This window comes from Telopea speciosissima, chromosome 6 (genome assembly GCF_018873765.1).
Source record: "Telopea speciosissima isolate NSW1024214 ecotype Mountain lineage chromosome 6, Tspe_v1, whole genome shotgun sequence".
In the NCBI taxonomy this organism is placed as follows: Eukaryota; Viridiplantae; Streptophyta; class Magnoliopsida; order Proteales; family Proteaceae; genus Telopea; species Telopea speciosissima.
In genome coordinates this window covers 32,469,113-32,541,201 of record NC_057921.1, presented here as the reverse complement: position 1 = coordinate 32,541,201, position 72,089 = coordinate 32,469,113, and the positions used below count along the sequence as shown (strand labels likewise).

The 72,089-nt window shown below is 38.7% G+C and overlaps 2 protein-coding genes and 1 pseudogene across 4 annotated transcripts in view; 2 read left to right on the top strand and 1 right to left on the bottom strand.

Moving 5' to 3' along the window:
- The window catches only part of LOC122664794 (serine/threonine-protein kinase 16-like), a 5,832-nt gene extending 1,750 nt beyond the window's left edge, over nt 1–4,082 (top strand). The window contains exons 2-3 of the mRNA XM_043860772.1: nt 1,557–1,681; nt 3,590–4,082. Coding sequence (XP_043716707.1) covers nt 1,557–1,681; nt 3,590–3,812 — 348 coding nt within the window. The 3' untranslated portion in view covers nt 3,813–4,082. The remainder of the gene's footprint in view (nt 1–1,556; nt 1,682–3,589) is intronic.
- Nucleotides 4,083–12,435: 8,353 nt separating this feature from the next.
- Nucleotides 12,436–13,648, top strand: LOC122665632 (annotated as a pseudogene).
- A 4,763-nt stretch (nt 13,649–18,411) lies between these two features.
- Nucleotides 18,412–54,602, bottom strand: LOC122665077 (ceramide synthase 1 LOH3-like). 3 transcript variants are annotated; one of them, XM_043861138.1, is made up of 7 exons: nt 54,405–54,598; nt 35,317–35,546; nt 34,994–35,149; nt 34,524–34,709; nt 20,105–20,289; nt 18,799–18,868; nt 18,412–18,691 (listed from the first exon to the last, which is right to left on the bottom strand). In XM_043861138.1, exons 1-6 carry the CDS (start codon nt 54,522–54,524, stop codon nt 18,837–18,839), a joined length of 909 nt encoding a protein of 302 aa, XP_043717073.1. In that variant the 5' UTR covers nt 54,525–54,598; the 3' UTR covers nt 18,412–18,691; nt 18,799–18,836. The 3 variants fall into 3 exon arrangements, with proteins under 3 accessions (XP_043717073.1, XP_043717072.1, XP_043717074.1); XM_043861137.1 differs by having other exon boundaries at nt 18,810–18,868; XM_043861139.1 differs by lacking the exon at nt 34,994–35,149 and having other exon boundaries at nt 18,810–18,868; nt 54,405–54,602.
- Nucleotides 54,603–72,089: the final 17,487 nt, after the last annotated feature.

The window sequence follows — 72,089 nt, the reverse complement described above, 5'->3', positions numbered from 1 at the left end:
ATGAGAATATGAATTATCTCCTTTATTTCCTATTTTCTATAAACTTGAATGTATTTATCCATCCTGATTTTATTGCTTGATTTAAGTAGGATTCTTGTTTTGTGCTTTTCTTTTGGCCTTGAGTTCTATCCCCTTACAAGGATACCATAGAATCATTATATTTGTATTTTCCTACTTGAATGTGGCAAAGTCCTGTTTGTAATTTTCTATTTGTGTCAGCATGCATGTCAAAATTTATGGATGCTTCATTCATCTTTATCTATTTTAAAGAGAAAAATAAGAATGAGAGATAGAGAGGAACAGATAGAATCCTTGTGGAGAAGAAGAGACCATTGTATGCTTTGGCATTAACAGTAAATGCAATTATATTCGCACCTTGGTATTACCTATAGATAAAACATGATAATTTATTGGAGAAATTTTTCCTTCACCACATGGGAAGGGTTCAGCCACCATCCTTGGGTCCTAAAACATCCCCTCATATTGGACGAAGTCGATAATACCCTCCCCCTGTAGTGCGATAGCCTCTCCCGCCCATCCGAAAGGCGCAGTCAAGGGATTCCCCTTCACCTTGCCTTAAGGAATACTCGCTTCTAAATTTTATACATATACGGACATGGTTGCATATCAAGGTCCTAGATTTCTGCATGTCATCGCCACATATCCATATACTTTTGGCATAGGTATACTCCACCCCTCCCCCCTCCCCTGGGAAAAAACTGCTGTCAGTCTGTCACCTCCTACATATATCATCACAAATTAAAATAAGAAAAGTTATATTTAACCAGATAGAAAAGCTACTGCTAACATTCTCCAAAATTCCTGACTAGGTTAGTCACTAAGTGCTTAATGCTTAATTTTCCTGGTCACTGACCAATAGTCTAGGTGACCGACTAGATTTATGCCCCCTGGGACCACCTAAAAACTTTGAATAAAGCCAATAGTTTTCCAAGTGGGTTGCCTGTAAACCTTATTCTAATGTGTTTAGGGCTGATGTGTTCATGCCAATAGTTGGATAGATGTGGGCTTGCTGAATTCTCTGCATTATAGGGAAGTAGTTTTCTGTCCGGGAGTGTAGCCTACACCAGCATTCCCATGTGTCTATCTCTCTCCTCCTCAAAATAAGAGGGCAGAGGTGTCTTTTCATATGGGGAGGAGAGAGATAGACTCATGGGACTGCTGGTGTAGGCCACACTCCCGGACACAGTTCTTTTTCCCTAAAATTTTATTACCCAACTCAATGAATGGCTAATTATGTATTGGACTTTCCCATGTATAATTTGCAATAGTCAAACCTCTTTTTAATCTCTCTATAGACCCTTTCCAACTTTTTCTAGAAAGTTTACTTGCAACCATTACTTAAAAGTTTTATCCTACCCTGGCACACTCTTTGCTCTGGATTCTGTTGCGTGTGTTCATTTTCAAAGTTTATTTGTTTTTTATTTTTTATGTAGTTAAACTATTCCAGCACAATATGGCAATGCTTGGCATCCTATGTCATTGTATTACATGCTCAAACATGTGTAATGGACGATCTCTTTTGTGTCACTGTGCAGGAATGGGCAGCTGAGCATTGTTCTGCACCATTTCGAGCTCCTGAGTTTTGGGACTGCCCAAGCCATTCAGATATTGATGAGAGAACAGATGTCTGGTCGCTGGGATGTACACTATATGCAATAATGTGAGGCTAATCCTTTTACATTTCTAGCTGAATATCCATTCCCTCCCATAACCCCAGGGTTGAAGTATTGGTATTGTGGTTTTAAATCAGAAAACTACCACATTTGATTAAAATAAAATGTTAAATCAGGATGCCGTTTGCCTACTTTAGAGAATTAGGTTGCTGTGGTTAAAATCCCTATATATCTTTCGCCTTATGTGATTTATTTGAAGAAAAAAAATCAAGTTTAATATTAAAATAAATAAATAAAACATGAAAAATTGTGTTTGTGTACTTGTGCATCCCACCAATCTAAAGTTTTGGATGGAATTCCCGGCTTAGATGAACTGTATTTGACATACAAATGAATTTTTTTTTTAGTCAGAACAGCATGATTGAGAAGGTAAATTGCACTTAAAATTTTAAAATCACATGTATTTTGTATCCATGGCTGAAAAACAGTAAGTGTTGGAACATGTCTTAGGAAATGATACTTTAAACCTCATCTACCACCCCGCAAGTGGAGTCTGCAGGCATTCCAAATTACCACTGATTGGGTGTGAAATTGCAAGCAAGTATTTTAGAACTATTTAATTGGAGTCTTTATCTTCATAGGGGAAAACTAGCCTGTATAGACATGTACATTTCACTCAACCACCCTGACTCATTTTTTTTATAGATCACCAGATCACCCTGACACTGGAAGACCAAGCATGTAAAAATAATCAACTGTTACATGATAATGCAGAGATAAGCTACAAGTACTTGATAAAATTTGTATGAATATCTGGTCTAGTAATTTGATATTCATGGAAGGCCATTCACTTTTTCCCCATTCTCTTTTGATAAGTAAATTCTATATTCATCCCCGAAAAAAAGTAACAATTCTATTAAGCACAAGAGAGGCTAAAAAAGCGTAAGGTAGTACTAGTACTATAGACCTGAAAATAACTTTATAGCCAGCCACGTTTTGGTGAACTCAATAACCAAAACTTTACATTGATCTCAACCTCCGTGAAAAGGAATTATTTCCTATTGATGAAAGAAATGGGCGTGCACAGGAATGGTGTAAGAATACTCTAGGACCAAATCTTTGTTGTGATCATGATCTGATGTTCATTACTGCAGTTTAAATTCCTTCTGACTGCAGCAAAAGAAAAAACTAATGTGCTGTTCCAAGACTGGGTGCTAGCAAACTTCAAGCTAATTTTGATTTGGGATATTTCTATGGTGGAACTTTGTGATGAATCCTGATTCCTGCATCTTCTTAATTTGTCTTGATCAAAGGATCGAAGAACAAGTCTAGTTATGGTGCTTGACCACCTAACCCATTGAGTCAATAGTGTACTTTAGGTGCTTTCTCATTTATATGAGGATTCCTCCAATCCAGTCTCATGAAATTATCTGCTCAAACCAGTACAAATTGAAGAGCCAAGTTAACTGCAATTAGCTTAAAGTTTTTAGAACAAGCTGAGCTTCCTTGTTCTTATGTCATCATCACTCATAACAACAATTTTGTTTTATGTTTTTCACTTTTTCCCCTTTGGTGTATAGACAATGAACCAGTAGAGCATATGAAATGGTGAGTCCTACTTGCATTAGTCTAACAAGGCCACTCATCTTATTGAAATTTGGTTGTCAAACTCTGACCATAATTTGGGTCTTTGACACATGCTGCCATTTATATCTCGATTACTTTACTGTGTAGATGTATTCTCTATCCAACTGTTACTGTATATGCTATTCCTGTTGTAATTTATGCAAAATATTAAAAAAGAAAAAGAGAAAAACTTCTTACATAGATAAACATCTTATATATAGGAAATACTTCCATCTGTGATAGAAACAGGAACAGAATTCAACTTTTGGCTACAAAATTTCAAGTCTTATTACTTTTTTTTTTGTTCCACTTTGTTCATGCCTTTACAGGTATGGGGTGTCACCTTTTGAATATGCAATTGATGAATCTGAAGGAAGCCTACAGTTGGCCATTGTAAATGCGGAGATAAAATGGCCAACTGCTCCAACCCCCTCATATCCCGAACTTCTTCGTAAGTTTGTTACATGGATGCTCCAACCCCAGCCAACCGTCCGACCTCGAATTGATGATATCATTATTCATGTTGATAAGTTGATCTCAAAGTACTCCTGAGCTAGATGTTGGGACACCATATCAATCTGTAGTTTTGAAAGAGAAGAGAAGCAAGCAGCACATCCATCAGTGGATTTGATTGGGTTATTGATGCAAGTTACTGGGCGACTTCTACTGCAGCTACCATATGAAAATTTCATGTGGCCCATGCCAGTTATAACACTTTGTTATCTGTGCTTAGACACCAAATTATAGTTTTATTAGTTACAGTTGAATGTGCATTGATTCAATTTATTTCTTGTGTATCAATACAATCTCTTTCCCTATGCATCACAGTTTTCTCTCAAAGTTTTTTGTGAGTTCAGTTCCAATCAATGCCTGTACGAATTCCATTCTTGATACCGAATGCTTAATCATGTTTTAGTGATCCCCTATTTATTAATACATGCAACAACTTTCTATTCATATTTGTTATAGTACTAACTTATGACAATAATCACTAATTCATTGTTTGCTAAGGAATTTGAGGAAGCTCAAGATGTGTTTATTATTGTTAACAAAATCGAAATATGGAATTGCTTGGATGATCAATGTGATCAGCCTAAGACTTATATTTATAATAAGACAAATAATACTATGAGACAATAATACCACTGCCATAGTCGACATAGCTAGGTAGTGCATATAACAAAATAAAATATCCAAAAAGACCAGAATACCCCCACGGTATTCTGGTGTACATTATTCAACACTCCCCCTTAAGTCTGAGCAAAAATGTCTATCATGCCCAACTTGACAAGATTAGGATGAAATAATTTTTCAGACAATCCCTTGGTGAAGATATCAGCAAGTTGATCAGCAGATGTCACAAAGGCAACACAAAAATCAATCATTCTTCTAACTTTTCCTTGATGAAATGCCTATCCACCTCAACATGCTTGGTATGATCATGCTGTACTGGGTTGTGTGCTATGTTGATTGCAGCCTTGTTGTCATAGTACAACATCATAAGACGACGAATAGGGACACCAAGATCCTATAGTAAACCTTTGAGTCAGAGTAACTCACAAATACCTTGTGCCATAGCTCGAAATTCAACTTCGGCTCTAGAACAAATAATTACATTTTGCTTCTTGCTACGCCAAGTGACAAGATTTTCACCTACAAAGGAGCAATACCTAGAGATAGACTTGCGATCCGCAAAACCAGTCCAATCGGCATTAATGTATGCCTCTATCCGTAGGTGACCATGTGCAGACAGAAGAATGCCTTTTCTAGGAGCTGACTTCAGATAGTGCAGAATACGAAGAACAGTCTCCATATGAGAAGAGTAGGGATCATGCATAAACTGACTCACAGTACTCACAGCGACAGCAATGTCAGAACGAGTATGTGAGAGATAAATTAGCTTCCCTATAAGCCTTTGGTACCGGCCTTTATCAACAGGCTCACCCTCTTTTTTCTTGAGACGAACAGTAGGATCCATAGGAGTATCTGAAGGGTGACAGCCTAACAACCCGGTTTCAGCCAATAAGTCTAGGACATACTTCCTTTGGGAGAGAAAAATGCCCTTAGAGGATTTGGCAACCTCAATCCCAAGAAAGTATTGTAGTTTCCCCAGATCTTTAATCTCAAATTCTTGTCCAAGGAAGGTCTTCAACCATCTGATCTCATCACCATCATTGCCGGTAACCACTATGTCATCAACGTAGACTATAAGAGCAGTGAATTTTTCACCAACCCTCTTTATAAAGAGGGTATGATCAGCATTACTCTGCTTATAGCCCACAGAAATCATGGCATTTTGGAATTGACCAAACCATGCTCGAGGTGACTGCTTCAGCCCGTATAGTGCACGCTTCAGTTTACACACTTTACCTTGGTTTTTTGTCACAAGAGAACCCTGGTGGAATGTCCATGTATACCTCCTCATCCAGTTCTCCATTTAGGAAAGCATTTTTTACATCCAGCTGCTCCAAATCCCATCCAAGGTTGACTGCACAGGATAATAACACACGAATAGTATTCAGCTTTGCAATAGGTGCAAAGGTTTCCTGGTAATCAATGTCGTATGTCTGAAAGAACCCCTTGGCCACTAGTCGTGCCTCAAACCTATCCACGGTGCCATCCACCTTCTGTTTCACTACAAACACCCACTTACATCCAACTGTTCTCTTCCCAGGTGGAAGAACCACAAGCTCCCATGTGTTATTTTTCTTCAAAGCCTCCATTTCTTCCATCATTGCTGCCTTCCATTTTCCATTTGATAGAGCTTCTTGCCAATTGTTATGAATACAAACAGAAGAAAGAGATGAAACAAAAGCACGAAAGGATGGGAAAAGGGAGTCATAAGACACAACATGGGATATGGGATGCTGAGTGTAGGCCCTAACACCTTTGCGAAGAGCAATAGGTAAATCAGGAGAAGAAACATTACCAGGTGGAGAGGCAGGTTCTGGATCCAGGTTTGGCAATTTGATGGGTACTGGAGCAACAATTGATTGAATCTGCTTATGTTTCCTTGCATAGGTCTTCACAATACTGTCATCAATCCTCCTCTGAAATTCACTAATAGTTCTTTGGACAGGAGTCTGGACTGGGGTAGTTTGCTCCCCCTGAATAGGGATGGTCTCCCCCTGTATAGGGACCTCTCCCCCTGACTCAGAGGGAGGACTAGAAGCAGGCTGATCAGGCTCATTGTAAACAGACTGGAGTGGAGGTGGAGAGTCTATGGTCAACACATCTTCATTAACACTCTCCCCCTGACGAGGTGGGGACACATAATAGGAAACATTCTCACGAAAAGACGACATCCATGCTGACTAAAGTCCATCAGGATGGAGGGTAATAACATTTATACCCCTTCTGAGTAGCAGAGTAACCTAAGAAAATGCAGCGGAGACTACCTGGTTCAAGTTTACCAGGGGACCTTGTATCCCTAGCATAACAGACGTAGCCAAACACCTTAGGGGGGACAACAAAGAAGAAGAGCCAAGCAAGAGCTCAACAGGGGGTCGGGATTGAAGAACTCGACTGGGCAGCCTATTAATTAAATAGGCTGCAGTAAAGACAACATCCTCCCCCCCCCAATAAAAGGAAGGGACATTGCGAGCAAACAGAAATGTTCTAGCCACCTCCAAGAGGTGGCGATTTTTCCTCTCAACCACACCATTTTAGGCTGGAGTGTCAACATAGCTAGTCTGATGTAGGATCCCATGGGCAGCAAGGTATTTTTGGAACTAACCTTCTATATACTCTGTCCCATTGTCACTCCTCAAAATTCAAAGAGTGACATTGAATTGGGTCTTAACCAACTGGTGAAAATGTTAAAAACATGAAAAGACTTCATTATTTGTGTACATGAGGTAGACCCAAGTAAATCTAGAATAGCAATCAATAAAAGTGGCATACCACCGATGACCGGAAAGAGAAACTTTTCTACCAGGACCCCACACATCAGTATGAACAACATGAAATAAAGAAGAAAACCTATTATTAGAAATGGGATAAGTTGAACGTGTTTCTGTTTGGCCAAGACACAAGGCTCACAAAAAAAATCTTCCTTATTACAATCTTTAGCTAGTGCTGGAAATAAAGTGGATAAAGTTCTTAAAGGGGGATGCCTTAGTCTAGAATGCCATTTGTGTAATTCAGAAGAGAAAGATGCCGGGTGACAGAGCCTAGAAGGTAATGCCTGGGTAGATGCAGGGTCGCCATCGAGCAGGTACAATCACCATGCACTTTGTCCGATCCAATCATCTTCCCCGAGCCCAGTTCCTGAAAAACACAATGAATAGGAAAAAAAGTCACTTTACAATTCAGAGATTTGGTAATACTGCTAATAGAAAGAAGATTAGTGATAAACTTAGGAATATACAACACAGATGACAAAGTAAGAGAAGGGGAACATCCAATGGATCCTTTCCCTAAGATAGAAGAGAGGGATCCATCAATAATTTTGACCTTATCTTTGCCAGAAGCAGGAAAATATGTATTGAAGAGGCTAGAAGAACCTGTCATATAATCAGTGGCACCAGAGTCTATAATGTGCAATGACCAGCAAAGGAAATACCTGTACGGGCAAAGAAGGAACCTATATTGGCAGTAGATGTAGTAGAGGCAGCGGAAGTGTGTAACAGATGCTGGAGAGCTTGGAATTCTTCCTGGGAGAAACCAATGTCAGCAGTGGGGGCTGGAGCTACACTTTCAGTGTGATTGGCTTTATTTTTAGGCTTAGCACGACCACGTTTGACCTCAAAATCAGCAGGCTTCTCATGTAATTTCCAACACTGTGCCTTAGTGTGATACAGTTTGTGACAATGATCATACTTTACAGGCTTTTTGGCTGTAGCAGCAATAACAATACTCTCAGAAGAAGGAGTCGGGGTGGAGCTAGTAGCCTGTAAGGTTGATCTCTCAACTTTAGGAGCAACCATCATAGCAGCCCGTCGGGTCTCTTTACTGTGAACATAAGAAAAGGTCTCCTCTAGAGTGGGAAAAGGAACTCGACCAAGAACTTGCACCCGAATAGGATCATAGTCATCATTAAGGCCAGCCAGAAAATCATACACCCGAAACTGGTCCACATAAGAGTGATAGGTAGTAATGTCGGCAGTAATAGTAGGCTGAAAAAGAGCATAGTGATCCAATTGCTGCCATAAGCACTTGAGGGTAGCATAGTATTTAGTGACAGACAACTCCTTCTGAGTAGTGTTTTGGAGTGTCTTCCTGATCTCATAAACCTGAACACCACTTCCTAACTGACCATAGGTTCCCTTGACAGCAGTCTATATATGAGTAGCAATGTCAAGGAGGAGATACTGACTAGAAAGGTCAGTGTGCATAGAATTCAGCACAAAGAACATCGCCATAGCATCATTGGCAGCCCACTTAGTACGAGCAGCACCTTCCTCAGTGGGCTATTTGGTGGTGCCAGTAAGATGGCCAGTGAGTCCCCTACCAGCCACGGTCAAGGATAGAGATCTGGCCCAAATTAAATAGTTCGTACCATCAAACTTAATGGCAGCAGCATATGGAAGAAAATCAGACCTAGTCTGACCATCGCCATCAGAAGTAGCCGTGGTAACATCAGAGTCCGGCATGATGATGATAAGTAGGGAAAAAATACCAGAAGAAGAAGCTAAATATAGGGTATGAAAACCCCCTTGGCAGCAGCAACACAATCAGCCCTAATCCTCAAAAATCGATAAGGTACAGGGTTTTGAAAAAAAAACCCTGAGAGAGGTGATCGATTAGGGTTAGGGGTCTTCAAAAAATTCTGAAAGAGACTGAAAATTTTGTTGAGTACTCTGTGTGGTGTAAGAGACACACTCTCCAAAAATTAGCAATATCCGAAACCTAAAACCCCAAAATCGAGAAAATCAGGGTTTTGAAAAAAACCCTGAAAGTGAGATCGATTGAGGGAAGAGAGCTCCAATGCTGAATGTAGGGCTGTAGTAGGTGTTGTCCAATAGTGTGAGAGAGGAATCTCCAAAGGTGAACAATCAAACTCCGATGATAAGAAGGTCTGATCTTCAAGGAGAGGGCTTCCAAAAAATCGCAAAGAAGAATAGGGCAGCAGCTATCGCAGATGGTTAACCAATCGTGTAGAACATTAATTGAGGTATGTAGAGGGTAGTAGCTAGATCATGTGATCACCTCATTAGTGCTGCCCTTAAGCAAAAGAAAAAAACCAGAAAAAAAAGAGTGGAGGAGGAAGATGGAGGAGGAAAACGAGGGAGGGAGGGAGGGAGGGAGGGGGAAGTTTTTTGTAACCTAGATCAGAGAATTTGGCTCTGATACCATGTTAACAAAATCGAAATATGGAATTGCTTGGGTGACCAATGTGATCAGCCTAAGACTTATATTTATAATAAGAAAAATAATACTATGAGACAATAATACCCTTGTCATAGCCGACATAGCTAGGAAGTGCATATAACAAAATAAAATACCCAAAAAGATGAGAATACCCTCATGGTATTCTGGTGTACAGTATTCAACAATTATGCATTCTCGAAATAGATTCTGGGTCTAAAACCTATTCTAAAGTAAAATAAAAAATAAAAGTAAATACATAAAGAAGGATCAGGTTTTAAAATACATTTTAGACCCAAATGCTGAAATGCATACTGTACAAAGCCTCAACAGAAACTATTACGAGTTTGGATTTGAACATTGTAACTTAATACAACTTTCTCTTTCAAACAATGCGCACAACAGGATTAAAATTGGAAGCAAAAAATAAGTGAAGTAGCAACATCTACCTACCATGATACTACTTTGCCTTTCAAAAGATGTAATCGGATTAAAATTTAAGAGGAAGCGGTAGAAGCGCTAGCCCTCAAAACCTTAAGCGCACACCCTTAATCCTAACCGTTGAGTCTCTCTCTCTCTCTTCAGGAATTTGGCTTTGATACTATGTTAACAAAATCGAAATATGAAATTGCTTGGATGATCAATGTGATCAGCCCAAGACTTATATTTATAATAAGAAAAATAATACTATGAGACAATAATATCTCTGCCATGGTCGACATAGCTAAGAAGTGCATATAACAAAATAAAATATATGAAAAGATCAGAATACCCTCACGATATTTTGGTGTACATTATTCAACAATTATGCATTCTCAGAATAGATTTTGGGTCTAAAACCTATTTTGAAGTAAAATAAAAAATAAAAGTAAATAAATAAAGAATGATCAGATTTTAAAATACGTTCTAGACCCAAATGCTGAAATGCATACTATACAAAGCCTCAACAGAAAGTTTGGATTTGAACATTGTAACTTAATACAACTTTCTCTTTCAAAAAATACGCGCAACATGATTAAAATTGAAAGCAAAAGATAAGTGAAGTGGCAACATCTACCTACCATGATACTACTTTGCATTTCAAAAGATGTAATCGGATTAAAATTTAAGAGGGAGTAGTAGAAGCGCTACCCCTCAAAACCTTAAACCCACATCCTTAATCCTAACCATTGAGTCTCTCTCTCTCTCTCTCTTCAGGAATTTGGCTCTGATACCATATTAACAAAATCGAAATATGAAAATGCTTGGATGTTCAATGTGATCAGTCCAAGACTTATATTTATAATAAAAAAAATAATACTATGAGATAATAATACCCCTGTTATAGCCGACATAGCTAGGAAATACATATAACAAAATAAAATACCCAAAAAGGCAATAATACCCCCACGATATTCTGGTGTACATTATTCAACAATTATGTATTCTCGGAATAGATTATGGGTTTAAAACCTATTCTGAAGTAAAATAAAAATAACAGTAAATAAATAAAGAAGGATCAAGTTTTAAAATACGTTCTAGATCCAAATGCTGAAATGCATACTGTATAAAGCCTCAACAGAAACTATTAAGAGTTTGGATTTGAACATTGTAACTTAATATAACTTTCTCTTTCAAAAAATGCAAGCAACAAAATTAAAATTGGAAGCAAAAGATAAATGAAGTGGCAACATCTACCTACCATGATACTACTTTACCTTTCAAAAGATGTAATCGAATTAACATTTAAGAGGGAGTGGTAGCAGCGCTACCCCTCAAAATCTTAAATGCACACCCTTAATCTTAATTGTTGAGTCTCTCTCTCTCTCTCTCTTCAGGAGTTCTGAACCGAAAATTGAACAATAAAAAATCAGCAGTGTCCAAAGTTTTTCGTTGAAAAAAGTTGGAGCTTCAAATCGTGTTTTAATATTTGGCCATAAGCTTGAAGAGGACTCAGACGATCGGGACCCACAACGTCATCTCAGTAAGAGAAATAAATGAAATGCGACGAAAGAAAATCAAAGTGTATGTACACTGAAGTGGATTATCTCAGAGACGTTTCACCTCCGTGTATGTTATGAGTTGCAGATAGTTATCAACTCCCCCTGTTTATCTCACATAGAGAAAACAAGGTCAAATAGCTAAGAGAACTGAGAGACATGGATTTAAAGCAAATCATATCTGTGGTGAGGTTTTGAATAAGACGACTTTTTCATTTTTCATTCTATATTAATTCTTTTACCCAAAGAATCCAAGTTACCACCAAGGGTCAGGTAGAAGAGACATTAGACATTAAAACACATTTCAAATGGGCGAATAAATACATTGAATTGATTTCCAAGAAAGAGAGGATTGATGTAGTATTTTAAAATGTTTTTAATCTAAAGTTAGTGACATATGCTATCCAAGTGAGAGATTGTAAGGTTTTCTTTTGGGTGGTCTAGTATAGTCACCCTTCCTTGATCTTCCAAAAAACCGAATTGATAAACGTTGACTGCTGCGAAGTTGGCTAGCTCAGTCCAATAGTGAAAAATTATCACATATGGAATATTGGACTGAGATTTGGCACACTGTAATTGGTATGAAGATATTAGATAGTGTGGACCTAACTAACATATCCTTTAATGAAAAAGGAAATTCTACATTCCTTTTGCAGGGTTGGTCCCTACCCTCACTCTACAAATAGTTGGCATTGGCCTATTAATCGTACGAAATCTAAAACCTAAAGGGAGTGGAGAAGAGGGTAGACAAGACTGGCAGTGATTGCAGTGGAGCGACGATATTTATGCAGACATTGTTCTTTGACCATGGATCCAGGTATGCCAAAATCGGTGCTCGTTGTTAGATCATCGTATGCCTATTGATCTTTATGTCCTATTGCATTCGTATGAATTCCTATCAGCTTAACCCTGCTAAGAATAATAACAACAACAAGAAGAAGCAGAACAATAATGGGTTCTTATTCGGTGGAAAGGTTGACTAGTGTGTTGGGTTTTGGCTCGCATTTATTGTATTGGGACTCACATGAGTAGCTTGATGGTCAAGCTGGATTAAGTGGAATGCAAGAGAATAATGCTTGTATACTAAGCTTTTTATCTTTATATATTTTAAGGGGGGCTCAAAATAGGTAGAGAGAGAGATAGGGATAAGCAAGGGATATGCAAGATGTGAGGGGTGAGAGAATGGATTGTTTTTGGGTTAACTGAGAAAAGGTGTACAAGGGATTTAGGTTGGTTTTGGAATTAAACTTAAGCCACTCTTGTACTTTATTTTTCTCTTAGTAAAGAACAGAGGATCTCTCCGTGGATGTAGGCAGGTTTTGTCGAACCACGTAAATTCTTGAAGCAGAGTATTTGGATCTTGTAGGTTACAATTCTTCAACTGAGAACCAGTAGTACAATGATCACTACAGCCAGAAACATCACTATAGTGTTCAGCTCAAGAATAGTAGTGAGAGTGACAATGTTGTGCTTATTTGCCCTATTCAATGTTTGCCATCAAAGTATCAGCAGAAACAACAAAATCTTCAGCTGGAGATGGAGTATGAGGCATCCAAAGCTGCCTTTAGTTATGTTGCTTAAATCAATCACAGCGTGAGTTTGTTTTCCCACGCACAGCAAATAGATGGAGCGCGAGAGAGAGAGAGAGACTTGTGTTTGTATCTTGAGCTTTACTTTACTTTTCTTTTCATTTTCCCCCTATAAACTAATTAATGGTTTGTCCGCTATTTTTAAGTTGTTTTGGGTAGTTCTTTTGTGATTTCAATCAGGGCTCATTGTCATCCATGGATGTCAGCGTTGTACCAGAGGTTACAATGAATGATATATCAAACACCACCTCTTCTCCAGCACCTCACTACCAATGTCATCTTAGTTTGCTCCATTAATGGACAAAGAAGATAGGATCCTTAGATGCAAAGAGAAGAGAAAAACAAGGAAGTTTGAAAAGACACTAAGGTATGCTTCCAGGAAGACTTATGCAGAAACTAGGCTCGTGTTAAAGACCGCTTTGCAAAGAGAAGAGATGTACAAGTTGAAGTAGATCAAATGTTCTCCTCCACCACTATAATATCCGAAAGTGGTTATGTGATACGATCATAGGCTATCGTAGGCTGATGTGACAAACCTTGTAGTGTTCTGTTAGTTTGTTAGGGTAGGGTAAATTTGTTAGAAATAGATTTTATATAATGTAAGGGAACAGTCGTATAGAATAAGGAATATATCAAATCTCTTCTCTTCGTCTTCTTCTTCTAGGAGGTTGTTGCCCTCGAAGCTAGCATTTTATCTTCGTTCTTCCCTTCCCCTAAGCGGGTTCCTATCATAGGTGCTTTCGTTGAGAGCTTCCTCCACCGCCATGGCTAAGGGAACTCGCTACCACCAGCAGTAGTCTCTATCCGAGTTCTGCTTGCTCCTCAAATCCATTGATGCTAAGCTTTCCTGCCTCTTCCTACCACCAGCAGCAGTCTCTGTTCAAGCTCCGCTTGCTCCTTGAATCCATTGATGCTAAGCTTTCCCACCTCTTCCCTGCTTACTCAGCCATCAATGACCCTCCGACGCCTGGCTGGAACCAATCTGGCACCACAATCACTTCCTCGCCGGTATCCGAGCCGCTTCCTTCTTCAATCCCTGCCATCATGGACCAGATTCCAGATCAGCAGAAATCTGGAAACGATGTCGTCGTCGATCATGGAAACCAGATCTTCGACAATGCAACCATGGAGCAAGATCCAACCGACACTTTAATGGGGCAACATGATGATTCCAGTGGATTGCTTCCAATGGGTCTCTTCATTGAATACAACAGGTTGGTGCTCCTTTTACACTCATTGGCACATGAAGACGAAATTTACAAAGAGCAACAAAAGATCTATAGTGTTGATCTTGATTCTTATTTTGCACTGTCTGGAGCATCTGTGGTGCAAGCATCAACCGGCATCGACAATTTCAGCACAACAGTAGATCTTGAATCTTGCTTTGCACCATTTGGAGCATCCATAGAGCAAGGGAGATTCCAGGACCGAGATGGTTGAATTTGACAGCTCCATGACTTCGATCCCTGCCATTATGGACTAGAATCCGGTTACTTCAGCGATTGTGGCAGCAAAGCTCATTCCTCCACAACTTCGATCTGGGAATCCATTAGGTCGCCTCCAAGAAACCAAGCTCTCGGAGGTTCAACGATCGTTTCCTCCGCCATTTCCGCCAGCGACACGATCATCCCTACTTCTCGCTCCATCACCAACGCTAGTCACCGAGTTGCTGGATGAAGAATTGCACCAGAGGTCAAGCACTACGCGCGCATGGTGGATCTTCTTGGCCGTACAGGACAACTCTATGAAGTTGAGAATCTTAGCTAAAAAGGCTCTTCGAGGGATATGATCTGGAAGCATGTGGTATGCCACTCCAATAAAGTTGTACGAATGGTTAGGATACGTTGGTGTTTTGACACTGGTGGATATCCGTTCTCAGTAGAACCTTGAGGACAAGGTTCTATGCGAAGGGGATGGCAATGATACGATCATAGGCTATGATAGGCTGATGTGGCAAACCTTGTAGTATTCTATTAGTTTGTTAGGGTAGCTTGGTAAATTTGTTAGAAATAGTCTTTGTATAATGTAAGGGAACAATGGTATAGGATAAGGAATATATCAAATCTCTTCTCTTCGTCTTCTTCTTCTAGGAGGTTGTTGCCCTCGAAGCTAGCATTTTATATTCAATCTTCCCTTCCCCTGAGCGGGTTCCTATCATTATATGATCGTTCCATCATTTTAAGATCCACAATTCAAAACAGGCTACTCATTCAATCCCTCTTGAACTAAGTCGCCACTAAACTCAGATTGAACCAAGCTTTATGACCTTATCCCAACTAAATGGTGTCAACCACAAAATTTCTATTTCACCATTCAATTCTAGAACTGATGCAAGCCCAGACCTGCACCCTAAATTGCAATGAGTCAATATCCATCAACACAATGAAAATGATGGACTAACCCATGTAAGATTAATGAAGCACTTGCACCAGCCCATCAACAAGGCCAAGCCCACACACCCCATCAGCTCGGCAAGGCCACATCAGCAGCCCAACCAAGCCCAAGACCAAACTTCAAACTCGGTTCCTACATGCCACATCATCAACGATGTTTTAGCCCACTATGACTCAGCATTTAAGAAGATTCTAGAACAGTCCCACAGATTGGGACATCTAAGGAGAAGTTGGAGATTATCAATTTTTCTATTTTGAATTTGGAAAGTTGCTCTCTAAGAGATCAACCTTATCTATTTTAAGGAACAACATCAGTATAGAAAGTTGAACAAGTGCTTCACAAGGGAATTCTCAGTGTAGGAGAATATATTTGGACAGCAGTGGAAGATGATCAACAACCCTATATTGAAGAAAGATCCTCAATGTTCTATTTTTCAGAATGGCACCAAGATTTGTAAACCTTTTACAAATTCCAAATTCTATTTGTAAAGTTCACTTGAAGGTGAAATTACGAGCCACAATTACTCAAAACTAGGTTTAGATTCCTCTCCTCCCATCATCTTCAAATGACAAGAGGTCTATTATAGCACCACGATTTGGAAGTTCATAATTTCCGCATCAACAGGGCGGTCATTACCGTCTTTCATAGGGAGTCATTTCACCTGCATGTGTTTGGGCACAAGGGGTACAGTCCCCCACAGAGAACATTTCTCCATATATTTTTTGATGTTAAAATCAAAGGAATTTGATTGCTAGGTAAAGTGAAATTTAATAAACAAATTTGGTATGTTTTGGAGTAGGGCTGCAATAGGGTTGGGTTGGGCCAGGCCTGAAAAATCCAACCCTGACCCACCCTCAGGATCGGGCCGGGTTGACCCTGATTGGCCCTGATCATGGGGAGGGAGAAGGAAATGCATGGGTTGGATAGTCCGGGGAGAGAATTATCAATTTTATGTAAAATAATACTATAATAAAATGTATGATATCACTTATTATCTTCTTATATAATATATTATATACCAAAATATGATATATATATTTAATTGCATCTTCAAGTGATCTTTATGAATAGAATTTGGAAATTATAAACTTCCACATCGTGGTGCTACAATCGGCCTCTTGTCATCTGAAGATAATGGGAGGAGAGGAATCTAAACCTAGTTTTGAGTACTTGTGGCTCGTAATTTTACCTTCAAGTGAACTTTACAAATAGAATTTGGAATTCTTAAAAGTTTTTTTTTTTTTTTTTTGGGTAGAAGGAATTCTTAAAGTTTATAATATATATATTATATCAATATATATTTTATAGTATAACTATATATATTTTATAGTATAACTTGAAACAAGGTCAGGCTGGGCCGGGCTAGGCTTAGCCCAAGGCCTCAACCCTAGAACTACCCGATCCTGAGTTGAGGCCAGAAATTTCCAGCCCTGCCCCGCCCTCAGGGCCAAATATCTCAGCCCATACCTTGTTCGGACCAACAGGGCCAAACTTGCAACCCTATTTTGGAATTAGTTACACCATCATATGAGGTAATGATTACAAAAATTGATTTCACTTCCCTTCCTGTTATTTCCTTTGCAATCTAATAGATCCCGAGGGAAACGAGATCCAGCCGCATACCAATGGTTTCTTACAACATGGTCCCTTTTCTTTCCCACTCGGGCTGGTCATGAGGTAAATCTGACCATTAAATGAGACGGTGGATTGTTTAGGTAAGCCACATTTTATATTTGGTGGCACCATACCAACCCTATGACCCACGATGTATTAGGTTACTTCCCTCGTTTAATTAGAAATTCATGTTTCTTAAATAGAATTGATTTCCAATACATTAATAAGGCCTTAGATGATGACAATTAAGATGTTTACAAAGATATATGTATAAAGCAAAAGTTGATAACCATTATACTTTTTAATTAAGATTACAATCGTTTTTATGGAGCCTAACAATGAATAAATATGCTTTCTAGGCAGCTAGATAAACATAAAACAACAAAAACATTAAATCCAAGCCTAGATATGACTATGCAAAACAAGGATTGTGATATTTGACAATATTGTGGTTGTCCTAATGTAGAAACAAAAATGGAATACATCGGAATGATTTTGATTTCCTTGAATCAAACTGTAAAGATGCTCCATTTGGTTGCCAGTGAAGAGAAGTGTCACTTCTGAAAAGAAAAAGAAAATTTTGTAATCATGATTATATACCATCATGTGGGGTAGTGATTACAAAAATAAAAAAATTCACTTATCCCTTTACTTCCCTAACAACTAAACGAGAAATGGAAAAGTGATTCAACTACACAGCAATGGGGTTTATTAATGGGATGGATGCAACTACTACAAAGGGTATATTTATAAAGCAAAAGTTGATAATCATCACTTTTTCTGTAGCCTGCAATCAATAAATATGTTTTCTAAGCATGTAGACAAACATAAACAATGAAAACACTAAATCCAGGCAAAGATAATGACTAGATGTAAGAAATGGTACATAAAACAAGGATTAATATTTGACAATGTTGCAGTAGTCCTAACATAGAAACCAAAAATGGAGTATGTGGGAATAATTTTGATTTCCTTGAATCATAATGTAACAGAACACTTGGAACAGCTCCCAGAGTAAAATCTGTCCATACTCCCCAAGGGGTCAGCCCAGTTGGCAAAAAACCAACTCCTCAAATAAGAGGTCATGAGTTCAAACCACCTTGAGGCCTATCCCCATCCCCCTATCCCCCCCTATTAAAGCTCTCCAATTCCATATAAAAAAAAATAAAAAAAAAATGTCCATACTAAGACTAATCTTACTACATCAAGATTTTCCCAAGATGTTTCAGATACAAAAAAGGATTGAACAGGAACAAAAGATACACCGTTGGGCTTGGCTTGAAAATAATTTAGGAAAATATCACAGCATCAAGCCTTAGAACTTCTTTACAATTAGTTATTTGTTACCCAGCAATGAGAACTGGTGGTAAATGGAGTGGTCCATGATTCCAACAATGAATAATCTCACAATGGTTAACTTCCACCCTAACTCACTCCATAGCTTGCTCTATTAGATCACTCACTTCAAATGTGAAGGGCTTCTTTCATCGCAAGGATTTTTTAATAAACCAAACTCACTATTGCGATGCAAAAAATGGATAATTATCTGCAAAAGAATGAACAGTGAACTCTTTGCCTTAATTAAGAGAGATGCTGCTGAACCAAAAAATAAATAAAAATATCATGAAGATGCAAAAATAATTTCTTTAGCACCTGTGGCACACGTGTAGTTTGTCAATATTGAATGAAGATCAATCTTCATGCTCATCTTCACCTTCAGAATCTGCACAAGAAAAAGTACTGCAAGATCAGACAACCCAAGATGGGATGACAATATTACCATGCCGACGTATTGAACATTGATCAACAGGTAAACACAAATTCATTAGGTTAAACCCCAAGTCCCCAACCCTGTAGTCTTTTAAACAGGTGAGGTCTATAACCCAGTGTATTCCCCTAATGGCAAATGCATCAAATATCATACCCAAGGATCATACCTTGTCCTATTTCAAATTCACTCTCATACCCAAGGATCACACCTTGTCCCATGCAAAATTCACTCTCATGTTTGTGTAAGATGTTTTACCAAAAAAAAAAAGTTTGTGTAAGATGATTAACCAATTACTGAAGTTTTACTTAAACTCCATTGAATGGATCAACTTGATAGAATTAGCAGTCTATTCATTTTAGCAGAACCATCATAATCTTTAAAGGATCAATGCTTTCACATAATGACACCCAAATTCAAGATTCCGCTGCTTTTCTTGTTTATATATCCTTAGAATTCAATAGATCCAGGGCAACTGGCCATGTCACACAAAGTAGGTTTATTATAGCTTAAAATTTTTCTACACATACATGTTTTCTTCTTTGAATAGACGACAGAAATTCATTTAATACAATTGTACGTTCCTTCTAGTAATCACCTTATTTAGGACCAAAAGTTTCTTTGATGATGCCGGGGGCTTTGTAGCTTGCAGAAGACATGTTTTCAGACACATTATAGGGGCTGATGTGGCTGATCCAGAATATCCATAGTAAGAGGAATCTCCAGTTAAGTGACATATACAGTTCCCTCGCAATCTTTTTGCCCACCTTTTCACTATAGTACTGCTCCATGAGTAATTACCCCAGAATGTGTTTAATTTTCTTAGTATAGGAAGGGCCTTTAGCCAAACCTTTCAGTATGGATCCTGACTGGAATCTTAGGCATAGACTAGCTTGGAAAAGTGGCTCTTTTTGCCACATGACATAGTTTATATGGATGTATTGCTGCACGACAAGGGGGATATCCTGATAAATATATACACAATGGGCTGTCGTCTCAGCAGCAGACAGGCCTGACAGCCTCTTCACACAAATATCTAACATAATTTGCCCAACAATTTCCAACATTAAACACATGCCTTTTTTTGTACCCATCCGAAATAAATAAAAAAAAATGAACAGTTTTTCTGTTCAAGTGCATTCATGTGTTTCTGAACCTTACTAAATGATCTGTTGAGTTTGAGCTACATACCAGATCGAACATCTTCACTAACCCGGCCTCTCGCTTGGATTTGTTTTACAAGCATTCGATAGATCAACATCCACCAATAAATGTGAAGAACGAGCAAACAAAATAGGAGGATATTAAACACATAATAGTATATGGGGCCATTAGCCTTGTATGCTTCCTTGTCTAGAGTCAGAAGAACTTCATAGCTGCAAACAAGGAAAAGAATGACTTCAATAAAATATTAAAAAAACAAAAGGGCAAGGTAGAGTGGGATCTAAGGTACATTCACTGAAACAGGAGGAAAGAGCCCTAGGTTGCTCAGTAAATCAATTAAGAAAACAAGAAAGTGTACAATTACAAGAATTAAGGAAGCAAATAGTTGGAAGACGGCAATGAAAAGCGAGTCCTCACTTCTCAAGTAATATTTACTGAAATATCACCTTCCGGAAATACTAGAATTCTAACAACATGTACCAACAGTAATTGTTGTTTATATTTAATGAAGTTTCAAAAAACATAATTTGATTATCACCCAGAAACTTATAAAAATCTAGATTCAGAAACGGGAAAAGCCTATAAAGAAGAAAAACCTCAAGGGGATCTTATCGATTTGGGATAGTTGATCCTTGATGGTAAGAGTAAAATGAGTAACAAGTTAGAATTGAAAGTTGTGGGAGGGGGGGGGGGGGGGAGAGAAAGGAGTGCAAGGACATACAAAAGAAACAATAGTAGAAGATTTTCTAGAACATTCAACAACTCCTTTTTAACAAGTTGAGAGATCCAAAATGATGCAGGGAGAAATTGGGTCACAAGGGTTCTTTTCTAGAACCTGGTCCACATGTTGGTCCAGGACCAGCACCAAGCCAAGCCCAGACCCTGTGGATAGGCTGGCCAGGACCTGGCCTGCTGAGTTTATTTTATATGGTTCTTTTTTTGGTCCACTCGTATCTATTATTTTGGAAAAGCTGCTGGAGAAGACTTTTGGTATTCTTAGGGCTGTTTTGGGATGATTTCTATTTCAATTTCATGGGGTGATTTCGATTTTTGAAATTGTTTGGTTTGATTTTTACACCTTGTTTCAGTAAAACAGACATCAAATGAAAGAGAAATTCTGAAATAGGTGAGAAGTTCTTTCAATTTCAAAATTGAAATTGCATTCATGCTATTTTGCGCTGATCTTTAATAAGCACATGTTAAACAAATGCTCTTTTGATGGGTAAAGTGGTAATTTCGACCTTATGAAACAAAAACACAAAAAAAGCTGTTATCTTGTTCTTCTCCATCGTCCATAACCTAACACAAAAAGAGCCCCAAGACCATCTTCATGCTTCATGAACCTTCTTGTCCATTCCTATGCAGCAGCAGTCACATCTCTGCAATCTTCGCCAGATAATGGGCTCAAGAACAAGACCAAAGACTTCAATTTCAATACTCTCTTCCTCTCTTACACAAAATCCACCACGCCAAATGCCTCCACGTGCTTCTTCTGGTTTCTGGGAATGCCTAGAAAGTTGGAAATGGTGTAAAGATTAATCCAAGAGATAAGAGGAGAAGATAGGAAGTAAGAAGAGAAGAAGAAAGAAAGAGATGGCAACCGAATGATGCAGAGAGATGATTCATCTCCCCTATTTGATTCACTAATATGAAATAATAATTACAACCACCTCCCTAGGGAGGTACAAGGTAAAACAAGAAAGATACAACATAAGAAAATAAGATACTAGACTAGTGCTCAAACTACCCTTACATAAACTCTGACACTCCCCCTCAAGCTGGAGAATAAATGTCATACATTCCCAGCTTGCATAACATGGTGTACTAAATTGATGAGGGATGAGCCCCTTGGTAAAGATGTCAGCTAATTGATCGTCTGTCTTAACAAAAGGAGTACAAATGTAACCAGAGTCAATCTTCTTCTTGATGAAATGTTTGTCTACCCCCCCCCCCTTTTCCCTTTCCTTCTTCTCCATCTTGTACATTGGCTCTTTGGTTCTCTCTTCCCAGCCCCCTCTTGGGGTTTGGTAATATATTTATTTACCAAAAAAAAAGAAATGTTTGTCTACTTCAATGTGCTTTGTTCTGTCATGTTGCACAGGATTATATGCTATACTGATGGCAGCCTTATTATCACAATAGAGTCTCATAGGTGCCTTAGTATCAAATCCCAGCTCTTGGACCAGCCGTCTCAGCCATAGAAGTTCACACACTCTATGAGCCATAGCTCTAAATTCTGCCTCTACACTTGACCGAGCCACAACTGGTTGCTTTTACTCCTCCATGTTCCATATTACCACCCACAAAAGTACAATAACCAGATGTAGATCGCCTGTCAAAAACTGAATCACCCCAATTACCATCAGTATAGCATTCAATTCTCAAATGGTTGTACTTGGCATATAGAAGACATTTTCCTGGAGAGGACTTCAAGTATCCCGGTATCCGGTATACAGCATCCAAATGTGCCCACTCTTAGGGGCTTGCATAAACTGACTCACCACCCCAACTATATAGGTGATATCTGGACGAGTCAAGGAGAAATAAATCAACTTCCCTACAAGCCTTTGGTATTTCCTTACATCAACAAGGGAAGGTCCACAGTCTTCTCCTAGCTTATGATTTTGATCAATAAGAGAGTTTGTTGGTTTGCTACCCAACATCCCTGTCTCTTTCAACAAGTATGGGACAAACTTCCTTTGACATATATTTATTCCCTTCTTAGACCTTGATACTTCAATCCCCAAGAAGTACTTTAAGGGACCCAAATCTTTAATCTCAAACTGTTAAGCCAAGTAAGTCTTTAGCCTAGCTATCTCAACCCTGTCATCTCCAGTCACTACAATATCATCAACATAGACAATAAGGGTTATGATGGTACCATTATCTCGCCGGGTAAATAAAGTGTGTTCAGCTTGGCTCTAGGAATACCCATTCTTCAAAATGGCCTGTCTAAACCTCTCAAACCAAGCCTTCGGGGACTGTTTGAGACCATATAGTGCCTTCTTGAGCAGGCACACTTTCCCTTCAGCTGAGGGAAACTTGAAGCCAGGGGAAGTCTACATGTACACTTCCTCCTCTAGATCACCATGGAGGAAAGCGTTCATCACATCCAACTGATACAATGGCCAATATTTATTAACCGCCAAAGATAAAAGAACTCTTATTGGGTTGTGCTTCGCCACAAGAGAAAATGTCTCCTGATAAACAATCCCATTTACCTAACTATATCCTTTGGCCACTAACTTGGCCTTGTATCTCTCGACTGTACCATCTGATCGGTACTTGACTGTCTAGACCCATCTGCATCCATCTAGAACTCTCCCCCTAGGAAGATCAACCAATTTCCAAGTACAATTCTTCTCAAGGGCCATCATTTCCTCAGACATGGCTTGCTTCCACTTTGGGTCAGCATAGCCTTAGTGACATTTTTGGGAATGGAAATAGAAGAGGGGGCAGCAGTGAAGGCAACACCTGTAGGAGAGAGAGCATCATAGGAAACAAACTGGGCTACATGATTAGTGCAAGCTCTCTTTCCTTTTCTATCAGCAATAGGAAGGTCTAAATCAGAAGGAAGAGAAGGAATGTTACCTGACTGAGGAGGATGTATCTCAGGATGTGGATCCAGGGAGGACTCTTGGCAGGTCTTCTGTCCCTTCAAGCATTCACCTCTTTTGTGCACAACTATCTCTTTTTCATTGCTAGCATCAACCAATGTTCGAAAACTCGTTGCGTTTCGTTTCGGTATTTCAAGCTGACCGAAATAACAAAATATTCGAAATTTCGGATATTTTGGTCAAAACATTACAATTTTCTGTTATGTTTCGGTAGGTCATTTCGGTTGGTTTTAGGCCAAGTTAAGGCCTGAAACTTTATGGAAACCTTATTTTAGACTATATAAACACATGTAAATGTTCAAATTGCAAAAATAGTCACCTAAAGTGGTGTTTTGGATTTGCATCATTGATTGGCATTATACAGTCGAATCCTAATGTATAACTTAGATAATTACACAAACACATTGTTTAAGACTTTAAGTTTTAGAGGACATAACAAATTAATAATTAATAAACAATTTAAACAAGTAAATTCACTTAGAAGTTGAAAACATAAAGTGAATGACTCATAATTTAAGTCATAATATTAAGTACAATAAGTCAATAACAACTTAACAAGATGATATCAATATGACAATATCCCCAATAGTCCAATACAAGTCAAGTAGTCATCAAGTGACTCAAATGTTTACAAATATTCTAATAATAATTACTCCGCCGTCCAGGATCGACCCCCCTCATCGTCCGATGGAGCCGACGTGCATTGTTCTCTGACTGTAGGACAAATGAATGCCACATCATAGTTTAGGAGAAGAAATGAGTGTAGTCACCCACAGTGTGCTAAGAAGGTTGAATGTTGTGTTCTCCAAGTGTTTCCGGCGTAGATGCGGTGAAGATTCGAAGGCCGGGACAAGAATTAGCAAAGAGAAATGAAAGGATGAAGAACAAAGGAGCAAAAAACACAAAATAGCAGAGCTTGTGAAGTCTCGGACGAAATTTCAACCGAGACTCACGAGTTTCTGTATTTTATATAAAGCAGATTTGAAAGGAATCTCGATATCTCGCGAGAAGTAATTTTTGTCTCGAGATATCATGAGATGATCGAAAAATCGACCGAGTTTTTGTATTTTTTCATTTCGAACTAATGTTTCGTTTCGAACAGATCAAGATACTCGAAATTCTCGAGATCTCGACCGAGTTTTAACGAGTTTTAGTACTATGGCATCAACACCTAATTCTTTTTCATTGCTAGCATCAACACCTGAATGAGTATCAATATCAACAACAGCCCCTTCTTTGTGTTACCCAATATCAAACAGAAATGGAGAAGTAGGTAAAGGTGGGAGGAAAGAAAGGGATAGCTTCAAAGAAGGTGACATCTTTGGAGAGGAGTCGCCTTCGGGAAAAGGAATGGTAGCACTTATACCCCTTAGTCGAGGAGGAATGTCCAAGGAAAGTACATTTGAATGCCTTGGGGTCAAGCTTAGTCCTAGCACATTTATTGACATGGACATAGCAGACATACCCAAACACCTTGGGAAGAAGAGAGAAAGCAGAAGCCTGAGGAGATGACAAGTCTAAAGGGGATTTGGAGACAAGAAGTTTAGTGGGCATGCGATTGATTAAAAAGGCAGTAGTAAGAAGGGCTTCAGACCAAGAAGTCTTGGGAACATGCATGCCAAATAGGAGACTCCTAGTGACTTCCAACAAATGGCGATTTTTCCTTTCAGCCACCCCATTCTGTTGTGTGGTGTCAACACAAGCAACTTGATGGATAAGAGGAGAAGATAGGAAGTAAGAAGAGAAGATAAGAAGAGAAGAAGAAAGAAAGGGATGGCAACCGAATGATGGAGAGAGATGATTCCTCTCCCTATTTGATTCACTAATATGAAATAATAATTACAACCACCTCCCTAGGGAGGTATAAGGTAAAACAAGAAAGATACAACATAAGAAAATAAGATACTAGACTAGTGCCCAAACTACCCTTACATAAACTCTAACATAGAACATCTTCTAAAGCAGGTTTATCAACCTATATGCCAACATCGGCAATATCGTCTCCTCTCGCCTCACCTTCAAACGAATTCGTAAGAAAAAATATCTTTGCCTGGAATTCGATGATCGCTTGTTATGTTTGTAATGGTTGTTTCCATGAAGCCTTGGATTCTTACTACTAGCTGTTCAAACATCGAGCATTCGACCTGATTCCTTTACTTTTCCTGTCATGTTGAAAGCTTGTAATGATCTAGGTGGTGGCAGGAAGATTCATTGTTGGGTCTTGAAATTGGGTGGTCCGGATGTTTTTGTGGCTGCTTCTTTGATTCATAAGTAGGCCATAGTACAAAAACTCGTTTCCATAGTACAAAAACTCGTTTCGTCTCGATCGAGATTTCAAGAATCTCAGTCAAGTCGAAATGAAATGCAACATTGAATTGAAAAAATGCAATATTTCGAAAATTTCGGTCATCTTGTTTCGGAAATTTTGGTCATTTTGGCATTTTATACCCACAGAAAAAATACCATATTTCGATGAAAAATTTTGGCATCTAGGAAATTTCGGTCAGACCGAAACACCGAAACGAAACGAGATTTTAAACCTCGATGTAGGCTCGTGGGTGATGCCCATATGTTTGTTGATAAAAGCTTGTTTGAGATTTGGGTTCATGGAATGCAATCATTTTTGGATTTTGTCAAATTGGGAAGGCTGCAAAGGCATTGGATGTGTTGAGGATGAGCCGGGAAGGGGTGAAGATGGACTTGGTTATTATCTCAAGTATTCTTCTCGTTTGTGCTCACGATTTTTTTATGGGAAGTTGATTCATGTGTATGCTATCAAGCATGGGTTGGAGTTTGATGTGTTTGTGTCCAATGCTTTGATTAACATGTATGCCAAATTAGGCTCCTTGGGTTCTACAAATCGTATCTTTGATCAAATGGTGGTGAGGGATTTGGTATAATCGAACTGGATTATTACTTGATTTCCTGGAATTCTCTAATCACAGGCAATACTCCCAAAGAAATATATTCAATTAAGAGAGAATTTATTCTCAGAAATTGAACTACCAAATGAATTTCTTATTCTTGAAATATTTTAGATTGATGCAACCAAAACAATTTCGTTTTCTTGACCAAAAATCTATTTGTTGACTTTTATGAAATCAATTTGAAAATGAAATCGAAATCATCCCAAATCAGCGCTTAGTGTGTCTTTTAGAATTCCAAGAGTTAGTTAATTTTCTTGGTTTATGTTTTCTATCTATTGAGGGTGGGGTTCAATGTATTTGGTTTTGTTTTCTACGTATGGGTTTTAGTTTCTAGGTGTTGGGAATTCTAACGGTCCTTTTAATTCAAGTTTATGTAACCAAGGGGCTGTTAAGCCTCCTTTTTCCCTATATAATAGAATTGTGGGTTGCTGTTACAGCAATCCAGAACATTGTGAAAAAAATCCTCTCTCGAGAAACCCTTGTGAGATACAAGTGCTGTGGGACTCTAGGCTGCCACCTATCTATCTTCATCTTCAACTATTATCATCACCATCAACCTTCGTCATACCTACCCATAACCCAATCAAACCAGATTCAGATTAGAACCCTCTTCCAGATTCGATCTTGGCTTGCTTACCCTCTTGGGTTCGCATCAGCTCGGTATCAGAGCATGGCTGGAAGTGAGAATAATTCTGTTATGTCACAACAGATTGTTGATTCTTTAACGGTTTTGATTGATCAAATGTTGGCTATAGAGCAACGTCAATCATCTACTTCACATCAAGTGATGGCTCTTGATCCAACTCCATTCATTTTTAAAACCCAAGTCCTTTTACCCAATGGGAGAACAGACATATTACTTGTTGATGAAAGGCAACGAGACAACACTATCTCACAATTCGTGGTGGATTTGTAGTCCCAGACAGGCGAGATAAGCATTGCACCATCGGGTCCAGTGTTCGTCGAATTTGAACAATTCTCATATTATGACGGACCAAGGCCAAGGGGTTGAATGTTTTCATATTATTTGTTAATGAAAGGCAACGAGACAGCACTATTCACATTTCATGGTGGATTTGTAGTCCTAGACAGGCGAGATAAGCATCGCACCAACGGTCCAGTGTTCGTCGAATTTTTACAATCCTCATATAATGACGGACTAAGGCCAAGGGGTTGAATGTTTTCATGTTCAAAAAGAATTATTGTAGTGGGTCGAGATTGGTAAGAGAATTGGCAAGGTTCAATTGACCGTGCTAACAATGTGTGTTTCCTAAGGCCTCCCCATCTACACAACACCGTTGTTCTCAAAGGTTTAACACCGAAGGTAATCACACTAACAGTTTAGGAAGAGCCGTAGTTATCAAGGTGGCAAGCCGACCAAGGCGTTGGAGAGGGTCCAAAATCAAGGCGACACCAACAAGGCGGACCAAGGCGCCTGCCTAGGCACCCAAGGAGCTTGGACGCCTAGGCGTCACCTTGATAACTATGGGAAGAACCGAAAAAATCAACACAGGAGTAAGATAAGAAAATTGCGATTGAGACATCACCAACGATAAGTGCATGGACAAAAGATTCTATTGTACTGATAGAAGATTCTACTGAAGATGTCTCTGTTAAAGAGTTCAAGTCGACAAAGTTGAAGAGATTCATGTAGACTAAGCTGAATCAGTAGATGAGAACGTGATCAATAAGTTTAGCACTTCCATTGAAGCAAAGATTGTTGATGCAGATCCGAAGATTTCTACAAATACTTTTTCTACTATAGAGATAAAGAATAGTGAAATAGTTTTTGAAGAATATGTAATTACTCCCTTTGTAACTGAAATTGAACCAGAATTGGGAAATACTGACTTTATCTTATAGTTCGAGAACTCACGAGATCATGCGAGATTTCGACCGAGATCTCGTTTTTTTGGGAGGTCGAGTCGAGTTGGTATACGAGTTCTCAAATTAAATTTTCTCGGGTCGACCTAGATCTCGACCCATCTACTTCTTTAAAAGTCATCTAACTCGCCAGAACTTAATATTTCTCGATCAAGTTCTATCCAAAAGCTATTTTCTTCCCCATTTGAAGGTTGTGCCTCATTTTACCTCTGGATTTTAAGTTCTAACCTGCGGGAGAGTTAATTCAACTGCACATTTGAAGGATTCAGCTACACATCTTCAAGATTCATCTCAAATTTGAAGGATTCAACTCTTATATGCTTGTTGTGGAGCACTATATGCAACAGTGCAGCAACACTATGTCATGGGAAGACTATGTGGCACTACTGGGGACTGAATACTTGATTCAAACTCAGTTTATGTGATGATAGTTGTAACTGGTAACATTGTTAAATAGTTTGATGTATCACTTTAACATTTCTAATGCTTATTTAAGTTGTTTAGCTATTAATTGAATGTTTTGCTTGCTTTCTATTACTAAATTATGTGTAGAGTAGGGTATTTTAGTACATCGTCGCCTACCAACTTAAGGTCCGAAGTAAAACACCTATTTGGACTTTGTTTTGCAAAATCTGATATTGCCATTGTGCTTAAATGGCCTAAAATAGGTTGAATACCAAGTTTCAGACCCAAACTAGGTCTAAAACCCACAGAGTTGAGGTTTCGAGTTGAAAAAAAAAATGCACCAACTCGACCGAGATCTCAGTTTTTCCCAGGGTCGAGTTAGGGTCGAGTTCCGAGTTTTAGTACCTTGCTTTATCTTTCAGCCCAAGTTTTTAGAAGAACGTGAACCACACGTTCAAGACTATATTTCAAGCTTCAGAGAACTGCAAGAACATTGGTATGGGCTGAAGTCTGATCTCCATCACACTAAGCTGATCCCTTCCTTGTCCAAAACTTGAGGTCGAGTTTTTACTAAGAAGGGGAGAATTGATGTAGGGAGAAATTGGCTCAAGGTTCTTTTCTAGAACCTTCTCCCTGCATCAAAAAACCTCCAAGCTGTTTGAGCTGGAGTAATACATTTGGAGCTAAGACGTAATGAAGGTCTGATAACACTATATATGGAATTTTTGTGAACATACCTAGATAACCCGCATACGGATACAAAATCCAGTGTTCTCCAGAGCACCAACTCTGAAAATTATATTAAATAAATGTCATCATTCAGCTTGCAAGCATTATAGCAGGGATGTGTGGGAAAAAATTCCAGTTGCTCTAGGATTGGGAATACCATTCACACTAGTAGTCTTTCAGAAGAATCCTAGTCTAAGTAGAATCCAAGAGTATGAAACCATAAGAATGTTGGGATACTGCTGAGGGTATAATGGGAATATATGTGATATGGGTAATATGGGAACAAATGTTTGTATTTAAGGGCATAATTGTATTTTCAATATTTAGATTAAATAAAATAGAGTTGGGAGGGGTCAATGAATCTCTAATTTATTCTCCAAAACTCCCTTCTTTTTTCTTCTTCTCTCTTTCCTTCTTCCTCTACTCCTCTCTCACTCTGGTTTAACTCAATCAATAGTAACCTCAACTTGGTATCAGAGCACCAGGTCAACAGGTTTGAGAGTTAAATTAGGTTGTCGATCCTGTTTACCTCTCTCTAGAACCCTAATGCAACAAAAGGCTTGAGGTAAAAGAATACCATGTAAGAATCAAAGTGAAGACCTAAAGGTCATTGTTTGAGAAGATTTAAGAGAAGTTTGGAAGTACGAAGGGCAAATCAATGAAGATGGTCACCGGAAAAGAGTACCACCAGCCCTGGAACCGGTTCATCTCTCTCTCTCTTCAGTTGGGTCGCCCTAGGGCCTAGGGTCTCATCTTGAAGACCTGTCTTTAACTGGTAATATGCTTTACCATATTCCTCTGCAACTCCAACTTCCGTGACATGTTCTGCCGCAAGAATCATAGAGAATTTGCTGTTATCATGTTTTGAGAAAGCTGTCCTGGTTAGTAGACGGGTCTATTTGCTGAGACGATATTTGAAGATTGAAGAGTGTAGTAGTTTCCATTTCTACATGGAATTTTTATCTGATAGCAAGTTCTCTTTGTTTATGGAACCATTTGCTACCTGTAACTAAATATTTTGTTGTTGGGAAGAAGATTGGCTTGAGTGTGAACTCCCCACCTGGTTAGGGTATCCAACCAGCTCCCATTTTGCTCTCATAGACAATATCTGAAGTCAGTGGACCAATAGACTCATCATCAGGTTGTACAGGTAATGTTAACCACAACGTGTTTACTCCAAAGAGCATAAACACCCAAATATCTATTGTTAAGTTGGATAACACCAACTATTTAGACTGAGCTCACTCTGCAAATTATCCTTGGGGAGCCGTGGAAAGCTGGGATACATAATTGGAGAAATCAATGTGTTAAGTCCAAGTGATTCTACATACCAAAGATGGGAGACAGAGAACTCAACTGTGATGACCTGACTGATATTTTACATGAAGCCTAAGATAGGTAGATGATTGATGAAAAAAGCCACAGCTAAGGACATTGGGATAGTGTTATCAACACATTTGACCGAGTAGGTGACTCAGCCAAAGTCTATCATTTCCTCCAAAAATCATCACCATGCAGCAAGGTGATAAGCCAATTTCAGAATACAATAACACTATGATTGGTCTTTGGGAGGAGTACGACCAATATAGAGATCTTTAATTGTCTAATCCTGAGGATGAGGTCAAAGTCTACAAAACCTTTGAGGATGAACGTATCTTAATCCTTCTTAAGAGACTTGAACCTAGAATATGAGCCAATTTGAGTACAAATCTTGGGGAATGTCCCACTCCTCTCACAGAAGGGTTGGTGTGGTCAAAGAAGAGGTTGAAGTAGTGGCTGTGGGGGATGATAAGGACAAACTCAGATGTCAGCATTTTGGCAAATTCAGAGACACCAAGGAAACCTACCAGGATCTCTATGGTAGCCCACCTTAATACACATCTTTGGGTATTACGCGAGGTGGCAGGACAAGGGGAACCTGAGCTAACTCGATAGTTGCTGATACAGACTCCATGGGAAATGCTTCCATTACAGATGATTCACATACTGATGATTGTTCTCTCACTAGAGAGGATATTGTTGCATTCCGTCCAGTTATGGTTCAGGGTTCAGCGTTCAGCTAGGAAATTCCTCATCTTCTGCTACCTCTGCTGAATCAGATATCTCGGCCTCCACTCCTCATGCATCTACAGCTGTGGGTTCCCTTTCTTGGTGAATAGATTCTGGTGCTACCGTACATATGATTGGTATATCCTATGGCTTCGATTCCTACTCTGTTCAAGTAGATATAAGTTTAGGGTGGCTAATGGCTCTTTTTCCTCTATCTCTGGGAAGGGTAGTGTACATGTTACATCATCCATATTCCTTAATTATGTTATTCATGTTCCAAACTTTGCTACTAACCTCCTCTCTATTAGTTATATCACTAAATCTTCAAACTGCAGTATCACTTTTTTTTCTCTTATGATTGTTTATTTCAGGATCTGGTGGCAAAGAGGATTATTGGCAGTGGATGTGAGGAGAGAGGGTTGTACCTTCTTGATCCGCGACCATCTCTTTTGAAAGAAGCACAGTTGTATGTTTGTAGAAGTAATGAGAGTAGTATGTGGACAATGTGATACTTTGGCATCAATGTTTGGGATAACCCTGCTTTTTTTCTATGAGAAAATGTTTGTCTCATTTGTTTTTCTTAATACCTGGTTCACATGTATTTCACTGTAAATCCTATCAATTCACAAAACATTGTAAATCCCATTAAACTTATCGCAGTAATAGGTCTGATGCTCCTTTTTAATATTGTCCATTCAGATGTTTGGGGCCTTCCACAACTTGTTTGTTTAATTGTTATTCTGTTACCTTTATTGATTATTCTCCCACTACTTGGGTCTATCTTTTGAAACATATAAGCGATGTGTGTGATGCTTTTCAAGAATTTTTATCAGATGGTATGTACCCAATTTGAGAATAAAATCAAAATTGTCCGATCTAATAAAGGGGGAGAATACATGTTTGGGGGGCTCCAAAAGTTTTTCCATGATAATGGCATTCTCAATCAACTTGCATGTGTTGATACGCCTCCAACTAAATGAGGTAGCTGAATGGAAGAACCACAATTTGTTAGAAATCACAAGAAAATTGTTGTTTGGGCCATGCATGTTACTATACACCCTATTTTGGGCCATTTAAACAAAATGGCACTATCAGATTTTGAATAATCAAAGTCCAAATAGGAGTTTGACTTAGTGGGAAACCAGGACAGACACATTTTTATGTCTAATATCATTTAAGTAAATGTTTTTATTTGTTATTTCATTTACTTAAGATATTATTCATGAATTAGCAAATACCTCCCTATTTGAATTCAATAAAAATAGTTAAAAAATAAAATTCCAAAAGGATAAAAGTCAACCCCCTAGTTCAAGAACAAAAACTGGATTTTCGGCGGTAGATGCAATTTTCAACTTTCTAATGCTGGGATTTTTCTCAAATCTAAAAATTCCATAAATCTTAATATGGTAAAACATTACTAACAACAAAAAATGCGGTAAAATATTATTTGTTTTGATGTCAAAAAAAATATTTTCACTCAAAGCGATTTTGACAACATTCACTCACAACAAATCCAAGGTTGTTTAAATCTGATTTATATTGAAGGAATTATGTACCGGTCAAACTTAGTTTGGTGTGCATGAATGCTGTCAAAATCACTCTGACTGAAAATATTTTTTTGGACATCAAAACAAATGAATATTGTACCATACTTTTGGCTTTTAGCAATGTTTTACCAAATTAAGATTTATGGAATTTTTAGATTTGAGAAAAGCCCCAGCATTAGAAAGTTGAAAATTGCACCTACTACCGAAAATTCAGTTTTTGTTCTTGAACTAGGAAGTTGACTTTTATCCTTTTGGAATTTGATTTTTTAACTATTTTTATTGGATTCAAATAGGGAGGTATTTGCTTATTAATGGACAATATCTTAAGTAAATGAAATAACAAATATAAAAAAATGAAATAAAAAATATAAAAACATTACTTAAATGATATTAGGCTTATTTATGAATAATATCTTAAGTAAATGAAATAAAAAATATATAAACATGAAATAACAAATATAAAAACATTTACTTAAATGATATTAGGCATAACTTAGTGCTTGTCCTGGTTTCACCTGTCTTGGTTTTTGGCATGAGTGTTTGTCTTGCTTTCTGGCATAACTAAGTGTCTGTATACCAAGGTTTCCCGCCGAGATGACGGTGATCTCAAGACATTGTATTTCTCCATTTCGCCTTCAATCTCATCTCAGTTTTTTCAAAAACCGAGATCTCGGCAAGTTCTTGAACTATGCAGCAAACTATCATATTTACTACAAGTAAGTTGCCAAAACTATCATAAAAGTGAAACTGAATGAAACAAGACTCCAATAATATGATATAGGTCTCATAACTGAAACCAGATGTAAATTGGCAATATTTCTTAGGTCAAAGTTTCTAGTTTATTAAAGGGTTCAGATGGAATGCACCATCCAGGTTGTAGGAAATGCACCTCTGATACTAGCACTCTCGAGACTATGTCAACTCACTATGGGATCAACCAATCTACCTTGGAATTGGCGGGTTATCTATTCTGCTTATCCTTTTGAGTCAACACATGAAAGAAGCTTTGGATTTTGATTTGCCACCTGATTAGGTTGGCAAAAATTAGCTGAATTTTTAATGGATTGTTATCATTTTCTGTTATCATTTATTATTTTGGGAATTTATGTACTTCTACTCTTCGAAGAGCTGAGGCTGCAATATGGAAGACAAACTCCAAATTGCTGAGACTATGAAAAGGGGAAAAAGAAACTATTATACATGATTTCTGTCAGCCCATTTTCTGTGATAAAATAAGAGGGAAATATATCAGTCAAAAGTAAACTAAAATGCTGCAATTTATACTCACCTTGTACTCCAAAGGACCCAGAATGGGTAGTAGATGAGACGAAGTATGATCCATGACAAAACAAAAAGAATGAATGAAAAGCTAGCAAGCGTTTCACATTTAGTGTACTTGGACATCTTCCCGACTTCCAGAAACACGTCACTTGCATCATGCAAAGCTAGAACAACTGATCCAACACGAGCAAACCTGTAAGAAATGGCAACAGATTTTTTGGGACACTTTGAATGCAAAAAGAGAAAGAGGAAGCATCTTATAACATCACTCCATGATCCAGACACCTATTTTTAATATGCACCAAGCACCGAGGCTTCTTTAAAATATAGAGTTATGTGCATGCAAGTAATTAAACAAGTATCGGCTTTGCACAAGGCCATCCTAGTACTTCGTAAGTTGGGATTGAACCTGCTATGACACAGATGCAGGGAAGACCGTCAGCCAAGTGGGCTACATCTGAACAGTTCAAAATATACCTGAGTATGTAAGATAAAATAATAAGAATCAGTGTTGCTACATGATGACCCATTGACACCCCAAAGTCTGCACGCCTTGTTTCCCAGAAAATCAGAGCAAATATGGAGTATGTGTAGAATCCAGCAGCATACATATACAATCCCTTCAATTTCAATCTGCGCATCAGGAGAATCATGAATATTTATTATGAGATATACCAAACAAACTGAATAAGAAAATATGAGATATGCCAATCAAACTATGGATAAAATTAAGTAAATTTTAGACAACATTTCCTAAGTTGAGAACCATAACTATTGAAGTCATTACTTGGAAACCTTACTTGATCTTTTGATCAGGCCAGACCTGATCTCCTGGCCCCACCCAGAAATATTTGGTATTAGTGAACCAGGGTTCATTGTATGTGAGAGATAGAGCCAATATCTCGGCTGAAAGATAATAAATACATTTCCATGCTGATTCCTTGAATTTATTGAGCTTATGCCTCCTCTCTTGTGTCTCAACATCCAGCATATGATGCCCCTTCCCAAGAATGAGTCGTCTTGCTACTTTCTGCAAGGAATATAAATCTTCAGTTCAAAATAAACGTCAACCTGTAGGATAAAGGGTTACAAAAAGCGGAGACCAAGGGGAAATATGTTATACCGACCACAAGGGAAGGATTTGAACTTGATGCAGAATCAATGTTACACAATTATAAGGGTGATTTTCATGGATAATCTCCCAGAATCAAATAAAACAGTAAAGACCATGAATTAAAACGAAGGACCAATTGAAACCCCATTACTGTTCCTCTATCCAAAATAGGATAGATTTGTTAAAATTTTCATGGTTTGGTGAAATAGCACTTGCTTGCTAAGTTTGTGCCTTTGTGGCCCCTCCAAGTAAAATGTATCCACCTCATAATTTCCCAATCAAGCAATGGAGAGACACTGTCCAAATGATAAATGATACTACAGACTTTTTATTATTATTTTTATGAATGTTCGAATGTTACGAATTGGTCAATACGTGTATCTTTTTTTAATTGAAAGATCAAAAGTTCTCTCAGTCAGCAAGAAATAGTTGGACAATGTTTCAACTATGATATAGTGTTCTTTGACACACCTCCAACATCAGTTTATGAACACAAATGTAGAGAAAGAATACTCATATATTGACCCCCTTTTTGTCAAGACAAAATTCCACCACTTTAACAACTAAGTGGATTGATCAGTCATATCAAGCATGATCAACTGGTGGGCCAAGGCACTGGCACAAAGAAGACACTTACAGTATCAGTCTTTGTCTTCTGCTGCGTTTCTGGATACTGGTAGGTTTTGGGGGGCTGCACTCGAACAGCCCTCAAAGGAGCCCTGAGTATCCTAATGTGGAACAGTCAAGGGTGTGGTCAACCTTTGACAGTTCAATATCTTAGGTGCTTCTGCACCACTGCTCGCCCATGTTTGGTTTTACTTATTGAAAGCAAACAATCATAAGTTTATTTGGAGGAAGTTAAACAAAAGTCAGGCTACCAATTCTCCTTTTTTTGTCGATCCTGTTGGTAATTCTGGTGGTTTAGCATTATTTTGGTCTGATAGTATTTTCTTTTCTTTCTTATCATATTATTCTCCGAGCCATGGTTCGACCAAGACAACTCGGTTTAGACCTTGTCCAAGACGAACCCATGGGTAAAAACTGGTTTGCACCAGGTTCCGACCCTATTCCAAAAGTTTTCACAAGTTTCGACCCAGAGCTGAGAGTTTCACAAGTTTCAAATATTGCCAAGGGGATTTTGCAAAAAACTTGCAGATTTTGGCCAAATCACTTGATTTCTTCCTATTTTTTGGCATTCTTATACTCATTCAACTCTTCTACAGCTTGGATTTGCGTGATTGGAGCTTGAAGGTAGTAGTTTTTTGCCCTAAATCTAATTTTTGGAAGAATTAGTACATAGACATAGTGCTAGGCACAAAATATGTCATGGAATACATATGTGTTGCATTCGGAGGAGCGTCACCGACATTCTTCAGTGGTACGTAGCTCGTGGATTAGACCCGCCAAGATACTCCATGTATTGAGTGGTGAGTATTTTATACTTGTATTTCCCTAACCTAATGTATGTTTTGATTGTTTTAATTGCAAATTTACATTTCTAGTAGCTAAATTATATGTAGTTAGTGTTTATAATAGGGCTAGTGTACAGTAAGTAGCATTCAGCGTACACTAGCAAACTTGGCTCCAAACCACAAGTATAATTTTGGGTGCTTTTTTTTTTTTTTGGTGAAACTAATTCATGGAATAAGTGTAAAATAGTAAAAAAAAAAAAAAAAAAAAAACACTGGTCAAAAAACCATTTTCTGGGCCTCGAAACCTAGGTTTCGATTGGCCCAAAAAAATCCCAGGTTTCGGTCGAAACCCGAGATATCTCAGTCCGGCCTCAAAACCAAACCTTAATCTTGCTCCTAAGATTGTGGATCTTATTTCGTATGCGAACTTTCTGTCTTGTCGGTGTTGGGTGACATTTGCATATGGTGAGCCAAGAGCTGAGCATCGATCAAACCTGTGGAAAGAGCTGGCTCAATTAGGTCGCATGGTATACAACCCTTGGATTTGTTTTAGGAGACTTTAACAAGATCCTCTCTATAGATGAGAAAGTTGGGGGATGGCCAAAATCTAGTAGTGAGATTGCTGAGTTTTAGCAGGCTGTAAATGAATATGGTCTGTTAAAATTGAAATTTACCGAGCCTCCTTTTTCCTGGTTGAATAAACGGGCTAAGCCTGATCTTGTGATGACTAGTATCACCAAAGTCTTCACTAATGGTGACCTTATCCGTGCCTTAGCTTCTATTGAGGTACGTCGCCACGCCATGGTTGGCTCGGACCACACTCCAGTCATGGTCAACTTGTTCCAGCATATTCATAAAGCTAGGAGGAGGTTTCACTTTGAGGCCAAATGGGAATTTCACCCTCACCTTCCCCATATTGTTGCTCAGTCTTGGGATCATCTTATTATTATTACTTTCAGCCAATCCATGTTTGCATGAATCCTTTTTCTTGATCTCTTTGTGCTTTTGTCTCATGTCTCAATGACCTCTTTTTACTAGGGCGTTCCCCATAAGCTACATGCCGTGCCAACGCTCGAGTGCAGTGTTAAGTAGTCAAGGGTAAGTGAGAGGAAGTATTTCAGCCCAGAAATGTAGGATTAGACTAGCTTCCTGGAACATTGGATCCTTAACAGGTAAGAGCCTGAAGTTGGTAGATGTCACGAGGAGACGAAGGATTAATATCACTTGTATCCAAGAGACAAGATGGAAGGGTAACAAAGCTAAGGTGTTGGATGACTTCAACTTTGGTATTTAGGAGACCTCAGTAACAGAAGCGGTGTGGGCATATTACTATATTAGTAGACAAAGATCTAAAGAACGATGTTGTAGAGGTCAAAAGACTAGGAGATAGGATCATAACCATCAAACTAGTATTGGAGAAAGAGGTTATCAATATTGTTTACTCTTGTAGGATTGGATGAAAGTAGTAAGTTTATGAACAACAATAAAAGCCTTTGATAATAAAATTCCTTAAGCATATAAAATTACAACCAATCAACACAAGCTTTTACAGAAGACAAGATACATGCCAGTACCACAGAAATAATAATAAACTAATAGAAATGAAATGCGCGGCATTACATCCTCCCCTCCTTAACAAGAATTTCCTTCACGAAATTACATACCTCAAGATTCAAAAAGTTGGGGATATCGAGTATGTATAACCGATTCCAATTCCCACGATGCATCTTGACCCATATTGTTGTTCCGAAGAACCTTAACCAGTGGTACTGCACGGTTCCTCAACATTTTCTCTTTCCGATCAAGGATTTCAATCGGCTCTTCAACATACGAGAGGTCCTCCTTCAATTGCAAAGGTTCATAATGTATGACATGTGAAGGATCTACCACATACCTCTTCAACACAGATACATGGAGAACACTGTGGATGTTGGACAGTTCCAGTGGTAAAGCAACTCTATAAGCTACTGCACCAACTCTTTTGAATATTTTGGACGGTCCCACGTACCTAGGGCTCAATTTACCTTTCTTGCCAAACCTCAACAACACCCCTTTCATAGGTGCTACCTTCAGGAACACTCTGCTGCCTACTTCAAATTATAGAGGTTTTCCCCTTATATCAGCATAACTCTTCTGCCAACTCTAAGCAATCTTCATTCTCTTTTGTATCAGTTCTACCTTCTCACTGGTCCACTGAACCAACTCTGGCCCCAAAACTTGCCTCTCACCAACTTCACTCCAACAAATCGGAGATCTGCAGTTCCCTCCATACAGGGCCTCGCAAGGAGCCATTTTAATTGTAGACTAATAACTATTGTTATAGCAAACTCAGCCAATGCAAGATGTTCACTCCATTTTAATTGTAGACTGATAACTTTTATGATTTTAATCTTGAGGTATGTAATTTCGCGGAAAGGAAGGAGGATCTCTCATATGTTGAAGAATCGATTGAAATCCTTGATCGAAAAGAGAAAGTGTTGACGAACCGTGCAGTACCACTGGTTAAGGTTCTTTGGAACAACCATACGGGTCAAGATGCATCGTGGGAATTGGAAGCGGATACACAAACCCGATATCCCCAACTTTTTTAATCTTGAGGTATGTAATTTCGCGGAGGACATTCTTTTTTAAGGAGGGGAGGATGTAATGCCCCACATTTCATCTCTATTAATTTATAATTATACTGGAAGGTATCTTGTCTTCTGCGGAAGCTTGTGTTGTTGTAATTTTATATGCTTAAGGTAATTTTATTACCAAAGGCTTTTATTGTTGTTTATATGGTTTAAGTAATCTATTCTTTGATTTGAGATTTATGTGGCCATTGTATGTGTAATATTGCTTAATACTATTTTATTTGCTTATGATCATATTTTTGGAGTATTGAGTATTTTATGTATTTTATATCTTATTAGTTGGCTTATGTTAATTTCAGGTTAAAAGGTTTAATTAGATTCAAGTCTTGTATGGATTTTGGGTTTAAGGAGAAGAGTTGGTTTAACCAAGGGTTTGGTTCACCTTTGGGTTGTTTGATTCATTTTAAGTGAACATGGTCTTTTTTTTCATAGAGGATTTGACCAAGGTTAAGAGTTAAGACTGGAAATGAGAGGACCTTGTATCCATGCACGTGTTTCTATCGGCCAAAATGGAATATTAGAGAAAATATATATGATGAGATTATAATGGGAAGGCCATTGGTGTTAAAAGATAATTACAAAACTGCCATTATGGTTTATAAGAGTTATGTTTTGAAGAAAAGTGATTCTTTGCAACAAAGAAAAAGAAGAGAAAAGAGTTTGGAGAAGAAGAAAAATGTGAGGAGCTTCCAATATTGCAGAAAATACTTAATCTTGAGAGGGGATTGAAGAATCATGGCTTGGGAAGTTGATTTGAGCCTAAGAGGAAGTGATAAACCTAGTTCACTCAAGGAAGAGCATGAAATTAAGGTAAAACCCTTGATACTCGTTTATTTTTTGGTTTGGTTCTGTAAAGTGATGATGGAATGGTTTGTTGAGGTTTGGATTGTGTTATCCATGCTAGGTTTTAAGTACTCTAAGAAGAAAATCCATGGATTGAAAGAGAATCATCATTTTTAGGTGAAAAACAAGGTAATACATGATAGAAACATTTTGGTTTTGTAACAAAGCTTTGAATAGAAATTTGAATGGTGGATTTATGATCTACATACTTTGTTTTGCTAGTACCTAGCATGAATTGAAAAGATATTTCAGATTGATCAAGAATCCAAGTGAAGAACCCTAGAAATTGGGGATTTTGACTTAAGAACAACGTAAATCTATTTGGGTTTCTTGATCTTTAATTGTGAGAGTTATTTGAGTTTGCTAGTGTGTTTAGGATGCTTATTTTGATGGGATTATATGTTTAATTTCGTATATAGAAGGTTAGGTGTTGAAACCACCCTTGATTTAACCCCATTTCTTGCTGAATTTCTAATTCTGGGCAGACTAACCTCTGTGTACTTATTGTACTCAGGGTGGCATAACTCATTTGAAATGCAAATAGGGTGTTTAAGGAGACATTGGAAAGTAGACTCATAGGGTTTCATTAGCTATGTTTTATGTTTTCCCAAAAAATAAATGCATGGAAGTGGGTCAAAAACCCCCTGGAAGTTCGAGGCAGAGTATGAAAATTCTGTTGTATTTTGCCCAATTGTCCTATAATGCTCAATTCTTTTGAGTACTTTCTTTAGGATTTGTTCAAGGGCTGTAAAGAGACTTTTTGGTGATTGAAATACTCTTGAATGGCATGTTTTCTACTGTAGGACCTCTATCTTAGACAAGGGATTGAGGATTCTAAAAATTGATTGAAGTTTTGTGTTGAAACGATCAAGTATTTGACTGTTGTGAGTAATCTAACTCAATTGATGGTTAAATATAGAATGTAATGTATGAATAATCTGTGCTATGGATTAGTAAATGATTATAGTACAGTATTGACTGATTTTATGAAAAAATAATGCTTATGTTCATGATGAGTGCTATGGATTATTATTGGTCATAATACAAAGTGAGTAATCTAACTCAATTGATGAATAGTTATTACTTGCAATCAAGCTTCTAAAACTAGGGTTTCGACTAGGTTTCGACCAAACAGAAGCTGAGTTCGTCTTGGTTTCGACCATATCTCGGTCGAAACCTGGGACTTTCTCCAGGCTAACTCGAACCTTGGTTTCGAGGCCCAGAAGTTGTTTTTTTGCCCTGATTCTTGTTGTGCTACCTATTTTTTACATTTTAAACCCAATCCATGCATTAGTTTTACATAGAGAGCACTAAAAATATTACTTGTGGTTTTGATACAAGTTGATACTGCATATTGTTCTTGGACATGGTATCGAATAAGGTTTGACCGAAACATAACTCCTTCAATATAAATGAGATTTAAGCAATATTGGATTTGTTAGAAAGATTTGTTTTGATAGCTTTCCAACAAGTCCAAGATTGCTTAAATTTGATTTATATTGCAGAAGTTATGTACTGGTCAAACTTAATATGGTGTGCGTGAATGCTGTCAAAATCACTCTGAATGAAAATATTTTTTTGAACATCAAAACAAATGAATATTTTACCGCACTTTTGGTTTTTAGCAATGTTTTACCATATTAAGATTTATGGAACTTTTGATCTGGCAAGACGTTGATAGAATTGAGTATTGCAGGGAAGCTGAGAGTCCTTCTTCTCCGACCTGCCCCTCCAGTAACTTGAGAGTCCTTCTTCTTCTCCGACCACCTGCAATTTCCGGTAACCTGCCTCTCCTATTCTCGCTAACAGAATGCCTTCCCCCTCGCCTTCACCAATCCCTGATCCTTCTACTGTTTCTGTCCTTCCTTCTGAAACCCCTCGGTGGAGCTCCTTCTTCAACTCCCCTCACACCCCATCCCCCTCGACTGAAGGTCTTCCCCTACACTTTGTAGCTCCTTTAGTTGTAGGGTCTTCTAAAATCGCTTCTTGCCTCTCTGGTGCTCTGGACGATGAAGCCAAGCTCTGGAAATCCTGTTTAGTGGGTCATTTTCTGGGCTCCAAACCCTCCTTCCATATCGTCAAATCCTCCCTTTCTCGACAATGGAAATCCCTTGGCACTCTTGAAAATGATAAGAACCGTGTTCTTGAAGGAGGGCCATGGCAAGTTCGGAAGAAGACCATTTTTCTCAGGCAGTGGCATCGCCACTTACAGCTTCAAAGGGTTGACCTCTCTTCCATCCCTCTCTGGGTGTCTCTCCCGGGGCTCCCCCTTCATTTCTGGTGCACCGATGGCCTCAGTGCAGTAGGATCGGTGCTTCGAAAACCATTACTCTCGGACATGCGAACTATGAGAAAGTTGCGCTTAGCTTACGCTTGCATATGCGTTGAAGTATCTGCTGATGAACCCCTGCCAACTTTTATCACCGTGAAAGATGGGGATGATCACTCGTTCCAACAGGAAGTTCACTTCGATTGGAAGCCTCCCCAATGCTTGATCTGCAAGAAATTTGGACATGATTCAACACTTTGTGCTCCACCTGTCCCTTCTTGCCCATCGGAAAATGTTCTGGAACCATGTTCTGAGCACACCCACCTGCCGGAATCTCTCCATTCCAAAGGTCGCACCCGATCAAGAGCTCGCCGTCGACACCGGAATGTTCAGGCGGTCAGTCAGGGCAGCATTCTAGGCTCTCCCCCTTTATCCATTGGTCAAAATCGATTTGCAGCTTTAAAGGACGATATCCCTATGGATACTGACACTTGCTCTGAGCAGATCATCGATTCTGCTGTTCCTCGAAGTCGATCTCGCATGTCCCTGATAGCGGAAGACGTCTGCCCTGCAATCTCTGAGGAAGCCCCTCCTCCTGGCGCTCTATCGACAATTTCGCAGGCTCTACAACCTGGCTCCCCTCCGGTTGTTGGCCCCTCTTCTGCGAAGGACCCCGTCAACCCTCTGGTTTGCCCCTCTGCTTCCCTTCTTTCCCCTCCTCTTCCCGAAAATTCCCTTTCTAGTGACAATAATCCCACTTTTCAATTAACGGACCAGTCCACTTCTTTGTCCCTTTCCCCATCTCTTAGTACCGAAATACCCTATTTGCCCTCCCCTTTAAAAGGCAAATCCAAAAAGAAAGACAGGAAAGCGAAGGAGAAGAACAGCAAAAATAGGAAGTCCACGTCTGTTGCCTTTTCTGGGACCCACTCCTCTCACTCGCCTAATTCTTCACTTGACCTATCTGGGTCGGGTACCCGTTTACCTGACCTACCTCAAATTTTCTCCATTGCTCCTTCGTCCCTACCCGCTTCCCCTTCTACCAGTATCCCTTGTAACTCCCTTGTTCCTTTGGCCTCTGCAAGTTTAAATCCCCCTGCCTCCTCTTATAACAGAAGGCTCCGCAGTTCCTCTGCTTCTCGTAGCGCCAGTGTCTTGTCCCGACTCCTTGGGACTGAGTTGTAACCCTCCAATCTGCTTCAATGAATCTAGGCATTTTGTGGAATACTCGGGGTCTCAATTCCCCTTGTAAACACGCTGTTGTTCATTCCCATATCCATCAACTTCAAGCTACTTTTTGATGCTTGCTTGAGACTCATGTCAAAGAACCAAATGCTGCTAGAATCTCCAACTCCATTGCTCCAGGCTGGTCATTCTTATCCAATTTTTCTCACCATCCTGATGGCTGTATTTGGGTGCTTTGGGATCCCACCAAAATCAAAATTTCCTTGGTCTCCTCTTCAGCCCAATACATCCACCTAAGCTTCTCGGATTGCTTAAACCAATTTTCCTTCTTCTTCACTGTTACTTATGCTTTCAATTGTCCTATGCTGAGGCAATCTCTTTGGTCTGATCTTCGTAACCTTGCTGGCCCCATAGGCTCTCTCCCCTGGGGTATTGGTGGTGACTTCAATGTCATCAGATTTGGGTTTGAAAAACAGGGAGGTGTCCATTTGGATCTTGAACCAATGGCTGATTTCAATGATTGCATAGATGACTTGAGTCTGGATGATCTCCGATGGACAGGTCCCCCTTTCTCCTGGAGCAACAAAAAGGCTGGTCCTTTCAGAATAGCCTGCAAATTGGATCGGGTTTTAGTTAACGAAACTTGGCTGTCCTCCTTCCCTTCCTCCTTTGCCAATTTTGACTCTCCTGGTATATCTGACCACAGCCCCATAGCTTTATCCATCCAACCCTACAACTCCTTTGGTCCAAAACCTTTTAAATACTTTGATATGTGATCTACCCACCCCTCTTTTCTGACTACTGTCAAGGATGCTTGGGACAAACCTGTCCAAGCTTTCTCCTCTCCCCTCCTAGCTTTGGCTAGAAAGCTTAGAAATGTGAAATCTGCCCTCAAAGTCTGGAATTCTAGCACCTTTGGCAATGTCTCTCAAAATGTAAAGGATTGCAAGGAAAAGCTTGCAAATATTCAGATGCAAATACAATTCGACAATCTCAATACCCAATTGGCTGCCGATGAAAAAGCTGCTACTCTTGAATTAACTATGCTCCTCAACCAAGAAGAAAGTTTCCTAAAGCAAAAGTCCAGGATCAAGTGGCTGGAATTAGGGGATTCTAATTCAGCCTACTTCCATCGCTCCTTGAAATCTACAACCAATTACAACTCCATTCTCCAGTTGGATGCCCCTGATGGTCCTCCAGTTACTAATGTGAATGATATCAAAGACATGGCTGTGAACTACTTCAAGAATCTTTTCTCGGGTCCATTGGATGAGGCGGATCAAAATCCTAATAATGTGCTCAACAAGTTCATCCCAAATGAGCTCATTCAGTCTTTTAGTGCTATTCCTAATGAGGAGGAAATCATTGCTGCAATTCACTCTATTAAGCTAAACCGGGCGCCTAGGCCAGATGGGTTCAGCATGGGGTTCTTCCTAGCAGCTTGGGACATCATCAAGGATGACCTCATCAAAGCCATTAGAAGCTTTTTCTACAACCCCAGCCAGATCTCTGAGGTCAACCACACTTCTTTGCCTCATTCCTAAGAAGGAGGGAGCCTCTGTGATAACTGATTTCAGGCCCATTGCCCTTTGCAACCTGATCTATAAGTTCATAGCTAAGATCCTTGCTTCCAGACTCAAGACTGTGGTGGACCTTCTTGTCAGTGAAAACCAGTCTGCCTTCATCCCTGGTAGAAGTATTTGTGACAATATCCTCCTATGCAATGAGATTGTCAGAGGTTTTGAAAGAAAAAACCATTCCCCTGCTGCTCTCATGAAGATTGATATTCACAAAGCCTTCGATTCCCTGAGATGGGATTTTAAAGCCAAAGCCTTGAGCAAAATGAGGTTCCCTACGGTCTTCATCCATTGGATTCATTGCTGCATCTCCACCCCCAGGTTCTCTGTTCTTGTCAACGGCAGCCCAGCAGGTTACTTTGGCTCTACTGTAGGTGTGCGTCAAGGCTGCCCCCTTTCCCCCTACCTTTTCACTTTAGCTTTGGAAATCCTATCCAGGGAAATCCAAATTTGCACTGATCAGCACCTCATCTCTCCTTTGCCCAAATGCAATGCCCTCAAGCTTTCTCATTTGGCGTTCGCGGATAACCTCATGATCTTCTCCAAGGCCTCCATCACCTCTTTTGAGTCTATCATGAACTGTTTGCAGCACTTTCAAGCTTTATCGGGGCTTCAGATCAACCCCCTCAAGTCTCTTCTCTTCCTAGCTGGGGTTCCTGATGATGTTAAAGGTGCTTTGAAGGGTATTTGTGGTTTCAGTATTGGTCAGCTTCCTGTGAAATATTTGGGCCTTCCTTTGATCCCGGCTAGATTATCGGCTCATCATTGCACTCCTATGCTGGATCTTATCAAGAAACGTCTTCAACTTTGGAAAGGCAAACTTCTCTCTTATGTAGGTCGTTTGGTGCATGTCAAGTCTATTCTCCAAGCCTCCTACATCTACTGGTCTGGTATCTATGGGTTGCCTCAGTCCATCATCAAGTCTTTGGAATCTCTCATTTCTTCCTTCCTTTGAAAAGGCTCTGATGCTACAAGATTCCTTCGGCCTATTAGCTAGGACTCAGTTTGTCATCCATTAGGGGAAGGAGGCTTGGGTATCAGAAGGATAAAAGATGTGAATTCAGCTGGCATTATCAAATTATTATGGAAGATTGTGTCTAAGGCTAAAAGTATCTGGGTGGACGGGATATATTCGGGCCTTCTCCGTTCGGACTCTATATGGACTGTCCACATAGCCTCGGATGCTTCTTGGACCTAGCGCAAGATTCTTGATAATCGATCGTTGGTTCTTGGATCTATCCAATCTCACATTGGTAACGGGAACTCCACCCTGTTCTGGTTAGATCACTGCCATCCTTTGGGTATTCTGCTTCACCATGTCAGTCCTAGAGTGATAAGCTCTGGGCTGCCTAGAAATGCCTTGGTGGCTGAGATTCTTATTGCTAATGGCTGGGATCCTCCTGATTCCTCTAACCCTGCTCTTACTTCTATCTGGACCCTATTGCCCTCTATTTCTAGAAGGCCTTTCACTAGGGATGATTGTGTCTCTTGGCTGCCTAGTACTTTGGGAAAGTTCAGCACTAAATCAGCTTGGGATCTTGTTAGAACTCGCCTCCCGCTTGTTCCTTGGAGGAAACTTGTCTGGTACAAGCACCACATCCCTCGACACAGCTTCACGGTCTGGAGACTCTTCGCCAACTGCCTCCCAACGCAAGCTTTTCTCAGACACTACCACATCATGGTCTCTCCCAATTGCGGCCGTTGTTGGAATGGGATCGAAGATGCAAATCATCTTTTCTTTGACTGCCCCTTCATTTGCTCTATCTAGAAGGGTATCCTTTCCAAATGCTGGCCAAGAAACAGGAGGATCCTTCCTTTCGACCGAGAATGGATTTCGATTGATATGACCTTCGGTGGCTCTACTCTTTGCGATGTGATTGGGAGGATGGCTTTCTCAGCGGCCATCAACCACATTTGGATGGAGCGAAATCTTCGGAAATGGACCTCCAAATCCAGATCTACCAACCAAATTTGGGATTCCATCTCCTTCGAAATCAAATCTAAACTTAGTTTAGTTGCTCCCTCTTCTTGTATTGACACCCCAAGGAACAGGCACATTGTTGTATCCTGGGGCCTTTCCTCCACCTCCCTTATTCCAGCGGGCTCCCCTGTTTGAGCTTCTGGTGCGGGTTCTTGTTTTCCTCCCTCCTATTTGAGGGTTGCTCTTCTTTTAGTAATGAAATTTTTATTCACCCAAAAAAAAGATTTATGGAATTTTTAGATTTGAGAAAAACCCTAGCATTCGAAAGTTGAAAATTGCACCTACCGTTGAAAATCCAGTTTTGTTCTTGAATTGGGGTGTTGACTTTTTTTCCTTTTGGAATTTGATTTTTTAACTATTTTTATTAGATTCAAATAGGAGGGTATTTGCTTATTTATAAATAATATCTTAAGTAAATGAAATACAAAAACATTTGCTTATATGATATTAGACATAACTAAGTGTATGTCCTGGTTTCTGGCCTGGTTTCTGGCATAAATACCTGTCTGTCCTAGTTTCGAGCCAAGTTTCCCCTAGTTTCAATGGGCATATGTGTCGAAACCATCAAAATATGGTCGAAACCATCGAAATATGGTCGAAACCAGTTGAAACTGGTCGAAACCATCGAAACCTGGTCGAATCCTGGGATTTTATAAAATCCCCCTTCAACTCGTCTCGAAAACCAGCGAAACCGAGTTGACTCGGTGGTTTCAACAGGTTTCAGTCAAGTTTTTCTTCCATGCTTGCAATGCATAAATGATGTGTCTTATGGAAAAGTAATGATCCTAGTACAATGTAGATGATTCTATAATAAGTAACATGTGTATGCCCATGTTTGTTTCGAAGAGTTATATTATATGAAATGATTTGGTTATTGTTTAATCGACTGTTAAAGAGAATGTAAATATTGTTATTAAGAGCATGGTCATAGACATATGAATGGTTGAATAAATGTATTGTTAAGAGGACTGATAAAGAGGAATGATAAAGAGAAAGGGTAAATGATAAGAGAAATGGCCAATAAATGACCACGTGGAGTACACATAGAGAAGTCCAAACTCACAAGGTTTTTTACCAAGGAATGTTTTTGGCATAGAGAAATCCAGATCCTTGAGTTTTTCACCAAAGATGGTTTCTGGCAAGGGTGTTTACATCCACAGAGAGGGTATTTATACCCACATAGACGTGTACGTGTCCACAATGGGAATTGAGGTCATTAAAGAACAAGAATGTCAAAAGAGAAAGAATGCATAAGAGAACATAAAGAATGATGAAATACAAGCTATGTATCGTTATGGGAATCATAGTTATCAAGGCGGGAAGGCGACCATGGCGTTTTAGAGGGTCAAAATTCAAGGCGACACAGCCATGGCGGCAAGGCGCCCGCCATGGCGTCCAAGGCGACCAATGAGCCTGGATGCCATGGCGACGCCTTGATAACTATGATGGGAATGAGTTCATATTGATATGTAGTACTTATTTATTTATGACTAAGGATGGTAGCATGGTTACGTTATATTATTCATTGGGCTTCTTGTAGCTCACCCCTTTATATTTACCACTTACAGATGAAGGAAGAGTAGAGAAAGGAAAGGGAATCGTCATTTCTGACAAGTAAAAAAAGGATGTTTAGATTCATTTACTTCTGATGTTGTAATTATTCAGTATTGTTCATATATGTTTTGTATATGATGGGTTTGTTACCTGATGGAAATACTTTAAGAGATGATACAGTTCAGGTTCAGTATTTTCAAACAACCATGTATATTTTGGTGTGCTATCGATGAATAGCCACATGGAACAGTGTTGTAATATTCAAGTGTAGAAGGTCATCAGATCCTGTTTTTAGTTTGTTTATATTAATTGTTCTTGTTTTAATTTTATGCTTTTGTTTCCGTTGTTGTCATATGTTTTGTAGGAGTTATGTTCCAGTCAAACTTAATTTGGTGTGTGTGACTGCTATTTAAAATCGCTCTGAATGAAAATATTTTTTTCGATATCAAAACAAATGAATATTTTTCCGCACTTTTGGTTTTTTAGCAATGTTTTACCATATTAAGATTATGAAATTTGTAGATTTCAACAAAAAAAAAAAAAAACACCCAGCATTATAATGTTGAAAATTGCACCTACCGCCGAAAGTCCAGTTTTTGTTCTTGAACTACGGGGTCGACTTTTTATCTTTTTAGAATTTGATTTTTTAAATATTTTTATTAGATTCAAATAGGGGGTATTTGCTTATTTATGATTAATATCTTAAGTAATAAAAACATTTACTTCCATGATATTAGGCATAAATAAGTGTCTTGCCTGGTTTCTGCCACAAATAAGTGCTTGTCCTAGTTTCCAACTGGGTTTCCTCAAGTTTTGATGGGGATAAGAGAAATTTATATAGGTATTCAGGTCGAAACTAACGAAATATGCTCGAAATTTGGTCGAAACCAATCAAAACCAACCGAAACCACGAATTTTTAAAACTCCCTGCTTAACTCGTCTCGGTTTCTTGCAAAACCGAGATCTCTGTCCATGCTATGGATGCCAAAGTGATTCGGGACGCAGTGCTTCTTGCTAGACAGATACAGTTCACTTAATTGGTGATTTCTTCTGATTGTTTACCTGTCATCCTGGCTCTTAATAAGCTGGAGTCTGGGCTTCTCGTGTCGTTGTGGATGGATATTATCTGTGTTTCATGTTTTCTCTCTTTCATTTGTTTCTTGCATGTTCCACACGTCACTGTTATGAGGCCCATATTTTGTCCTTAAGCACATCTAGATTTTCTGTTTCCCTTGTTTGGTGGCTTAGTCCACCACCTTTTCAATACTTCACTCAGCCGGAGGTTTCTCATGCTGATTTCTTTTAATAAAATTCTCAATTGTTGACCAAAAAAAAGGTTTTCTCCTGCTGATTTCTTTTAATAAAATTCTCAATTGTTCATAAAATAAAAAAGCACAATCGACAAATGATAAGTCCTAGTAAACTCGAAGACATAGCAAATCAAGGTGAGTACATGAAACGCTGCATAAACCATCCCCTTCCCCAAACACCAAAGAAAAAAAAAGGATTAAAAGAAAATTGAAAAGTTGGGCAGCGAAACATTGTATGTCAGGGAAACTGTATGGAATTGGTAACTGGATTTCAGACAGTTAACTTCATCAAACTGAACAACAATAACAAAAGATAGGATTAAAGTTCCTATAGGGGAAGCAAATCCCATTTATTTCACCTCATCTATGTACCCTCCGAATTTTCAGATTCTACAGAGAACAAAAGAAATAGATAAGACAGAAACTGAAACCAGAGTTTTTTTGTTCTTGGAGTGGGATAACAAAGTAGCCCACCAACAATCTTGTGTTTGTGTCAGTACATATCTAAGTGAGTATACTATAGCCTTTATGACCTAATCTTTCCAGTGAGGATTGAGCTCCCGCTTTCAGTGCTGAACTCATGCTCTAAGAGCAAAGTTAAAGGGTTGGTATAATAGGAAGGATTGGTCTCATGCAATGCTGATTTGAGGATCATTAACGAATATCAATTAAAATCCTTATGGAAGGTATAGATTGTTCGATACATGAATTGCTGATCCACTGCAAGTACCAGTTGAAGTCGTTATCAAACAATAGCGATATAGATTGGATGACACCAAGTTCTGAGATTATTGTCTAAGAAGATGGAGTACCTATAATCCTCAAATTCAGGTGCTTGGGAATGTGCTTAGAAGCAAACCAGTCCACTGTTTAGTAGTATGCTAGAGGATAAACTGATATATTAATTTTATTACACATCTCTATGCTTAAAATCCAAAATGGGTCAAAATTGGAAGTGCTTACCTTGTTTTCCATCTATCATAGTTGTCATGGCGTTGCCTAGGCGGCGCCTTGGCGTCAAGGTGGAAATATGGGCACTAAGCGGGGCTACGCTTACCTTGAGTCATGAATGGCGGTCGCTTTGACCATCTAGGTGTCGCCAAGGCGGTTAAAGCGACACCTTGGTGCGCCATATGGTCAAGTTGACCGCCATTCATTGCTCATGTTTTGTTTTTTGATTTTTTAATGCATTTTATTTTATTCTTTTTGTTTGATTTTTATTGGTTTGTGTATAAGGATTTTAATGTACGCTGCAACATGGGATAAATAAGCTTTAAAACTAAAAACTTAAAAACTCTAAACTCGAAAAAGTAAAAAGTAAAATCCCTAAAACAAACTAAAACCCTCGACTTCTCTCTGGCCTTTGTGCAACCACAAGTCTGCAACCCTCAATTCTTCGTCTCTTCCAGTTCCGGCAAGGCGGCAACAACAACTCAACTCTTCCCGTCTTCCGGCAAGGTAAGTCCCTACTTTGGGCCTCCGGCACTCCCTAGTCTTCTTCTTCTACTTCTCTATAACTCTGTTTTCCTTTTTTTTAAATTCTAACGCCTGCTACTGCTTCCCCCCAACAGCAACTCGACTCTTCCGGAAAGGTAAGTCCCTACTCCGGTACTCCCTAGTCTTCTTCTTCTCTGTTTGAGTGTTTTCCTTTTAAAAAAAAACAATTTTAACGCCTGCATCTCTGTTTATTTTCTGTAACTCTGTTCTTCTCTTTTTTTTTTTTGCTTGGTAAATGTTAACTTTGATGCTTCTTCTGCTTCTTCTCTGTACTCTGTAAGTTTGTGGTCTGTAAAGCCTACTGCTGCTGCTTCTTTCTTTTTTTTTCTCTTTTTTTTTTTTTTTTTTTTTTTTTTGCTTGATTAACTGCTGCCTGCTTCTTCTCTGTAACCACTAAACTGCTGCTTCTTCTCTGTTCTTTTTTTTTTTTTTTTTGCTTGGTTAATGCTGCCTGCTTCTTCTCTGTAACGCACTAAACTGCTGCTTCTTCTCTGTTCTTTTTTTTTTTTTTTTTTGCTTGGTTAATGCTGTCTGCTTCTTCTCTGTAACGCACTAAACTGCTGCTTCTCTGATTTTTTTTTTAACTGCTGCTTCTTCTCTGTTTTTTTTTTATTTTTTTTTTTTATAACTTCTTCTTCTTCTTCTTTATAGTTTAGTAGCTTATGTCTTGATTTTTGACTTTTTTTGGATTATTCTGAATTTTTATGTGTCATGTATGATTTTTCATTTTGATGACTTGAGGTGGCTTAAATTTAATTTTCAATGATATAAGGTATGATACTATGATGCATCATGCCATCATGTACTGAGTGTTTGGGGGAGGAGAGGGGGAAAACTAACACTAGACCGCCTTTACCGCTTAGGCGGCCGCTTTACCGCCTTGGACTGCCATGCCACCGTGACAACTATGCCATCTATTATATTTTAACTTGATGAAGCTTAAATATACGTGTACATGCAAACATAGATATGTTCTGGGCTGCATTAAACCTTAAAATTTGTATCATTAGCGAACTCTTACACACATGCTCCCCCTTTCACACGACATTTTGAACACTTGTATACCAGCATTTGTGTATGGCATTCTCGGGTATTCGTTTCAAAAGGAAGACGGTGGGAATGGTTTAGCTCGGTTAACAACTGAGCAATCACGGTAAGGCAAGACCCTAGCATCAACTCACCCTTTCTGATAGGATCAGTGGATGCCATAGTTTGAGCAGTGCAATAATTAAAGCTATCAGAAACTGTGGTTACTGGATTTATAAAATAAGCAGTGTTGAAAATGTTCCGTCTAGATGGAAAATTATAATATCCAGCCCTGGATTCTGTAATTCCTACAATCAGAAGCATTGGATTGTGGGAGCATCATCTGCAGTCCATTATGTGATGGGCATAGAAAAATAGGACAAGCATCAACCAAGTGAATATAAAGGAGGGCGGGAACTGGACAAACCTAGCTGAGGGGGAAAAAACAGGGTTTAAACTTTCAAACAAGTAATTTGGATTAAGGAGCAAAAACCAGGGGAATAATAGATACTAATACATGAGGTGGAGTGATCATACAATTTATATAGAAGTCAGTGTTAGTAGTCCCAGTTGGTAGTAACTTATATTTGTCCAGTGATGGCCAAGTTACATATCAGAACTTGAATTCCATCCCTTCTAGACAATACTTTTACAAAATAACAACTACCTTTAAAATATTTAAGAAAAGCACCTAAACTTGAAGAAAAAAAAAAAATTCCACAAAAAAAATATGTCCAAATGACTGGTTAGAACAGAACTTGAGAAAACGTTGAAGTTTTAGATTTAAAATTGAGGAATTTATATAGCCACAAGCCAAACTTGTAACCCGTAATTGGATCTGAATCATATCCAATTTGTTATAAGATATCAATACTGGAGACTGACATGGCCATGATTATCACCCAAAAACTTGCACAATATCTTCATCCAATTACCCAAACAATAAGCATAACTCAAAGCATTTTACAGACCAGTAAAAGGAACAGTCACCAAGCACTCGAACATGGAAAACATAAGCTGTTAAACATGATATCCACTTGAGAAGTCCATGTGCACATGACATAGACAAAGCTATTATACAGAATGTAATGAGATATTGTTCTAATAGAAATTGGCTAGACCCTCTCAATTCACATCTTCTTACTTAATTTCACACTGAAGTCCATGATATGGTTTCCTACTCAGAGCTCAAATTAAACAAGTAACAACATAAAATCAGGTTCTCCACCTATCAATATATAGCTAAGTGAAACATTTACATATCTAAATACTCATCGAGATGAAGAACAGAAAAACCAACATTGGACTTTCTGGATCTTAAACTAGTACCAATGATCAAAACATATTATCAGACAATAAGGATTATTAGTAGGGGGGAGGAGGAAATTAGATGAATCAACTTTAAAATCACAGTCCAACACATCCATAATCTACAGATAATATAAAAACAAAAATAAAAATTAAGGAATTTAGCTAATGAAACATACCTCGAAGACGAATCTGTCAAGAACGAAGCGTATCGTTGGAAAGAACAGAACGAAGAAGGGAAGAGCAGCAAAATCTTCATAGACGGAGTAAGATTCGTCCTCCCAGTTGATCGAACCCATGCCTAAAATTTTACAGACCCAGGTTCGATCTTGCAGAATCGAAGGAAACAAAAAAAAAGAGGAATTTACGAAGTATGAACTATCCAGGGCCGTTAACGGAGGAATTGATTCAGGATCGATCGATGGAATAATTGAGAATATAAGGAAGCCACTGTATTTCTCATTTGACGAAACTACCCCTATGATTTTCTTTTGTATCATTGAGTGAGTACCTACTACCTACCAACGATATCAGTTTGACCTCTCCACAGATTAATGACGATTAATAAATATTCCAACATATGCCGCTCACTCAAAAGTGGAATAATGAGGATCACAATATTTCTTAACGATTGATTGGATGTTAAGGAAATGATGGTGGATTGACCACATATTAAATTTTTTTAGGCACATCATCTTATATAGGGATACTTTCTTACCAAAAAACATTCATGGGAAAATTACATGATTAGCTACTTTTAGATTTTCATTTATAAAACTGTCCATCCTATGTTTGAGATAACAAAAATAGATAAAAACAAGTTTAGTTTTACAAAACTAGACACAACAGTGACTCTTCTTCCTTCCTCGGCATTTCCCCTCTGAAAATTTTTTTTTGTTTTTTCCTTTGTTACTTGAGGTAGCAGAGAATGGCGGTGGCTGGGACAGGGGTAGGGTTGTAGGGAACGAAAAATGCCTAGGCGAGAAGGCAATGATAGGGGTAAAAATATCTAAAAAAGTAAGTGTGAGAGGGAGAGACACTATTTTGTCCAGTTTTGTAAACCTTAATTTGTTTTTGTCTGTTTTTGTTATCTCAAACATAGGGTGGACAGTTTTGTAAATGAAAACCCAAAAGTAGCTAATCATGTAATTTTTCCAAAATTCATCTTATATATGGATGGCTATCCACCCTAATGTAGTTTTTTATTTTTATTTTTTTAGGGGGCAAGAGATCTTTACTTGTCTCTACACAAGCATCTAGGCCAATGAGTGAGCACGCCCGGGTATCTAACTAGGGGGTAGAGGCATCTTCTCACGTTGCCCTATGAGAAGGCGTAGGAAACGCCACCAAGTAGAGATCTTTTTCCCCTTTTTATGGAAAGGTATTCATACACAAAAGATTCTCCCATCAACTCCAAATAAGAGGGGTAGGGGTTTTTATATCATTTTGGATTGGTATTTATGTCAATTCAATTATTTAATGCATATTGTGTACATGCATGGTTGTGCATAGAAACTTTTGCCTTTTTTTATTATTTTATTTTTTCAATTAGCAATCTCGAATTAGGCTAAAACTTGATTGGTGAACAAAATACCTTAAGGGTCCACCTATATACACAACTTTTGTCTAGCATTTTTTTGGAAGGCATGTGGCCCTACTTCCGAGTGAGGGTGTGTCAAACCTCCACTCCCATTAGAGTTTTAATTGAATATGTTTCGAGACTTGGAATATGAGTCGTTTTTTTTAAATATATATAACAAATCATAAGATTTTTAAATGCTTGTATATGTCAGTGAAGTGTCACCGTTCATCGATTATTTTTTTTTTTAATGATCTATTGGTTCTGTGACAGTAAATATCGCAGTTCATAAAATTTTGATTACTTGGGCACCGCTTGATAACCTTCCCAGAAACTGTTTCTGATGTTTTTTTATTCTGAGAAACAGAAAAACACCTAAAAAGTGCTTGATAAACATTGTTCCATAGAAATTGTTCTCTGGTGGATAAATCAAAATTTCTACTTCCCAGAAGACTTATTGCTCAGCACAAGTTTACACAACTTGTTCCCAATAAAATCGATCGACCAAAACCTAAACACTCTTCACTCTCACAAAAAGTCCTCTTCTTCACAGCGGAGCTCTCTCCTGTCTTTCACTCTCTCACTCTCTCGCTCTCCTGCAGATGATCTGAAGGGAGACGTTTTTGCAGCAACCTGCAACTCTCAAGGTACCTCATCTCTCTCTCACTATCTCTCACTCTCTCTCTCACTATCTCGCTTTCTCTCACTCACTCTCTCTATGTCAATCTGTGTTTCTGGACCAACCTGCAACTTTCTCTCTTGCTCATCTCTCTCTGGCTCACTCACTCTCTCTCTTCTCATCTCTCTCTCTCTCTCTCTCTCTCTCTCTCTCTCTCTCTCTCTCTCTCTCTCTCTCTCTCTCTCTGTGTGTGTGTGTGTCACTCTCTGTTTGGGAACTATAGGGCTGATTTTTTCACCCATTTTGTCTCAGAAATTGGTAGAGTCACCTACTGTAAGCCCTCTGCTGGTAGATCGAGGAAGTTCAACAACCGAAAGGTAAGGATTTCTTAGGGTTTTTTGATGAAATTGTTAAGGGCTGAGTAGAATGATCTCTCCGTGTCACTCTCTATTATGGGCTGCACAGTCGTGTAATAGTTTGTTAGCTCTGTGGTGTGAAGTCATGGAACTGGCTCAAACGCTTTATTTTACCTGTAATTTTCTCTGTTTATCATTGTGGTTCCAGTATGTCGTTCTGAGAACCAATGGGCATTGGTTAAAGGGATACCATCACCCTCTACCTTGTCATTTGGCCCTGGAAGCGTTAAATTTCTGTTGAAGGCTGACTTGAGCCTACACGATGCTTTGTGGTGCCAAACAATGAGATTCATGTCTCTCACTGGCAGTCCATTATGCTTAGATATTCTGATCAGAAAATCCTTTACTTGATGCTTTTCCTACTTTGTTTGGAGGTGTATTGGGCCCTAGGATAAATTTCCACCATGGAATCATGTTTGCTGCGAGAGGAATGACTCCTAGCCTCTATTCTTAGTTGTAGGGTTGGTCATTACCCCTCCAAATGCCTTAGCTACCTCTTGGTTCAACGATCTCTCTGTGTCACTCTCTATTAATTTCTATCCTTAAAATCTGAAGTTGATTTTGTGGGGAATGTCTTCTTTTTCCCTGTTTGCTTTACTTTGCTTTCCTTGTTAGGTGTTGATGGGTTTTCAGCTTTAAGGTAGGTATAGACTTATAAGTTATAATAATAATAATAGGAGTACAGCAATGTTCATAAAAGTGATAGGAGATGTGATGCATACTTGTGTGTCTTTGTGCTGTTCTTTGAGTAAGTGTGCAACAGCAGAACTGCAGTGGACGAATATTTGCTGGCTGAATTATATTTCCTTCAAGTGGATCTGCAGTTCCACAAAAAATCAATAGAGGTAGGTAGGATGAACTAGGTTCAGGCTACACACCTCCCTTGCAAGATCCCAAGCAAACCCAAAAAATCAATCTTCTCAGATGAAGGTCAAACTTTATCAGTCAATCATAAATAAACATTTGAAATCAAACCTGTTTATTCCCAATTCTTTCATGGCAAATGTCTCAACTGATTTGGGAGCTCCCAAGGCCCTTAACTCCTTCATCTTTTCCTCCACAAGCTTCAGCTCCTCTTCTATGTCTAACCCAGGTATCCCATTCAATGTTTCACCCATCCTGAATGGTTTCTCCATTATAAGCCCTGCCTGTTCTCCAGCCACATAAACTGAAAAAGAGAGCGAGGGAGAGGCAGATGATGATTCCTACTTTTTGCTAGAAAGCCAGCAGCTCCAGTGACCAACATGGATTTGTGCTCAAGAGAATTGACAATACCCGTTAATTCCATAATAGGAGGAAAGCAATGAGGGAAAGGAGAGACAGAAATAGCAGCAGAGAGGGAGTTAAGATTTTAAGCAGAAAAGCTGGGGAAGAAGTACTAGTGAGCCCATGTGTGGCATGGCATATTACCTAATCTATAAGTTTTGCAGGCAAGCCCATGTGTGGCATTGCCCATGTGTGGCATGGCATATTTCGACCCACCCTAATAGCTTTTCTATACTTCCTTTAATTGGTGTATACCTTATCTTTGATTCCTTTCTCTCTCCTTTCCTGCTTATCAACTCTCCCTTCGTACAAACCCACCAATCAACCAACCAAACCCCAAAAGAAAATAATCTAATTACTTGATTCTGTCTTTTGGAATGATGAATTAGGTGAGTCACACACAAGAGATCAGAAATATTGCTTGAACAAAGGCAGATATAATTAAACGAAAAAGTTTCAGTAATAACCATATTAATTAGTAGTCAGTTATTGAGGCTGATGATCATGAAGATTTAGAAAAAAAAAATTTCTTGTGGAGTAGCAGATGATGACTACAGTAAGTACGGCATGCCCAACCTCCTTCTTCTTCTTCTTTTTTTGAATCGAATCGTCCTTGTGAGGGTGAGGGTGATCTCATGCATGCATTTTAAATGAAGGGCCTGCAGGATTCATCCAACATTTTTTTTTTTTGGCTGTGATTAGAGGAAACATGCTCATGTAAGTTGCACTCTCTAGCTTTTTACATGTATAGTGTTAATACATCTTTTTTGGTTCATCTATTAACCTGATGGTGCAGTGAAAAATGTAAAATATTTTCAGTAGCCATTTGAGAATCAGATGCACGTATGAGAATTATATATTGAGACTGATTTTTTCAATCAGATAGACAGGACTATACTCTCCCATACAAATCCTGTTTATGAATAAAATGGAATGCCATTGTGAAGCTTCTGATTTGTAATCTGATCCATTACCCCTTCTTTAAAATAAATGTAAATAAATAGCATTCCATTTAAAATAATTGACAAAGAAATGTAACAAGTCTTTTTTAGGTATAATTTTAAAATAAATGGCATTATCGTAATTAATATCAAATAGGGAAGATATTTTAATTACAATGTTTATTTTAACTTTTATTATCTAAAGGATATTATTCAAGACAAATATTATTAAAGCTGGTCACATTACATGTTCCCAGAAACAGATTTTATTAAGCACCAATGGTGTTTCAATTGTCTTCTGGAAACGTTTCCAGAATAGGTTTACTAAGCAGGTAAAAAATGGTTTCTCAGCAAAGAAAATGAAAAAAACTGAACTGAGAAACAAAAAAATGTTTTGGTGTTTCCCAACACATTTCCAGAACAGAAACAGCTGGTAACGTTATCAAGTGGTGCCTTGGTTCCATGAAAGTAACTATCACAATGCATAAATTTTTCAAAATGCTTTGGTTCTGTGAAAGTAAATATCATAGTTCAAAAAAAAATTCATTCTACTTTCTTGTTTCTTTGAATGTAAATATCACTAATCATAAGATTTCTAAAATGATTCTCTGGGTCTGTGTAAGTAACTATCGCAGTCCATAAAATTTTCAAAATCTTGGATTTAGGGTTTCTACAAAATCAAAGTATAATATTTAAGCATAAGTCAGACCTAAATAGCAAGAAAAAATAAGTAATAAAAAGAAGAAGATGAGCAGAGGAAGAAGAAGAAGAAGACATAGGGCTTACCTAAGTTTGCCGAAGGATCTCACAGAAGCATAGGAAGCATCAATGTAGCTTCGATCTACTTAGGCGATGCCTTCACTGGGTTTCTCGGTAGAGAAGACGATGGCTGTGAGCTTTTGGAGATGAGGGAGCTTTTGTAGAGGAGAGCTGAAATTATTGGGCATAAGTTTGGAGAATCCCTCTTTTTGTTCAATGAAAACATTTCAGATTTTTGAAACGAGGTGCCTGCTTGATAACCTTACGGGTGTTTCTGTTTTGGTTATGTGCTGAGAAACAGCAAAACAATTTTTTCATTTTTTGTGCTGAGGAACTGTTTTTGACCCGCTAGGTAAACCCTTTCTGACCCGCTAGGTAAACCCTTTCTTGGAAACAAGCAAAACCCCCCTTTTTTTTTTAAAAAAAAAAAAATTAACAAAAGGATATGTTTGGCACACTTTTCCAATTTTACAAAAGAGCATAGTGAACGAATATAAGAGTTTTTATCGGGCACACTTTTCCAATTTTCAGCCAAGAAACGACAGAACATGTCCAACATTTTCTGTCAAAAGTCTTTCAGGGAGCGGAAACAAGCAAAACCCCCTTTTTTTTTTAAAAAAAAAAAAATTAACAAAAGGATATGTTTGGCACACTTTTCCAATTTTACAAAAGAGCATAGTGAATGAATATAGGAGTTTTTATCGGGTACACTTTTCCAATTTTTAGCCAAGAAACGACAGAACATGTCCAACATTTTCTGTCAAAAGTCTTTCAGGGAGCATAAATTTTGATTTATGTTTCCCAAAACAGTAACAAAAAACACTTCGTTATCAAACGATTTTTAGGTGTTTTTCTGTTTCTCAGAACGGAAAAACACCAGAAACTGTTTCTCGTAAGATTATCAAGCGGGCTCAAGGGTTTTGGTGTTTCTCAGAAAGGTGTTTTGGTTGTTTTTATTGCCCGTTTTGTTTTTATAAAACAGAAAAACAGACCCGACATATCAAACAATAGATTTCGTTTATCTGTATCAGTAGCACAAAAAAATACTAGAAACATTCTTTCGAAGTGTTACCAAACGGGCTCTTAGTTACTTATTCAATAATTGGTATCAATTCATTGAATATATCAAATATGGCATGGCTTGTATGCCCAAAATTTTGACACACTAGTTTTGTCATCAACAAAAAGGAGCTGAATGTTGAGATATTATATGGGAAAGGGGTTCATGCACGGTCGTACATGTAAGAAGAACCATTCGTCAAATAGGAAGAGTTTGGTCATTTTAACCCTTATTGTCCCAATCCCACGGGTGCACGGCTATGCACAAAATCTTTGATCGTAAAATATAAAGAATATGTTTGTAATGATACTAACGAATGTTTGTTGTTATAAAAATATAAGTACGGATGGTTTAATTATTACCATCTCAAGCAGCAAATATTGTATGAAAAGCTAGCTCAAGCAAGTGGATAGAGACATCAGCAAGCATTTCAGTGGAAGATCCAGAAAGCTCGAATGAGAAGTGGCATGAAGCTGAGAAGCCAAATTGAAAGACTCAAGCTTTACTTCAGGAAGATCAAAGTCATGAAGGATTGAAGGGTTCAAATTGAAGATTAAGTTTCAAGGAACTTTTATGAAAATCAAGATTTAGGAATTAGTTTCAAATTTATAAATATTTTATTTCCTAAGTGTTGTAATAAATCCGCAAAAAAATTGAAATTATAAATCATTAAAGACCTGAAGGAAACTCGTTCATATCAATTAGTAGAGTACCCTCACAATGGAAAATTTTGGCAGGCACGCCATTTGAAGTCTTGGACCAAAAACCACCACTATGCCCAATAGTTGAATAGATTGGGCTCGGCCAAATTGTTATGAGGCAGAGCTTGAGTCGGGTTTTAGATGCGCCCTTCTAGGCACGCACGGGGGGTGGGGGGGAGAGCACTCTCTGGCCTCAACATGGGCTAACCTGACCCAATTAATCCTCAAATGTCAATTTTTAGGCCAATAGGGAAAAAATTGTGTGTGTGCCAAAAGGATCAACACATGGATACAAGAATAAATTTTCCATCACTTTCATATATATATATATATATATATATATATATATATATATATATATATATATATATATATATATAGGGAAGTAGTTTTAAATAAGGAGTGTGGTTACATGCCAAGACTCTCCGTATCTATCTCTCTCTTCCTTAAAACAAGGGGGCCGAAATGTCTTTTCAGATGGAAAGGAAAGAGATAGACTCATGGGAGTGCTGGCGTAGGCCACACTCCCGGACAGAGATCTTTTTCCCATATATATATATATAGTCAAATGTTTTCTATGCAGTAGTGCAGGCTGCACCCAGACACATGAGGGTGGGCAAAATGACCATCCTGCCCCCTTGAATGGGCAGCCCATGTGTCTGGGCGCAGCCTGCACTGCTACACAGAGAACTTCCTCCCTATATATATTAGGCCTCAGCATGGGCCAACTTGGCCCAACATTAAACCTAAAAAGTCAATTTTAAGGCAAAAAATAAAAGATGTTTGACCAAACTTTCTCGTGTGTGTGCCAAAAGGACCAGCACATGGATAAAAAAATAAAGATACCATCACTTTTTTATATGTCGTATTATTATATAAGTGCACAAATGCATACTTCGTGGCTATTTTTTCGCTTGACTACTTTACCTTTCATTTTTATTTAAATACCTTATCTTTTCCATTATATGTTTTTCATCTTTTTTATTTTTCCCAAAATGTTGGTATCCTTTCTATTTTTTTTAATATTCAAATTATTCATTAAAAAATTAATTTCTTTATTCCTCTCACCTCTCTCCTCTCACCTCTCACCTCTCACCTCTCACGTTCTCTTCTTCATCTCTCATTCTTTTTATACTCTCTCTCCCACTTTCCCTTTTTTTTTTTTTTTTTTTTTTTTTCTATTTTTCTTTCCCACTTTCATTTTTACTTCCAAAACTCTTTCCCCCCTCCCCCCCCCCCTTCCCTTGTTGCTCTCTCTCACGGTGCGCTCTCTGTCTTTCTAAAGTATCCCACTCCTAATATGGCCGCCCACCTCAATCTATATCTTTCCGAATTCTCTCTCCCACAATTACCTTCCTAATCTCAGTTTTAGTATTGCCAAGACGGTTCTCTCTCTCTTTTTTTTTTTTTTTAAAATGTGGTAAGAACTCTCTCTCTCCCTCTCTTTTTATCTCTTCTCTTCTCAACCTTAATTAGTAAGATGAATCCCCTTCCGAGCCATAGAAAACTATATTTTTTTTCACAGTGTCTTCGTAATTTCATCTTCACAAACTTCTTCACTATTGGCCTGTCGGTCTCCGTTCTTTTCTTCATCGTTGTTGTCTTCCACTATGGTGTCCCAAAATCTCTCTCTACTCCTTTAAGACCCAGAAATTACCATCAACCCAAGTTCAGAAAACCAGTTTATCGAAAACCCCCTTGTTGGAGGGCAGAAATGAAGTCGCTTCTGCTACTATTGCCGACATCACGACGAAGGATCTCTACGATAAGATCAAGTTCCTTGATGTGGATGGAGGGCCTTAGAAGCAGGGTTGGAGGGTGACTTACAAGGCTGGTAGCCAAGGAAATGGAATAATTAACTTTCCCTTTGGGTTCATAAATACCCTCCTAGATTTTAATATTTTCCAAAATACCCTTTAAGATCCCATTTTCTTGGATGCCAGCCTTCCTGCTACAAGTGTAACTGCAAAATTTCGTTCTACCAACAAATGCCTTATTTTCATTTTAGGATAAAGTTCTCTGTCCGGGAGTGCTGGCGTATGTCTATCTCTCTCCTCCCCATGTGAAAAGACACCTCTGCCCCTTATTTTAAGAAGGAGAGAGGTAGACACATGGGAGTACTAATGTAGGCCACACTCCCGTACAGAAAACTGCTTCCCTTTGATTTTTTATAAAGTTTCCTTCTTGATTGCATTCATCTACTTTTCATGCATCTTGTGTACTCTTGTTGATGTAACGTCAACTGAGAGCTCCCCCCACCACCCCCCACCCTCCACCCTCCACCCTCCACCCTCCACCCTCATACCTCATGTTGCTTTCAGAAAATTACTTAGAATATTATCAATTTAGAGTGTTGTGTCGGAATGCATACATGAGGAACCAAAGGTTTTACTATTGAATTTCACTTGGTTTCTATCGAGTCATAGAATAGCTTGAGCGCCACATTGATAAGAAAAGGAAGAATAACATGAATGTTTGTGTGGATGAAAGTCACCGTCCCATCCAGAAGAGGTTTTAGAAAGAAAAAAAAAAGACAATAGGAAACAGCTTAGCCGGAATTAGGACAGTCTTTAGGTTCCCAATCTTGTAGGTGAATTGACTGGCTTAATGCTACTTAAATCTCGAGGTTGGCTGGATTAATGTTGACTCACTCTTAGTTTGGTTTCTACAACCATTTTTTTTATTCTCTTTTTCAAATATGAGATGGAATCCAATTTCAATTCCCATAAGAAGCATGAGGTGGGATCTTATTTTCCTCCTCTCAAGTTCCCTAATCTATTAGTTCCTGTAAGTACCCCCTATAATCATGACACATGGCTAAAGCTAATCTAACGGTCACAATTAAAATTTTATTTTTTAAGTTGTTATTTAACCCTAGTTAACTAAACCCTTACCCTGACCCTAGATAACCTAACCATACCCTGAACCTAACTGTGTGGTTTACCAAATAGTTTTACCTAACGAAGGTAAAAAAAGGGTTTACTCCTTCCCTGACCCTGGTTCTCTCTCTTTTGGATTTTTACTCCATTCCCTAACCTGGTTCTCACATGGCCATTCACCGGCGTTGAAGCAGTGGCGTGTTGGAGCAGCGGCGTGTTGAAGCACAGTGTCATTTGTCTCTCTGTGCCCCTTCCCTGACCCTGGTTCTCTCTCTCTTTTTGATTTTTACTCCATTCCCTAACCTGGTTCTTGCATGGCCATTCACCGGCGTTGAAGCAGCAGTGTGTTGAAGCACGACGTCGCTTTGTCTCTCTGTGCCCCTTCCCTGACCCTGGTTCTCTCTCTCTCTCTTTGATTTTTACTCCATTTCCTAACCTGGTTCTCTCATGGCCGTTCACCGGTGTTGAAGCAGCGGCGTGTTGAAGCACGACGTCTCTTTGTCTCTCTGTGCCTCTTCTCTGACCCTGCTTCTCTCTCTCTCTCTGAAATTACATAGATGTCCTCCTTTATTTTTAAATTGAGTTCTAGTTGTAGAGAAATTTTCTTTTTCTATCTTTCATATTATTCTGTGTTTCGGTTGTTAGAATTTTAGTTTTAATAAAATTTCATATGGATATAATTAAATCCCTAAACCAGGTTAATTAGGGTTTTGGTCTAATAAAGTGGGGTCATTAAGTTATATTAGAAGTCTAATGTGGACTGGCTTAGTATGGGCCAGATAGATTCCTATTGGGACTGTGATGAGTCAGACCATATAAGGATTACTATATAAGGAGAGCTAGGTCCCCCCTCTACCCATCACAACTTATTATTCTCAATTGCTATTGAGGAGTGCATTCTTGAAAGAGAGGGAGATATTCATTGTTCGTCGTCCCTGCGCATTCGGTATTCTCATCAAGCCAGTTACTTTGGGAAAACAGGGGAAGCACCTAGATCTTTGTTCTTTATTTTCTGCTGCAATCATCATCACTATGGATGCGAAACAAGGTTGGTGGTTCTATCCCTGTTTTCTATTAGTTATTTGATTGTGTTCTTGAACGCCCTATGGAGATCCTGACTTTTGGGATTTTGTCCCTATTCGGATTGATTTATTCTAACATGTGGTATCAGAGCCCCCATAGATTCGTTCTTGAACCTATATGATTCAAAATAACAGAACATAATAAGGGAATAGAAATTTTTTCGATTCGAATCAAGGTTTTAGGGTTTTTTTTTTCAATTTTTTAAAAAATCCGTACGGACATGGCACACTGCCGATTTTTTTAGCCGACGAAAACCGAATCTGATCATATGGGAGGATAGAGGATGGAAAAATAGAAATTTTGGTGGGTGGATCACAGCCGAATACCGCTGGACGCGCCCTCACGCGTCGGCGACAGTCGCAGGTGATCTCACTCGCCGACAGTTGTTTATAAAAAAAAAAAAAAAAGGATTTCTGGGGTTTTGCTATCGTGCGCCCCTGCCAGGTATATAAGTTTGCTAACATGCGCAGACCCGACCCGATGACCCGGATTTTTTAACCCGATCAAGGTTGCCCCGAACCCTGTTGGACCATAAGTGAACCGGTCTGATTGAATCGGGTTTGTTTTAGAACTGATTTGATTTGCCTGAACCGGTTTGACCATTCAGACCGGTCAAACCAGTACAGTCAACAGTTTTGGGCTAAAAACTTTGACCGGGCTTTCTGGGGGCTATGAGACTCCGTTTGGGGTCTCATTTTTTACGTTGGCTCTATTTTTTTGTGCTCTACACAGTGGTGCCCTCTGTTTTGATCACATATGCATATTTTAAATATTTTTGGTATTCTTTTGATGCATGCCCTTTTATATAATTTATCGGTTCGTTCTATTGGGAACCGAACCAATTTCTGACTTGCTGGAATACCTACCTTGATGAACAGAATTATTATTATTTTTGTGTTAATTTTAAGATATTTAAAGCCCCTTGTCATAAATTATAAAATAACACATTGTTTAAGGATGTAAGTAATTTTGGAAAATCCCGAAAAAGGGTTTCATGTTTTCGACAGGATGCAGCCGCCAAAGTGACATTCCTTGTTGGATTTGTGAAACACCGATCTTATACAGTTATGGGATGTCCTTCAACTCTGATGTGTGGTCATACACCCAAAGGTGGTGATCATGTATTGGTATTTGAAGGAGTACATATACAGTATGCATGTGAATAGGCTGACCCTAGAATTCTGCACACCCAAAGGTGGTGGATTTTGAAAGTTGAGCTGTATTCCCATGACCACTGGTATGTAGGGATTTTTACAATTGCATATTGAGAATTCAGCCCAAAGGTATTTTCACAATGATGTATGTAAAATTCTCATTAGCTCATAAAGTTTTCAAGCTGTACTTGCATCATTTTAATTATTGTACTGTTCATTATTTAAATTTTCAGTCACCTTCTCTGTCAATAATAACATGGTTACTATTGAGCTCCTCACTGGGTCAAACTTTAAGAAGTGAAAAGAGGACATTATGTTTGCTATGGAAATGGCAGATGTGCACACGTCCCTTGTTATGGATACACCAATGGATCTAACTGCTGATAGTACTGAGGATGAAAAGTCTGTGCATGCTGCATGGCAAAAGAGTAATCGACTCAGTATACTGTCCATAAAGAGGTCGTTACCAGAACACCTAAAAAGTGGTCTGCCTGAGAAATGTACTGCCAGGGAATTGCTAGATGCAATCTCCAAGAGATACAAAGTTTCATCGAATGCTAAGATTGGGACAATTCTGCAAGGGTTATTTAATATGGAATATGATGGTTCTGGGGGTGTTATGGATTACATTATTAGGATGGTTGATTACCAAACTAAACTCAAGGCCTTAGACATTCCTCTTCCAGATGCCCTAATTGTCCATCAAGCCTTAAATACCCTACCTTCTAAATTTGACATCATAAAAACCAACTACATTTCCCAAGATGGAGCCTAGAGCATTAATGACCTAATTTTTAGGGTTGTGTCTGAGGAAGATAAACTGAAGAAAGAGAAAAAACCTACTGCCCTGTTTACTTCCAAAGCCCGTAAGAGTAAAAAGTCTAAAAACCATACTCATAAGTCTGCCAATAAACAGTCCGATCAAACTAACAATTTGGGACCCAAGAAAGACTCTTTGAAGAAAGAGAGTGATCGCTGCTTCTTTTGCAAGAAGAAGGGTCACATGAAGAAGGACTGCGACAAATACAAGGCTTGGTTACTCAAGCCCAAACAGCCATCAGGTAATGATTCTTTGGCTTTTGTTTGTGAATCCAATCTATCAGAAGTCCCATCCAGTTCTTGGTGGCTAGATAGCGGTGCAACTAACCATGTTACTTTTACCATACAGGGGTTCATAAATCGGAGAAGGCCAAACAAGGATGAATCAAGGCTGATCGTAGAAAATGATGGACATTCTGACGTAGAGTTCGTGGGAGATGTCATTTTATTATTAGATTCTAGTTTTAAATTGACTTTAAAGAACACTTTTTATATACCGTCCTTTAGGCAGAATTTAATTTCGATTTCAGTTTTGGACATTAGTGGTTTCTATTTTGAAATAAAGAATACTATGGTTAATTTATTTTTTAATTCAACTAAAGTTGGTTCCTGCTTTATGTCCAACGGATTGTACATATTGTGTTTGCCTCCCATTGATATCTACGTCTCCGATAATGTTGAAAGCGTTGTTTCTAAAAGACCCTTACCTAAATAACGGTCTTTCACATTGTGGCATAAGAGGCTAGGTCATATTTCTAAGGCAAGAGTGGAAAGGCTGATAAACTCTGACATCCTGCTTACTCTCGAAAGTGATCTAGAAACTTGTGTAGACTGTTGTAAGGGAAAGATGACCAAAATAAAGAAGAAAACTGCAGTCCGTAGTTCTGACCTGTTAGAGGTCATTCACACTGACATCGGTGGTCCCTTTTCAGCCACATTATATAAAAAATTTTATTTCATCACTTTTACAGATGACTATTCCCGATATGGATACCTGTACTTAATTAAAGAAAAGTCTGAATCTCTTGACAAGTTCAAGATTTTTAGGACTGAAGTTGAGAAATAGTTAGGGAAAGTTATTAAAATTGTTAGATCTGATCATGGGGGTGAGTATTATGGCAGACATGGCGATGCTAGACAGCTTAAGAGCTTGTTTGCCAAATACCTTGAGGACTCTGGAATAGTTAGTCAGTTTACTATGCCAGGAAGTCCTGAACAAAATGGGGTCGCCGAAAGACATAGCCGTACACTTATGGACATGGTGAGGAGTATGGTTAGTAGGACTAATTTACCTAAGTTCTTATGGGGTAAAGCCTTGAAAACTGCTATTTATATCCTTAACCATGTACCTACTAAAGCCGCTCCTCTTACACCTTTTGAGTTGTGGATAGGCCGTAAACCCAGTTTAAATCATCTTAGAGTTTGGGGGTGCCTTGCAGAAGTGAAGTTGTATAATCCGACTTTAAACAAGTTGGATCCCAAGACTACTCGTTGCTACTTTGTTAGCTACCCAGATCATTCGAAGGGATATAAATTTTATAATCCCTGCGGAGGCACTAGGATTGTGGAGTCAGAGACAGCGAAGTTTCTGGAATTTGATGTGGCCGAAAAGAATGACTGTTCTCAGACTATTCAAGATAGTCACATGGTTGGTACATCGGTACCTATTCTTCTACCTATTCAGATGGATGTGGGGCATACTGTGCCATTGGTTACACCTGCTGGAGTTCAGGAGCCTGATATTGATACCATCCCCGACATTCATGTAGCACCTGATGAGATTCCTCTTATTCAGGATGCGGTTGAGGATCCTATCATTGATGCAACTCCAGCTGAGATTCCTCAGATTCAGGTTGAGGTAGTAGTGGCACTATTACGGAGATCCACCAGGGAGAGAAGGTCAGCTATATCACCTATCTATGAGGTCTATCTGGGAGAACATGACTATGACATTGGTTGTGTGGTCGATCCAGCTTACTTATTCAGCATGTTTCTAGTCCTCGATTAGATTTGTGGATAGATGCGATGAGAGATGAAATGCAATCAATGAAACATAATGATGTTTGGGAGCTTGTTGATTTACCTAAAGGTTGTAAGCCCATTGGTTGCAAATGGGTGTATAAAACCAAAAGAGATTCCAAAGGAAAAGTTGACAGGTTTAAAGCTAGACTAGTAGCCAAGGGATTCACTCAGAGAGAGGGAGTAGACTACAATAGGACTTTTTCTCCAGTCTCCTCGAAGGATTCTTTCAGGGTGATCATGGCATTAGTAGCTCATTTTGATATGGAGCTGCATCAGATGGATGTTAAAACCGCCTTTCTCAATGGCAATTTTGATGAGGAAGTCTATATTGTTCAGCCTGAGGGTTTTGCAGTGGATGATTAAGATCATCTTGTGTGTAGACTCAAGAAGTCTATCTACGGTCTCAAACAAGCTTCTAGGCAGTGGTATATGAAGTTTGACAGTGTTGTGACTTCGTTTGGTTTTATGAAAAACAAAGTGGATCAGTGTATATATCACAAGGTCAGTGGGAGCAAATTCTGTTTTCTCATTCTGTATGTGGATGACATCCTGCTGGCAAGCAGTGACCTAGGGATGTTGTATAATACAAAGTAACTTTTATCTAGGGAATTTGACATGAAGGACCTTGGTGAGGCCTCTTTTGTTCTTGGGATTGAGATCCATAGGGATCATTCTCGCCATTTATTAAGTATTTCTCAGAGGGCTTATGTTGATCGTGTTCTGGAGAGGTTCAGTATGCCGGATTGCAAACCTGGGAATGTTCCTGTTCTCAAGGGTGACAAACTGAGATCGACACAGTGCCCAAAAAATGAAGCTGAGAGGGATGAAATGAAGAAGGTGCCTTATGCTAGTGCACTTGGTAGTATCATGTATGTTCAAGTCTGTATCAGACCGGATATTGCTTTTGTGATGGGACTTCTTGGCAGATATCAGTCAGATCCTGGTCTTAGCCATTAGGTTGCTGCCAAGAAAGTATTGAGATACTTGAAGGGGACAAGAGATTATATGCTGACTTACAGACAAGTTCCTGAACTCAAGCTAGTGGGGTATACAGACTTTGACTTTGCTGGCTGTGAGGATGACAGGAAATCCACATCAGGTTATGTTTTCTTGATGGCAGGAGGGGCAGTATCATGGAAGAGTAAAAAGCAGACATTGGTGACCACTTCGACTATGCAGGCAAAGTTTGTAGCATGCTATGGGGCTGCTACTTAGGCTATTTAGCTAAGAAATCTCATAAAGGAGTTGACTATTGTAGATTTTATGGATAGACCCATCCAGATATACTGTGATAACAGCTCTGCTGTGTTGGTTATAAACAATAATAAAGGACTTAGAGGGTCTAAACACATGGAGGTCAAGTATTTGACCATAAAGGAGAGAGTAAAGGAAGGTGACATTGCAGTGGAGCATATTGGTACAGATGATATGGTTGCAGATCCCCTAACCAAAGGTCTTTGCCCTTGTGTTTTTGAGAGACATGTCATGAGTATGGGCTTAGTTGCATCATGGGATGTGGTTAGTTAGTGGGAGTTTGATTTATTTTGCTTCATTGTAATTTAAAGTTTCTTTTTATCTGTATTTTTACCTTATGGTAAACTTTGATTTATATATATATATCAGGTGTCATTGCATGCAGTTTCTTTTAAACACATGAGTGTTTTATTTATTGACATGATTTATATATTTTTGATTTTAAAGTCTTAAGGAATGTGTTAACCTTAAATAAGGCTGGGGCATTAAGTTGTTAGCCTAAAGGTATGTCTTGTAATACATAAAGTATAACTCGAGTTATTTCTGATGAGACATATAGATTCATTAGAATCACAAAGTTTATTTCTCTAGTGAGCCTGTGCCACTTAAAGAAGAGAAATTTTGGACTGATAAATGGATAATACATAAGGAATCACTACGTGAGTATTATCTCATTGCCACACTATCACATTGCATCCATGTTAGTAGAGTTGAGGGCTCTTGTGACCATGGAAGGCTCTGTGTCGCTTGACCATAGATGTAGTTACCGCCATGATTCGGTGTCTAAAACTCTATGGGATAGGATTGACTTTCTAATATGACCTCTAGACCAATTTATTTTAAAAATTATGCACATAAAGTTCTCTTAAAGAGTTGTTAGCCTGTGATTTGTTTTGGTCAAAACTAATTTTAAATCCTTTTAAAAATAAAGAATTTAATGTAAGTCCAAGTGGGAGAATGTTAGAATTTTAGTTCTAATAAAATTCCATATGGACATAATTAAATTCCTAAACCAGGTTAATAAGGATTTTGGTCTAATAAAGTGGGGTCATTAAGTTATATTAGAAGTCCAATGTGGACTGGCTTAGTGTGGGCCAGATAGATTCTTATTGGGACTGTGATGAGTCAGACCCTGCGCATTCGGTATTCTCATCAAGCCAGTTACTTCTCAAATTATTATTCTCAATTTCTATTGAGGAGTGCATTCTTGAAAGAGAGGGAGATATTCAGTGTTCGTCGTCCCTACGCATTCGGTATTCTCATCAAGCCAGTTACTTTGGGAATAGAGGAGAAGCACCTCGATCTTTGTTCT

Bases quoted from the DNA above. Each gene is read 5' to 3' on its own strand.
- LOC122665077 (XM_043861138.1), bottom strand. From the start codon at position 54,524: ATGGGTTCGATCAACTGGGAGGACGAATCTTACTCCGTCTATGAAGAT. The intron at 35,547-54,404 runs GTATGTTTCATT...TATTCCTTGCAG, and splicing joins TTGACAGATTCGTCTTCGAG to AAAGTAGCAAGACGACTCAT. The intron at 20,290-34,523 runs GTGAGTATAAAT...CCTTGTTTGCAG, and splicing joins TGGGTCCTTTGGAGTACAAG to CTATGAAGTTCTTCTGACTC.